This window comes from Zerene cesonia, chromosome 18, assembly GCF_012273895.1.
Source record: "Zerene cesonia ecotype Mississippi chromosome 18, Zerene_cesonia_1.1, whole genome shotgun sequence".
NCBI lineage: Eukaryota > Metazoa > Arthropoda > Insecta > Lepidoptera > Pieridae > Zerene > Zerene cesonia.
The window spans coordinates 5,430,739-5,489,644 of NC_052119.1; the positions used below are offsets into that span (position 1 = coordinate 5,430,739).

The 58,906-nt window shown below is 31.5% G+C and overlaps 3 protein-coding genes across 5 annotated transcripts in view; 2 read left to right on the forward strand and 1 right to left on the reverse strand.

Annotated features, from left to right (window-relative positions):
- Positions 1-4,196, forward strand: part of LOC119833998 (circadian clock-controlled protein daywake-like) — a 12,474-nt gene extending 8,278 nt beyond the window's left edge. The window contains exons 3-5 of the mRNA XM_038358267.1: positions 112-242; positions 947-1,102; positions 3,917-4,196. Of these exons, the coding sequence (XP_038214195.1) occupies positions 112-242; positions 947-1,102; positions 3,917-4,083 (454 nt within the window). The 3' untranslated portion in view covers positions 4,084-4,196. The remainder of the gene's footprint in view (positions 1-111; positions 243-946; positions 1,103-3,916) is intronic.
- A 14,448-nt stretch (positions 4,197-18,644) lies between these two features.
- Positions 18,645-45,844, forward strand: LOC119833723 (prominin-1-A). 3 transcript variants are annotated; one of them, XM_038357877.1, is made up of 18 exons: positions 18,645-19,794; positions 20,155-20,210; positions 30,427-30,647; positions 32,688-32,875; positions 33,272-33,367; positions 33,641-33,843; positions 34,953-35,088; positions 36,078-36,248; positions 36,672-36,771; positions 37,210-37,291; positions 37,837-38,000; positions 38,249-38,470; positions 39,136-39,251; positions 39,562-39,752; positions 41,628-41,786; positions 43,467-43,600; positions 45,180-45,236; positions 45,568-45,844. In XM_038357877.1, exons 1-18 carry the CDS (start codon positions 18,804-18,806, stop codon positions 45,596-45,598), a joined length of 3,318 nt encoding a protein of 1,105 aa, XP_038213805.1. In that variant the 5' UTR covers positions 18,645-18,803; the 3' UTR covers positions 45,599-45,844. The 3 variants fall into 3 exon arrangements, with proteins under 3 accessions (XP_038213805.1, XP_038213806.1, XP_038213807.1); XM_038357878.1 differs by lacking the exon at positions 45,180-45,236; XM_038357879.1 differs by lacking the exon at positions 20,155-20,210 and having other exon boundaries at positions 19,658-19,794.
- On the reverse strand, positions 20,258-25,716 carry LOC119833724 (protein takeout-like). Its single transcript, XM_038357880.1, has 5 exons — positions 25,530-25,716; positions 22,942-23,164; positions 22,346-22,470; positions 21,739-21,891; positions 20,258-20,583 (listed from the first exon to the last, which is right to left on the reverse strand). The coding sequence occupies exons 1-5, from the start codon at positions 25,600-25,602 to the stop codon at positions 20,432-20,434; spliced, it is 726 nt and encodes a 241-aa protein (XP_038213808.1). The 5' UTR covers positions 25,603-25,716; the 3' UTR covers positions 20,258-20,431.
- Positions 45,845-58,906: the final 13,062 nt, after the last annotated feature.

Genomic DNA, 58,906 nt, shown 5'->3' on the forward strand with positions numbered 1-58,906 from the left:
ATATTATGTACCATTAGCAAAACTGAGGCGACTGCAAGTCATTTATAAATTGTGTAGATAGATGAAAAAATAATACATGCTTAATAACAATGATTATATAACAAATTCCAGCTCTGAATTGGAGAAACGACATTTCGTTTTGGAGTTCCATTGCAATTTAACCATAAAGGGACAATACGATGCTGTTGGAAAAATTTTACTTTTCCCCATAAACGGAGAGGGCGACGCTAAAGTTAAGCTCAGTAAGTATTTGATTTTCTTTTTATACTTTTCTATTACATAAAATTTATTTGATCTGTTAGTCTGGTGATCAAACTATGTACCTACTGAATTTATTTATTTTCCTAAGTCATATGTGTATATAATTTTATCATAATATGAATGTATTAGCTTAGGGGTATGAAATTGTTTGTAACAACGCACACCTAACAGTAAATATTTAATTTTGAAACTTTATTGCCCTGCAAACAATCAGTTAATGGAATTGTAAATGTTATGACAAAGATGCTGTATGTGACTAAATATCTCAATAAAATACGTTTATTATAGTATGTTTCATAGTCTTACACATAATTTATCTATATTTCATACGAAAACTCGGATTTTTGTTTATTGTAAGTTCACACAACGGATATATATTATGGGCTCGAGAAAGACTTAGGTTATTTGTTGTAAAACTTTGTTGACTTACCGTGGAAAGAATATTCTTCTTAATATCCAAAGGGCTGTAAATTGCCGTACTTTTCGGAAACGTTCTGTCCGATCTTAAGACATTATATTATGAATCAATGTACAAATTTTGTTATGTACCCTTTGCCGGTTAAGCTAATGTTTAAATGTTTAATTTCATGTAATACGTTGTGTATTATGATCACTAGGTATTTCATAATAGATCAATTAATTTTAATGAAAATAAATTGACAAATAAATATTCATAATATTCCAGCAAATCTTAGGATGAAGGTGGACATCAATACAAAGTATGTAAAGGACGACAAAGGAAATAACCACTTCGCGTTAAAAAATTATAAATACACTTTTGACTACGGTGATAAAGTGTTCTTTGATCTGAAGAATTTGTTCAAAGAAAGCAAAGAATTAAGTAAGTATCTGCCTACTGAATATTTTGTATTCTTAAGTACTACTCACAAAAATATAATGAGTGATACATTTTCTTTATATACATTCTGAAGTAACTCAGCTATACGCTTTAAACCAACTTTGAAAAAAGACCAAACCTGAGGCCCGTATCCTTTTCCTTCCTTACTAGTTCTTTCCTTTATTCCTCTCGCCAATCCTTCCTTAATCCCTTCCCAATTTAAAGTCGGCAATCCATTTGTAGAGGCGTAAGGTCTGTAATCGACTTTACGCCTCTACAAATGTTCATGGGCGGTGGTAGCGGTAACCATCAGGCGTCCCACCAGCTCCATTGCCGACTGTGACATAAAAAAAAACAAAAAAAGATAAAACCCGGGAACTTGGTACTGGCTGAACCAATTTTGTTGCATATTTTTTTTATTTTTATTTGAAAGCTATTGCTTCCGTGTGGTCCTATTTAAGATCAAATTCTGAGAATTTCAAGGCAATACATACAGAAGGAATCATAATTTTATAGTTCGTCACTAGTTATCGTTGGTTTGTTATTTACATATTATCATTTTCATAAATATTTTGTTATGTTAAGACTCAGAGCTATTGTCGGATATCAATTGTGTTTTAATATTCTGTTGGATGAATAATTGCCATTTAAGATACAGATGTCGCTTTTCATAACGTGTCACAACTTGTTCACTTATCGAATCCTGTAAAAAATCGAATCACTTTGAAACGGGGCGCATTCAGATTGTGCCTTGTTTAACACACCCCCTATTGCGATTTTTATCAACTGACTACATCATTTGTGTAAAATTGCAGTATGTTCTTATTTAGATCAATCTTTTTAATTCTTAAACTATATTAATATAGTCATCATTGATACCTTTTTTATACTTACACCCTTTTTATATACAAAAACATAACAAACGGAAGTATTCTAGAAGTAAATGTGTTTTCCTAAATATTTCACTCCAATTTTTAAGCACGTCCTCCCATTCCGTCCGTAGGGATTCTACAGAAAAACTGGTAGCTCATTAGATAAAAAGTAATGCTGCAAATTAATTACTTTCCCGCTTACTTTCTTCCTAAAGTAAATCTCATAATTATAACTGTTTCAATTTGTGATACCTACGTGAATATTAGCATTGCTTCGTAAAAAAGGGTAAATATATTCCACAATTACTTACGGGAAAACATTATCAAGATATCTGTCTTCGTTTTTATATTCCCGCGCTGTGTTCAGTCTCCACAGATAATATTAAATTTCCGATTCGAAGGTCTAAGGAGGACTTTAAAAAATAATAAAAAAAAATACTTTAAAAAACTGTTGATAATTCTTTAAATCGAGAAATTTGATTTTCAATATTTATTACAATAGTCGCTATGACAACGTTCACAAAAATTAAATTAGAAACTTCATGAACTCACTTCTATTAAATTAGCCTGTTGTTAGTCGTATAATATAATGTAGAACTAGATAATTACTTATTTAACCTATTTTGATATCTTTATTTTTTATTTGTTTTTTAAACTTGGTCGCTATACATATTTCATTAAATATTATTTATAATATTGCTATTTAATAAATGGAATTAACGTGAGAGCTTTAGCATAACATTATTTAACCATTATTCACAATGAAAGTCATAATAGATTCATATCTTAAAACGTGTTTAATTAAGTCATAACAGATGGGCCTGTGTGGCTCTTAATAAAATTATGAGGGTGTCGACTAAGGGCACCTCGAAAATTAATTATACATGTCAAACGCCGCATGTACAAAAATATAATTAACGATAATCTTAGGGCATTTACATTTTTATTTAAAATGTTTATTTTAAAAGCGCACCTAACCTCTATTTTGTAAGAAATGCTACTAAAATAACCGAATTATTACACGCTTTTTATTAGCTTCACCTGTATGTTTGTTTGTTTGTATGTTTGTTTGTTTGTATGTTTGTTTGTTTGTAACTGACTTCTTTGGGCGCGATTTTGACCCACTTTAAACGGCCAGATTTCGTTCAAACTTTGTAGATTTATTGAGGACCGATGACAATACACTAATTTGATAAAATTATTCCAGTTTTCAATTTGCAAAATATGATTTTTGTTAAAGCGTGTTTTATAGTTTTTTTAAACTATTATATTTTATTATTTTAGTTTATGAGTTACATTCGAATACAATATTGTTTAATATAATTGAAGTGAATATTTTATGGCAATAATTTAGAGCTATCAATGGCTAAACGACCTGACCTTTTAGTTAGTAGACTTCCTTTCATTATATAATAGCGTCTAATAAAATTTACCTTGAAGCATTATCTACATATAAGTTGAGATAAACGTCATAAAAAAAATTATAGACATAACTTAAAAAATATATATATTATGTGTATATATTCTAACCAAATAGTAGCCCATTTCTTCAGCGACAATAATCTTCTAGGGATCTCAATCGTGTGATAAATATTTTCCCTTGTTTTAATTTTTACAGATTTAAAAACCAATCAATTGTCCCAATTTCATGAACTTCGTTAATGTAGTTTTTTTCTAGAAGACACGTCACAGGCCACACAGCATGTTTATTTTTATGTTTTTGTCTTTTTATGTATGCGTAAATATAAATAAAATGAGATCATTACACATAGGAGGATACATTAATTAATAAAGTAATATTTTGCAATAGATAGCTTACGATTTATTGTTTTAGAGAGTAAAATTGTTTCAACCAGAACTCGATGTTGGGATAACTTTAAGAATTATGCTATTCCTTAACATTAATCTAACGTGTATTCATCATGTAGTGACGTTTATTTTGCAGGTGAAACTGTATTAAATTTCCTCAACGAAAACTGGAAGACGGTAGCAGAGGAATTCGGAAAGCCAATAGTGGATTACGCTGTCGATTTAGCCATAAGAACAATTGAGAAGTTCTTCGTAGAAGTCCCGTATGAGGAACTCATAAATGTACCCATACCACAGGATTAGTATTTGTTAATAGATGTTTATATTGTATATTTAGTTGTATGGAATGACCAAAGCCGGCGGGAATGGAAATTTATATTATTATTGTATCAAATAAATTGTATAAAATAACCAAATACTATTTTTGGAGATCTTTTTCTTCGCCTCCTTGATAGAACAAGTGAAATTATGATATTTGTTTACATTAAATCTTATTTATATTGTTGCCGTTGTATTTTATATATTCAAATGAAAATGCTCATCATTTTCGCAAATCAAATCTCTATTTGTTAAAAATGTTCTAATCTTATTGCGTTGGAGCTTATATATCTATTTAAAATATGTGTAATAATACATATGTTAAATAGATTGCGACTTTATTAAACTCTTCTCTTCTTAGTTTTTATCGCAACCAATTTTTTTTTTAAATTAATCTCTTATAGCGAATGTTAAAAAAATACTCTAGCAAAGCATATATACTCTGTGGAATCTAGAATTTTCTACATTTAACTCCGTCCTTGGTCAACAACACTCGAGCTACGCCGGTCGCGGCCAACAACTCAATTTTATCGGTATTTAAGCTTAACAACCTTATCTAACGTGATAAACATTAAGAAATTCATTAGTTTTGTTAGTAATTGATTGAAACAACATTTAGGCAACATACTGTGTCCTTGGATAAATTGTATGTTACGTATATATTTTTTATTGAGCACAGCTTAGAAATAAACATGAATCTAAATGTATAAGGTGCTAAATTTATAAAAGTGTATACTGTAATATTTAACTTGAAAATCTAAACAACAATCAAACATAGGAAAAAATGTATTATATCAAATTTTCAGCAGCTTAGCCGGATTGTTACAAACTCGCTATACTTTTTCAATAGTTTGCACATTGAACCACAAATAATAAATCTTGTACGTATGACAATTTGTCACAGTTGGCAAGGACAGGCGTCCCGCCTTTTCCAAGTATTGTCAATCCAACAATCACATACGTTTAGGAAATCTTGAATCTTATCGGGAATATAGGAGGAGTCAAAACTGTATATTGAACTATACTTGATCGCAGTTATAGATACATTTTATGTAGAGACAATAATTATTGCAAGTCGATCTATTTGTTTAAAATGTGAAATATTTTTAATATTGGCATGATAATAATTTATGACAGAAGGTCCTTTATGTAGAGACTATATAGATTAACTGACTTGCTATTACATGGATCGCACAACTTTTTACGGTAGAGAGACTGAGCTGCGAGACTTGGGTTTCTTTACAGGATAATTTTGATGGGATACAATATTTCATCGAAATCTACAGGCATTTCATAAATCAGTTTTTATTATTTTTTGTATGATTTTTATGTGTAAAATCCTATCCTACTGATTTTATAAATTCGAAAGTTTGTGAGTATGTGTATGTTTGTTGCTCTTTCACGCAAACACTACTGAATAAATTGCAATGAAATTTAGTACGTAGATAGCTAACTGGAATAACACAAAGGCAAACCGATATTCTTACGGGATGCAGACTTACGCGGGTGAAACGCACAGCTAGTTCGCACATAATTTAAAGAACACTTGTCATAATATAACTTAAGAAATAAAGGTCCCTGTTCTACTCTGCTTCATGACTTGGCTGCTGCTACTAATAATATAACTTTGACACCACAAATAGACGCTCAATAGTGGAAAGTGTAATATACCTAAATATTACAGGCGTTTCACACTCATTTATTTAAAGTCGGAGCCAGCCAAACTAAGGTAGATCAGTATACCTAATATAGGTGAGATAGGTAAATACTTATCCTTATATTGATAGTAATTCTGGCAAAAAACATTTAAACAAATAAATGAGTAAGTTTGTTATGTGTGGGTCGAGCACACTTCGGAACGACTTCGGCCAGCTTGTATCGTAGAAGTATCACACCCCCACAGAAGACCGGCGTGAAAAGAAGCATGATATATAGATAGATAGATAATTCTGAAACAGAAAATGTGCACAAATGGCGGCGTTATCGCTAGGTCTACACCACTAGACTAGCTAGACCTTACAAAATAAAATGCTACTGTGTTCTATACGGTGAGTGGGGGAACCCCCGAGAGATCCGTACCCTTTTGCCCACTCTTCTCGTCAATCCTTGTTCTTATTCATAAATCTTTTCCTTATTCCTTACCCCATAAAAGCAGGCAATGCATTCGCTGGGGGCTTACGTCTACGAACATCATGTGCGGTGGTAATGTAGTGATCGCTTACTACCCGGCGAACCACCTGCTCAGTTACCCGCAATGCCATAAAAAAGACTACTAGTCTTTTTTATGGCATTGCGGGTATTTAGCTATTTGGTAGCTAGGTACTTTTATGTGCTACCTATTAATATATTGTAATTTATAGTGTCTTACTTTGCTGTATATTTTAAATCCCACTGCATTAAAGGAAAATTTAAAAATTATAGAACATACATATGTAATTAAAAAAATTATAAATCATTTTATTTTATTATTTTTTACTCACTTAAGCATTCGAAACATTATAAGACAAAAACTCAACGATTCAAGGTTTTGTCCGATTAATTATTAGTGACGGCCCATGCAAATTATAATAATATGTGTTAAGGAAAATATTCCTGTATATCTACAATATATGTTTATCTCATATACAAAAAATATGTATAAGATATACATTTCGTATGAGATTAATATAAACTTACTATTAAAAACAGACCAAGGATATTAATTTAACTTGAATTTTATGCAAATATCGCCATAATTTACTATGCAATTCAATTTCGTATCACGTAACAGCAACTGTAATAACTATGGAATTATTAATAGAGCTGAATACCATGACTTCTAACCCTGCGTCATTATCTTATCCATAAATAACAGGATTATTATCTATTATTTGTACCCTGAGTAGTACTTCCATGTAAAATGTTTACGATCTTATTTATACCGTAATGAATACATATTTTATGACTTATCTAAGTGGTGTACGCAATTACGCAACATAGTATTAGTTTTCTATAAAAATTAACTATAGATTTTTAATAAGCTTGCTAAGCTTCTATTGTTTATCACTACATAGTATAAAGCAAAGTTGCTTATGTGTCTGTCTCTATGTATGTGTGTATGCTTGCTTAGACCTTTAAGACTCCACAACGAATTTTGATGAGGTTTTTTTTAAACGATAGAGTCTTTCAAGAAAAAGGTATATATAATAGTAACATCTGTTAAACTACTCCGAATTTAACGCGAGCGAAGCCGCGGGCAAAGATAATGTTCAATAAAATTCTGAACTAGCTGCGCCCCGCGGTTTCAGTCGCGTAAGTCCGTATCCCGTAGGAATATCGGGATAAAAAGTTGCCTATATGTTATTCGAGTTGTCCAGCTGTCTACGTACCAAATTTCATTGCAATCAGTTCAGTAGTTTTTTCGTGAAAGAGCAACAAACGCACACACATCCTTACAAACTTTCGCATTTATAATATCAGTAGGAAGTAGGATAGGATATTAATATATTATATTATATAGTTAGTAGGATGAAAATCACTTTTAATAATTCTGGAAGTATCAGGTGGGTTTCAAATATCATTTTTTTAAACAATTGGAGTATGCTCATGCTCCGACTTGCTACATATTTGGATCCGTTATTTATGTCCTTGTCTAAATTATGCTTATCCTAATTATTGTTATAGAAATTTGAATACACGTGTAATAAAAGTATGAAAGGGCTTCTGTACCGTCGCCTAAACCTTAATTATAGGAAGCCCATATGTCCTTGCAGTAACAAATTAGGCGGATGATGATGTGCAATTGATATTTATATGGTTTATTAGAGCCTGGATGAATCATACGTGTCATACCTACTAGGTAGGTAGGTTAGTTACGTACGTTACTACGTATGTTTAATTACTTTGTCTGAAAACATTTTTATTTCATTTTTCGTCTATTAATTCTTTTGATATACGATATTATACAGATTTTCTATTTTCTAATTAATACATATTTGTACTGCGATACACTTTTGTACATTTAGTTTTATTCTTTTATTTACAAGTTTATGAGGTCTTCTGACAATGACAGTAGATCTTAAATACAGACCCATAATTGGACGATATACCTACTTGATCGTGTGAGCCTCCATAAGAAGATTATGACGTACACAACCCACGGTTTTGTAAAATAAACGGATGGCCTTGCATACTAATTGTATTATGGTTTTGTAATTATTATTAGTGGTCTCAAATCTTATTGTCAACTTAGGTATAATAAACTGGAACAAATGCGTGCATTGGGGATCTTTATACATTGATATTGTAAGTACATAAAAATAATATGCAGTGTTAGATGCAACTTCTTGTTTATTATTTTTAGATAGGTTAATATCATATAGTACTTTTTTCTTAGAAAAATCTTGTTTAGACGTCGATTCCTATAAAACATCGCCTTGGTTTGAAACAGGGCGCATTCGTAGGTATTGCGCCTTATTGTTCATACGTTGTTTATTTAAAGTTCGACCTAACTACCCTTTTTTATCTTTGTGACTGGCTGTGATCATGTAGAATCGCAGCACATTCTTTAACGATAAAAATAATATTTGACACCGTTCCCTTTTCGATTTATAACAGTAGATAATATATTCGAAATAGTTTATAAAGCCATTATTGAATAATAATGTTTTTACCGTGGGAGTCAAGCCTGCTTCAGCACTTATTGGGCCAGCTCGCAGCTTCCACCGTGTGATTCTACGTGATCAATGAGAGATATATTATACATACCACGGACGAAGCCGAGGTGGACCGCTTGTAATGTATGAAAAAAGTACCTACATTATTTTCTTTATTCTTGCTTGTCTGTTGTTGTTGCTAGACCCCTTATCGACATATTTTAATCTATTAGCTCTAACAAAATTAAAGTACGTGTATGTAAAAACTTTTTAAATATTTGCACACTATTATAATGGTTCGCATTCCCACACCCTCGTAATAGAGACGCATTTGAAAACATTCATATTTTATAAATTACGAGCGAAGCTGGCACGTGACGCGTATTTTACTAAACTCTAGAGCATTATTTAAACGTGTTTGCGAAGGAAGTATTTTAAAACGTATATCCCTGGCTTCCACACGTCATTATCGCGTACATATTCATCGGAATATTCAGTACCCGTTCGTAAGTATTGAACGAGACTACAAATAGGAAACCCGGTACTTTAAACCACTCGATATGTGGAACATATTTTTCACATTCCTATGGTAGCCTGCAATCAGCAGCGATGTATTATTATATGGAATATACATATTTATTATTTACCGATGCTTGAATGTAATTGGAATTACTATCTATTAATGTTGCGATGTTTTCGCATATTATTATGGTGTTAATTTTATAATTATACCCGATATTCTTTATAAGATGTCTTAGATACTAATAATAATTACTAAGAGGATATATCTATCTTATTCTGTACGTATGTTTGTAATGTGTTCGCACTAAAATTACTGGACCCATTAAACAAAATATTTCACCATTAGAAAGCAACAACTTTACTATGTCACAGGTCGAAACTGGGGCGAGAAACTGAGATATTTACAGAATAAAGTTTCGGATTTTGTATCACAATATGCCATTAGTTAACGTTGTAATGACGTGGGAGTAAAATCATCACAATCGAGTGGAATCTTTAACTATTACACATTTTCATACATAATCAAAAAAGGACATGCGTTTACTGAAATATGTATAAGTTTTGATGTTTTGTAATACAAAGAAAAACAACTCTGTGTTGTCTTGAAAAAATAAAATAAATAGCCTTGATCATAAAGAAACAGCAAGATTTTAACCGTCTACTAAAAAAAGAAAAATCGAAAATGATTCACTAATTTTTGACCGTAGAACATTATTATAAATATTTAGGTTCTTGCTAAATAATTATTGTCTATGATATAATCTGAATCCATAACACACATTTAGGTTATAAATTCTTATAAATAAAATGTAATATAATATTATTTATAAGAAATGCCAGTCTCTAATTTTATCATGTGTGGGTACAACATATTAACTTGTGCGGCTTCTAGAAGTTTCACGGAATTATGGGTCCTCGCTCTCTTAATACTGTAATCAGGCAAACGTGTAACACATTTTGATGTTATATTAAGCGAGTTTATTATAATAGTAAGTGTATTATCTATATACGTTCTAAATGAAAGGATCAAAAAAGATTATAAAAACAATTATTATTCTTTGTTGTAATTTTGAGGGTGACTGTGATAAAAGTCATTGATGTAAAATTAATAGCGAATAGTCGACACATGAAGGAGATTTAAAGATATAATCAAGAATTTTACCAAGTTGCCTATTATAATAATAAATTCCTTGTATTTAACTATGTTATGATTGTCCTTAAAACTATATATCAGTATCTGTTACTAATAATCTAATACGTGATAAGATAAGCAAATTATTTATTAAGTAATGCAATTTAGATCTTCATGTCACGTTTTAAGTCAATTAGTCTCAACAACATTACACTGCACTATAATTACTAATGGATTTACTGTTCTATACATGGTTTCGATCTTAATATAATCATTATTATTGTAACGATTGAAATAGCTTATATTTATCATACTAATCTACAGCATCTAAATGTCTACAAAATAATTTTTATGTTAATTGAACTCTTATTAAGCAACTACAGACGCGTATTAATTAATTATCATTAAGAAACTCCTTCGCTCGTTCGTTCGTTATGATTAAACATTATTGAATTTAGAAGCAAACACTTTAGATCTCGATTCTTGAAACAAAGTTTTTACGATATATATGAGACTTACTGATTATGACTGATCAGAAGGTGTCTATCCTTCTCATGTCTATGGAAATTAACAAATGATAATTTTTGTGTTACCTATATGCAACTCATATTGTAACTAAGATCACAGATCGGGCCGAGTGGTGTATGCCCATTCTATCAAAGTCATAAAGTAATGAGACCCACGTGAAGCAATCTCCGTCGTGATGCCTTTGAACCGCACATTTTTCCAGGATATTATCTAGTCTGGTTCTAGCAAAGCTAAAGCACAAATTCTCAATCGACTAGTAACTATCTATGACTATAATATTATAAAACTGCTTGGCGATAAGTTCAAACGTGATATTTTTTCATAATCGGATATCCAATCGTCTAAGGCTTAATAATTGCGATACAATGAATAGACGAGAGAATTCTAGTATTAACGATATGCAGATAGTAACCAATGCAATAATTCACCAATAGAAACTAACTCTCTCCAAGGTACATATTTTTGTCGTGCATTTAATATGTACGCACATATATTTTTTATAACACTACGATACAATGCGAAGCTTTTATTTTTATTGTAAAGTATATTTCCTTATTACGCTATGAGAACGAGAAACCCTGAAATTATTTTAATATATTAAATTACTCATTGTAGGAATGACATACGCTAGTTTAGTTGTGCTCGCAATCTCTGTTTTATAATTATTACCATGTTAATAATATACTTAATGTTGACTAGCCACAATCACTTATATAAATGTGAAAGTTTGTTTGTTTAGATGTTTGTTCGTCAATATCTCTGAGACTATAGTATACTACTGAACGAATTTTGATGAATTTTGATATGCAGACAGGGTATGAGCTGATTTGGGTGATAGGATTTTTGTCCGGGTTAAATTCTCTCCTGGTATAAATGGAAATTAGGAAATCTTGATATCTTGATATCCGGGACGAGTATCTAGTTATTAATAACTATGTTACTTGAATATAGGTTAGATAACATTATTAATTGAGTACACGATGTAGGAGATTTAGATGGAGACGGTAGGAAGTTAGCTAAACTTATGCTACTTTAGACTTGACTGTACCCTGTTATTGTAGTTATAAAGATATATCGAATAAGATGGTAATACGTTGCAGCTAGTTAGTGAATTTAATATAGTAGAAAATCATTATGGGTCTATCCCATACTTACAAGTACAGGCGTTTGATATAAAAAAAAAAAAAAACAATAGTACAGGCTGCTAAAAGTCAAGAAAACAATAAATACTATAGTTTCATGCTTTATTTTAAGTAACGTGTAAATGATAATGAAAATTTCTACCCGCTAAGTGTGAAACAAAGTCATAGTTCTTATTACCCATATGAGTGAGCAGTAGAAAATTTTAAAATTATCATGATAAATTAAATATACGCACATTTCTTTGCAACTATGCTGTACACAGACACTTATCCCAATATAATATCTAATGCTGGTATTTATATCTTATAATTGTAGGCTTCCACCACTTTTCATAGTATTCAAATATTTTAACGACTATAATGATCTAAACCATTCATATTTAAATGATCACCAAATCTAGTAAAATTAATATATACCATCATTTTAAGCTGACTACATAAAATTTTTCACCTTATTCATTAAAAACACTGAGTTGAATTAGTGAAACGTGGCAAATGCTCTCATTAAAAATAAAAAGTCGTACATATAATGGAGGCCTCTAGGCAAACATTATTTGTTATAATTACTGGAGACACTTACTATATACAAACTTTATTTAAACTATCTTTAACACTCATAATAGACTGGAGATTGCCTTAATTACAGTTATTTATATTTAAAAAATATTTTTAATATGAGCTAAGCTTGGATTCTTAATTCAAGATATTGGAATAACAATTGCTCAAAGACGAAAAATGTCAGTTTATGATCGTTTTTCCAGAAATATTATTTTTATGGGAATCGAGCACACTTCGGCACTGAGCCAGCTTGCGTTGGGGAAGGTACCACACCCGACAGAAGATCAGCGTGAATTAGCGGCATACTACTGTTTTGGCGCATGTGCGAACTGGAGGCGCCTGTCCCTCCTTTCCCTTTCCCAGTCCTTTTCTTATTCCCCCAGCTTTTGTTTTCTTATCCCTTATCGAGTTAAGTTAGCAACCCATTTGCACAGGCATATAGGCTTTGCAAATGTGTTTGGGCAGTGCTGGTCGCTTACCAGGCGACCTACTTACTTCATAAAAATCGATTTTCTTTGATCCTTTAAAACCACACGTAAAATTTGAAAGCAAAATATGCTTTAAATTTTTTATTTTACGCCGATCTGCGCATTTGCTCGTTATAAATTTATTTTAACATAGCTTTTACGTTCGACGGAGATTAAATGAATCGTTTATTTCACAAAAAAGTTAAAACAGTCCACATAAACCTTAAATGTCAGAAAAATACAGTTAATAAGTACATATGGAAAATACAGTGTATCCATATGTAATTTACAAACATGACAGTTTCTTTCTTTTTGAAGAGACTTTGATTTCTCAATCCTCTATTATTTTTCCAGACTACGAATGCGCAGTCTCGTAAGACAATTTACATACATCAAAGATAAATGCGTGCAAATGGCGCGAAATGGCATAACGTTAAATTTAAATAAATCCGTTTTATATTTCACTTACATCGGTGAACGTCTCTCCACCGCCCGGAGTCTTGGAGAACTCTAATTAAGTCTGGTTTCCTCACAATGTTTAACTTTCTAATTACATTTTCATGTAAGCCAAGACAGCTTGGAGGAAAAAGTTCTGCCCAGTTTTATGTTATTACTTTTATTGATTAGACAACACCGACCAAAGAGCAGGGTCCAGTTGAGAATTCAATCACACTATCATTATAGCAGCATACTTGAAAATTTATGTGTTTTGTACGTAAATTGCAGATTATGCATCTGATATACCGTGATCTGCAAAACTAATTAGCCTCTGTAAGTACACGATAAATGAAAAATACTGAACCTGAGCATACAATTCTAATGTTACTTCTTTCATGGACAATAGAACTGGTGGTACATCTTATGGTAACAGACCAACCAAACAAGAACATATGTAGAGGTAGATAGAGGTAGCTACTGTTCTGTCCACTTTAAAGGGATAAGGTACTTAGAAAGAATTGAAAAAGGTATCCTTGTCAAGAAATAGGCACTGTAAGGTGTGCAAATTATGTATCATATTATTTTACTCTTACAATATTAATTCTTTGTTATATATTCCTATGCCTATAAGGTTTTACAACTTCGCCGTAGAAAATTGCCGTCAAAAGTACCTATTCGTGAGCAAAGTTTTATTTGACGTAACTTCGCCGAGATGATTAGTTCGCATCCTACTCGTTGAAACGTGAAACAATTTTACTTTTTAATAACTTAAGCGATATTTATTTCTGTTCCTTAGCCGATATCCGAATACCTATTAGGACATGCATTATTAAATAACCACGCGGTTTTTACAGCTTTAATCCTGTAGTATATCTACATAGATAATAAAAATCAACCACTGCGCCAGTAAAAGATGGTTTAGTTTGGTTAGGTGGAAATTATTGTTATTTTTTATAACTAAGGCTATTATTAAAATGTATTAATATTATATATGACAACATGTAAAATAAACAATCTATGAATTTCAGTATTCAAATCACAATACTTAAATGTTCAATGACAAACCACAGTCGCTAAGCAACCAATAAAATGCAGTGGGTATACATTTTATCCAATAAACGCTGACATTTCAAATGAGTAAGCGTTGCCTCTGAACCTGGTAACAACCTGTAGATTCTCAATTTAAAGGTCCACAAATTTCCATGAAAATCTTTTTTTGTCTTTAAGAATTATTTAATGATATTTGTACGTATTATGGATACAGATTTCAAAAGTAAATAATTATTAAACAGTTTTATAATATGGCAGTCGAGCACGCTTAGAAATGAATTGGGCCAACTCGTACCGGGAAAGTACCACATCCCCACAGAAAACCGGCATGAAATAGTAGAATGCTACTGTGTTTCGTACGGTGAGTGTGAGAGCCACAGCCAGATTCTAATTTGCGAATTTAAAATTGCGAATATTCATGGGCGGTGCAAGGATCGCTTGCCACAAGATTAGTTGCCCGCTATGACATAAAAAGTGTGTATACAAAAATAAACAAGTATATGTACAAAAGAGTTCACCGATACTTATAGAAACTTCATCTGATTTGCGTTTTATCAACACAAGTTAATATAACACCATTCAATAAACAGATATTAATATTAAGATAGCTTGGAATAAATCAATTCCATCAGTTCGGGGATATTAAAGGAAATTGCCTGTAAATCACTGGTCATTCCCGACTCAAGACTTAATTACTTTCAAACGGCAATTTGAATTTACTGATGCATAAATTGCAGGAATTTCCTAATTCTACGGCCTCGATTTAAGATTACTCTGGAAACTGATAACCTAATATTATCATTTCATAGCTACTACGTGAAAGCATAGTAGTTATCTGCTTTTAGTTTAAATCACAAGAGCAGGTGATAGACATTGTTATGACGTAAGGAACAGAATAAATATTGAAATAGATGATTTCTGGCTTTCTAAAATAAATAAAAAAACATTAATTGAATAAGGAATCTTGTACGCTTTAGCAATAGAATTCCTCATATTATTAAAAAGTTTAATAGTGCTTAATTTAAAACGTATATAAAATACTAGCTGCGCCCCGCGGTTTCACCCGCGTAAGTCCGTATCCCGTAGGAATATCGGGATAAAACGTTGCCCATATGTTATTCCAGTTGTCCAGCTATCTACGTACCAAATTTCATTGCAATCGGTTTATTAGTTTTTGCGTGAAAGAGTAACAAACATCCATACATCCATACAAACTTTCGCATTTATAATATTAGTAGGATTTGTTAGTTCAGAGGGCCACTAATGAATATATGGAAAATGAAAACGGAATGCTGTCGCTTAAGAACCACAGAATATAACTGTATTTGGCATAATTATTATGTAAAAATTAACTATGTAGAATATAACTGAAATAATGACATGATTTTAAAAGAGCAACTACAGTTTCTTGTCGGCTCTTCTCTGTAGAAAATTCTTTCCAAACTGGTGGTAAATATTCAAAATACTGTTCAAAAGTACTTCTTTCTAGAAGAAGTTTAACTGAATGAATAAGGAATTGAATTTGAAGTTGAAAAATACATTTTGCATAAACAACCCATTGATTGTGTGTTGGTGTAATTTCAAATATCAGCAGCATATTACCTTCCTAACGTTTCAATGATATATACAATTTTTGCCTAATTAAAAATTCTGTTGTGCACTCTACGTGTGCGATTTCAGTCATAACTACATATTGGAGTTCTATAACACTGAATTAATGCATATTGGAGTCCAGGAAGTACTTTTCAATTAAAAACTAATTTGCAAAAATCTAAAATAACTGTTTATTCAATTTTCACCGTAACTTCAAGCTTATTATGCCGCTCTTTAATATGAAATTGCTCAGATCTCCTGCAATTATGCCTAAAAGGTGTCGCTTGCAATGGCTTTTAAGCGTTGGCTACCTAAGATGAAGCGCGCCCTAGTTGCCGAGTTAATTAATTGAAATACGTCCTAACTGAAATGGATTTAGATTATAATTTTGAATTAATATTTTCGTAGTTTTAAAAGCAAAAAAAATTTATGTCATTGATTTAGTTTGACTGTTTTTCTGTGATGTTATTATATTTTTATGTAGTTTTAATAATTTTTTTTACCTTATTCTTTATATGTGGAGAATATTTATCTTCAAATTCATATAACTGTTATCCTCTATCGAATCTACTGTCATTTATAATAGCCCAAGATACCCGGTCTTTTGGCAGGTTTACGCGGGGACAGAAGCAATACGAATAGGTCATTAAGTGAATTTTGGTTTGTTGTTGTATGTTATTTAGAACCATAATATTATTATAAAACTTTTTTGAATTGATTGTTTCTTATCGCTTAAGAACTACTTAATGCAATTTAATGGACATTGTCTTTTTGAACTATGCAGAAATATCAGAATGGAATGACATAACTATCTTTTAAATACAATTTAATTATTCTGCTATTTATTCTCATAGCGTTTTTATATAAAATTAAGTAGTATAATATCAACTAATCTATAGTGTGACATACTTATAATTTTTTATTAGTTGAATCCATGACTGTTAAAAGAGGTGCTAAAATTAACAAGACTTACTGAACGAATTTAATCGTTAAAGACAAATTAAAAAAAGTAAATTACGATCCTATAATATATTTAATTTTCGTTCACGTAAGTACGTTCAGTAAGCAAGAAAGGAATGTTATTATGCTAACTTTGTTGAAAGGTTACCAGCGAAGAGTTCGAGGCATAATTCACATAATTACAATTGCATGTGTAATGTCAAGTCATGACATTATAGTCATTTTATAGTTTGATAAAGGTATAAAGATAAATTATTTATATCTTTCTTAAATTGTGTATTAATCTAATTTGATAAGTTAATAGTTAAATTGTAAATTTTGAATGCTTATTTCGTTGATAAAAACTTTGTAATCACTGTAGGTAAGCCTAAAAGTATTTTTATGTCATGAGTGATGGTCTGTTTTTTTTTTCATCTTTCGACGTTTTTTTCTAAAAACAAAAAATTATCATAGGATCAATCAAATCATTCTTCAAATAACTCTTCCATAATTAAGTATGATGGGTCGAATTTAAATGGATAAAATAAAAAATATCTCCAAATCTTACCCGAATATAACATGACACGCTGACCCGATTCTAGCCTGCGACCAGTCAATTTACCTTAAAAAATCTCGGAAACCTCAACCCGAAAGAAAGAAGTATGTTGACATAACACACATACGGCTCTTAGCGGTCACGTGCCCTCATTTTTAGCCGCAAACGAAAAGACACTTTTAAACCTTTTGACACCTTTTCACTTAAGGGTCACATTACTTTGTATACGAGGGGTGATTACAACCTTCTCGGGGAAGAAAATGTTTAGGAATGGTTAAGGTTAAGTTTTTACGAATAATTCAAATTGTTTCACAGCGCCTTTGTAAAAATTGGAATAGAAATATTTTAGATTTTCAATACTCTTTATTATGAATAGAATGAATCGGTTGTAGAAGTTGCGTTTAACTAGGTATATTGTAACTCAATTACCCCGTTACGTTATATTGTCGGACGTGTATTTATGTCATATCGGAAATCGTCGATAAAATCCGCTGCGGTTTCTTAACATAGAATAAGTAATGTCCATTGTTTTATTATGCATTATTGGTAAAATTAATAATATTATTCACGATTTCTTATTTTTGAGTTTTTTGACATAAACTATATTAGAAATAGCTCAGTTATGTGTGTTTCAAAACTAAACGTATTGATTTTAATTGAAATTAAAAATAAAATTAACTTAAAATATCTATGTATATCAATTATGAAATATTTCTTTACGCCACTAAAAATCATTATTAATATCATTTGTGTATTTAAATCAAAACAAAAGATAATTAAAAAAACGAGGCCATAATACGGTATTTTGAATGTACAGTTATTATATAACAAGACATTTTTTTATTAATTTTATTGATTAAGTGTACTATAAAATTATCAAAAATTCGGATTTCGGATATCAATGTATTTTCCTTACAATATTTATCTCTTAACAATAATCGTTTGAGAAGCATTTCATACGCATTACTCTGTCTATAATCCAGTAAAGGCAGCGGAGTCGACATGATACGATTGTGCTGCGACGTCGGGCAGACTGCTAAGTGCTCCAAATACCCTGTTCAATGCCCTACTCCACAACTTAGTTCATCATCGATAGTTGTAATGAAACGTCGCGAAGTGATGTAAGAAGTGAAATATGGCATAAAGATGAAATCCACTACAATTTACATAATCTTGCTAAGTCGGGTTATGTCGCAAACCGTGCCGAATCCAGTGACTGAGATAAACGCGTTACAAGACGCGATCGAATCCGATTTTCCTTTGCGAGAAACAGCGCCGAGTTCAAAAACAACTCCCGCAGTGTCGTCCGGATACAATCTTGATGTCGTTCCTCCCACCGACCCGGACAAGACGCTGGAAGCGCGACAAGAAAATTTCCGAGCAATCTCACCAATTTACTCGATTGAAAAAACGAACGTTGAAATAAATGATGGAGACGTAGAAAGAAATCCCCTTTCATTTCGCAAAGGAAATTCCACAGCGCAAACGGAAAATAAAAATGAAAATAAAGATAGAAATAACGCATCGAACGCCTCCCATTTGGTATGGGATAATTGTTATGAGACCACATACAGAGATAATCGCCAAGTCAACCCACCAGTTCATTACGACATGGAAAATGCGCATCGTTTGGAGATCGAAAACGGTGGAATGCTGAGAAAGAGGGATTTTCTACAAAACAATAATTCCTTAGCTGTAAAAACTTGGTTAGAAAAGTACAATAATTTGAAAAACTCCATAACCGGGCGTACTAAAACTACTTTAACGCAAACAGCAGAGACATTTTCTACGCCTCCATCGACCTCAACTGAATTTACCGACGAGCCCTTCATAGACATCGACACGATTGAAATGAACTCGGTACAAATAATTCCAATAACGAAAGATATTTTGAAAGAATACGAATACTCTGAGCCTTATAATGTGACTCTTGATGTGCTTGTAACAGAAAATAACATCAAAGCGAGTTATACTGAAGATTGGTTCGAAGCGGAGGACAGAACGAAAATAAAATTTACTAGTATGCCTCAGACACAAACCTATTTGATACCAAAATTCAAGCTTGAAGAGGGATTTCACCCTTTTAGTTTTATGTCGCAGTTTTTTGCATTGATATATCCTTTCGATTTTCCAGTCGGTAAGTGGTTTTCAGTTACGTACAGACTAAAACGTCCTTCTAATATAATATTTACCTCATCAATATTTCAATATTATTCTACAGTATTGTTTTCATTATTTATATTTATGATACAATTAACTAGGATACCAGTATATTATACGAATCATATTTGAAATGTAAAAACATTCTGACAATTAATTATTACAAAAGGTCATGATTTCAAAAACAGTTAATTAAGTATATCGTTTTTATCCTCTAAAATATATAAATATATTATATTTCTATTTTAATATTTCGAAATAGAGTCATTAATGTGTGAATTTATACTTTACATCCATATAAATTATACAGATATTAAATATGTATATTATTATTCAGGTCTAATCAAGGACATTGTATGGGGCAAATTTACTTTCCCATACTCGTTTTTACAGGTAATTATATCATACAATATTGTTTCACTGATTTTATTTAATTCAATCAATTTTGTACACAACTTTATTTTAATACATATAAAATTCTATTTACAAAAGTATTTATCAACTATATGGAAATTACTTAATATAATTAATCACAGCTATTTAGACACTTTCTAAGTAATCATGTCTGACATTCTCTAAGAAATCAGCCTTAATTATAACATTAAAAGCAAAACTTAGTCTACGATGAGTTCATCTTTTGGAATATGCTCGAAGAACTGTTTGATATTATCGAATGTTAATCGAATTATTGTTTCAACGACGGGCGTCCCGAATTCTTCGACGATTTGCTTCCAATTTTCATTCAAAAACGCCAAAACCGTTTCACCTGATGATGAACAAAATATTACAATGTTATGTTTCACATTTTCTATCGTCGCTATCACAGTGATGCTAGCAGCAATACATACGTAATAATTATAATTACGCGATACCATGTCATTCAATTATGTTCAAATAAAAGTGATTGATGTAATAATGTTTCTAGCTCTTGCTGATTTTTCACAATAGCATTATTTTATCCAGATTATAAAGAAAATTTTGTCAAGCGATTTAAATACGTACGCTCACTACATCATTGTTAATTTAGAACGATAATTGAGCAATTTGATTTAGGTCAGGGTAAACAACTAAGTGGTAGTAAAAATGCCGTCACTTTCGCAAATATATTAAGATACTATTTTTCTCATACGCCCACAGATAATAAATAATAATTAGTATGGGTTTTCGTGTTTGTTTTACTCAATCTTGCAAGCGTGAACTCTTGACTTTCAAACTATGAATACATATTTGAGATGGATGCAATAAAAATGTTGTAATGTAGCTACAGCGTTTGGTTTTCATCGGTAGCTGAGAATTGCGACTGCTATCGCATAAAGATTTTTATATGTTATTATATAAGCACGATTCTACTTATGAACGATATTAAAATTGTCCAGTTCATTAATCATCTATGTTAAACGATGCGGTTTCGTACGTAGTACATATACATACAACCTACTAGCTGCGCCCCGCGGTTTCACCCGCGTAAGTCTGTATCCCTTAGAAATATCGGGACAGAAAGTTGCCTATGTATTATTCCAGTTGGCCAGTTATCTACGTATCAAATTTAATTGCAATCGGTTCAGTAGTTTTTGCGTGAAAGAGTAAAAAACACACACATCCTTATAAACTTTCGCATTTATAATATTAGTAGGAGAGGATATCACTCAGGGATCACCTGCATAGGAAAGAATTTTTCAAATCGCTCCAGTAGTTCGAGCGATTAGCGTGTTTATACAAACAATCACTTAAGCTGTATATTATTATAAATAAGTATAGCTTGTCTAAAATATAGTTTTTTAAATTAAATACTATTACATTTATAAGCTCCTATTTTATACAAGACTTTTAATATTGTTCAAAACAAAATCTATGCTTTAAACCATCTCAAGAAAACTTCACCGCAATATTTTCTTAACCTATAAAATCAGTTAATACTTACTGAGCTCTTTGTTTCCTTTGAATAAGTTGGTGAATACGAAAGTTACTCTATCGCCAAAGCGATATTTTACTTTGTAATCTTTCACCACTCTGTAAACTACACCGTTTCGCGTCACATCTTCAAATATGAGTTTCGAATCGAAATGGATGTTAGCTGAAAGTATATGGAAATTGTTTTGCATCTATAAATATAAAGTAATATATGCTAAGGATTAAAAAAATGAATACGTCACTCTATTGATATCGAATTAATATTGTTGTACTAAGCTTAAAGAATGAATTCGAAAGAAAGTTGAAAAAGGGTTTGTGACAAGCAAAATCTATGTAAATCTTATTGAATGACGATTTTTAATCATAATTATATCTTTTTTATTTATTAAGTATTAATTAAATAAACATTTCATCTGACAATATACAAGCGCGCCAGTAAACAAAAGCAGAATAATTAAAATAGCTTCATTAATTAAAAAAATCTTCCGGTTTTTGACTCACGCTTCTAGAACTTGTCGTAAATAATACCAAAAACCGTTTTACGGAAGCAAATTTAAATCAGCTGTATAAATTTAATAGCTCTGTTCAATCGGACATAATGCATAATATAAACTTACGAGTTTTAATTTTGGCATCGCCATCCCCATTTATTGTTACAATTAGAACTCTTCCTTTAGCTGTATATTTTCCTTTTATCGTTAAATTACAACGCAGTGACAGTTGTGCTTCTAAATCTTGATAGCTGTAAAAATTGTTTTGAATGAGAAGTATAATATTTCTATGAATAGCTGAATCTCGCCGCGCAGTTAATAATAAAAATAATTAATAATCACATTACATATAGTTATCAGGAGATAAAGTACAGTAAAGTTAATTAATGTATTGTCTACAATTGTCCCAATATATTGTAATGTACATTGTGCTTTGAATAAAGCATATATAAATATGCAAATATTTATTATAGCAATTATAGTATTTTCTTGTGTTTGATTTTACGCGAGTATTATACATTTAGAAATTAAAAACTTTTTAACGGATTTTAAACGCGATTTATTCATTATCTTATTAACCTGACGTTTCGAACACTTTACAGCGAGCGTGGTCACGAGGAGAAAATAGCAATTATATTAAAGAAAAATCTTATAAAGTTAAATATCTTTGCATAATACAGAATTGCACACTCAAAGCTTATTGCCTCAAAAATCCCACTCACCTAGCTGATTCCACGACGCATTTTTTAAGCCCAGTCATAACACCATCTCTGAAGTTAATTTTTAAGCCTCCTGGCAACTCCAATTCTATTTTATCCTGATACAAAGGGTCTGAAGAGTTGATTCCTATAGACGCGATACCCTTTACAAACGCAGGGATTGTCTCCTGAATATTCTTCTCCAGACATTCTGACTTTAGACCAGGGCATGGCTTTATATAATCGGCTGTAACAAAAAATTATACATAAATAGGTATTAAGATTCGACTGCAGTGAAATCTTTCGTGCTATCTAACAAGGATCGTCGATGGTCGAGTTTCTATGCGTAGAGAATGTTTTTGCAATAATAATTATTATTAATATAGTGTAATAATAGACTATAGCAATCATTGTATTAACTAAAAAAAATAAAAATTTGCTTTTGTTATGTTAATCAAAACCGGAGAATACTTTTTTTTATAACGTAGTAGTTTATAGTAGAGACAAAATCTAAATTCATTTCCTTGGTAATTAAAGTCGACACTAATAACCAGTTACAAATATTTGAATATTATTATTGTATTATTACATTTAAAAATAAATTTCTTCCGTATTTATATGAAGATCCAATAAATGTAACTGACATTTATATGATGTTATATGATTATTTATAACTTGACACAGCGGCCTTGCGGTTGTAATAAATTCTAAGTGTGCATTATTGCACGCCAAAGGCCCAATAAACCGAGTTATCTTAGGTTTGAATTACCTTCTGACTAAAATAAGAACACTCATTACGATTTTAATACAATTGAATTAAATACTAAAACAAAATAAAGCGCAGACTCGTTTAAATCGGACCAGTAGTTCGTGAGATTAGTGCGTTCAAATAAACAAACAAACCCTTCAGCTTTACAATATTAGTGTAGATAAGGTAGCATTATAGTATTGTTTAGTTGAATCAAACAAAATTGACGTTGTAAAAAAAAAGGTATAATATAGACAATAATTGAAACGCTTATTCGTTGTGAATGTTGTTATAATAAAAAGTATTATTTCACAGACGTTTGTGACGATAAAACACAAAAGCTACCGCATCGATTTTTCGATCTTTTAACTTAAGACAGTTACATCTTCACCGAGTAAATTTATTTTTTATCAAATCAAACGGCTAGCCTCTATTTATTATAAAATGGAAATGAATAAAAGTAATCATTTCTCTACAAATTAAAGTGCTTTGCTTTCATTGTCTCAACTTCTTAATAGAATATCTAATGATATTAGAAATAACGCTTCATTGTATAAATTCCAATGGATGGTGGTTATCCAGAAAGGTTTCGTCAAATAAATTACAAACCTTGGCAAATAATCTTATAGTATTAAATTCTTGAGATTACTCGACACTGGGAGCTTTCAGCTATCTATTCAAAAATTATATCGAAAAACGTGGAAAAGTATCAAAGCATTTGGGTTCAATCGTAAATTATTTCACTCGTCGTAACAAATACGACGAATAAATCGACTAAATGATTCGTCATCGTTGCCTTACAAAATAAATCGTTTTTTAAAATAGTATGTCCAATAGGAAAGTATATTTTTTACTGGAAAGCCACATCCGACTTCTCTCCCTGGTCAAGAGAAATAACTATTCTATTTCCGAAATGGCATGTTTCACAACGGTAAACAGTATATCACTCTCTAACCATCTCCAGACACAGAAATTATACTTTATAATTGCTTTGTGCCATCGCGTACACGTTAAACATTCCTTTACAAAAAGGTTGCCTGGAAGAGATTTGTTCTAGAGCAATAAGGCCGCCTTATAGTGCATATGTGCCTGCATGGTATTTTTTACAATGTCAATTTATTTTCCGGTGATATGTAGTGTAAAGCTAAATAAATCAATAAATTATACCATAAAATTACTCAATTGCTACGTAAAAGAAAAACAAACAAACACATACAACCATACATTTATCGATATGCAATATACCATATTTGATTTGCAATGTAATTGCAAAATCGAAGCCTTCGAAATCTCATTGCGATATAATAAATAATGGCTTAATATTTCGAAACAAATCTGATGGTATGAGATACTGGAAGTTAAATTATGAATATACAATTATTTTAGAATATGTATTTCCACGAATAATACATGTTATTGATTAATTAATTTATTGCATACAGCTGCTTATAAGTTATATACATGGTTACTTTTTGATCGAAATATATTTTGGACTATATTTAGATGTTTTTTTAAAGTCAAAGAAGTAAAGTGGGTGCATTTTCATTGTTTTCTTTTATTTGAAATAGTAAATATCTTATGCTAAATATTAATATAAGTCACTACATAACTATGCTGATACTTAAAGTGCATATACTTACATTAATTTTAAATCTGATTATTTTTTTTTAGAATCTCAAAAAGGTAAAAAATTATAGTTCGTTTAAATTTAATTTAATTAAGTGATTGTTTATTATTTGGTTTATAAATAAAGGCGAACAGAATGTTATTTTGAAAGAGCATAAGTAATAATTATATAAATTATAAATCAAATCAATCTGGTACATAAAAATAAATAAATAAATAATAAATGCATAATACTTACGAGCTACTTTAGCCAAAGTATCGTCACAGAAAATAACAATAAACAATAAAAATATACTCTGTTTGTAAAACATTTTGAAGTCCTATATTAAATTTATTTTTATTTTTCCCTCCAACAATGTAAAACTTAATGCACGATTATAATGAACGAAAACTTTTGCTGTACTGATTCAGACGCTAGATATATCGAAAAGTTTGTCCTCAGATGTGCTTGTGTTGTGTTTTTGTTCAATATTAATTTATGTAAATCAAGGCGAAATATTCAACATATTATTTATATATGTGTATAATATTTTGCATTGATTCAAGGTTAATAAATCGTTTCAATTATGGAAAGCTTTTTTCTGTCAATCGAAAGACATTCGTGTGACGAGTTTTAGTTAAAATGATTCTATATGAATGTATTATTTCTTACAATCTTAACTTTTCAGACGAATAGATTTCTATCATAATAAAGATCTAACCGATCAATTATATATATATATATATATATATATATATATATATATATATATATATATATATATATATATATATATATATATATATACTATCATTATATATAATAACGTGTAAATTGATGAGTTGGTTTGTTTACGCTAGCTAAGGAACTGCTGGACCGATTTAGATGAAATTTGGCATTTGTCATAGTTTGAGACCTGAGAAAGGCAACAATTAAAATTTTAATCGGGAAATCTCCCGGGGGGCGAAATTACGCGGGATCACTTCCGGGCCTGTCTATTTTTTACTTTGACAAAGCGGGCGAAGCAGCAGGCGGACAACTAGTATTAGATATAATTTTAATTCTATATAGGAAACCTAGATCGTTACACTTCAATAACGCCGTGCCAAAAGTTGACATTGACATTTTAAAAGGATCACTTCCTGATATTTGATATAATCCAGATAGTACTAAAAGCTTTTATTATCGAATTTTCCTCATGTGAACTAAAAATATGCATCAGATATTTTATATTAAACAGTTGATATTTATATTTACATAATAAAAATTGTATTTGTATCTTTGGTATAAAAACTAAATAATTTGAGCTAATGCTTCCTAATTCAAATGTCTTATTCTCTTTTGATTTTAAAAATTAATCGAATCGGGAATGTAGTATGAATTATTTCATTTGTAATGAAACTGGAACTAGAAATGAAATGAAATTAATGCACTCAAATTAAGTAATCGGGGATTCTATATACATTTATTTGTAACTAGCTTTTCACCCGCGGCTTCGCCCGCGTATAATTCGCTTATATCGCGCGACATGTAAGGAGTATTTTCTTCGTATTAAAAAGTATGTTTTGTTCTTTCCCACGTTCAGCTCCATCTTCATACCAAGTTTCATCAAAATCGGTTTGACAATAACGAACTTTCATACAAACTTTCATCCCCTCTTTCAACCCTTTCTACCCTTTTTTCGCGATAAAAAGTATCCTATGTCCTTTCCCAAGTTCAGTTCTATCTTCATACCAAATTTTGTGAAAATCGGTACAGTGGTTTAGGCGTGAAAGCGTAACAGACAGACAGACAGACAGAGTTACTTTCGCATTTATAATATTAGTAGGGATAGTAGGGATAGTAGGGATGAATGTTTTTGGGACATTTATTTCTAACTAATCTAGTTACTTACGATAATTTTTTTTTCCTCTCTATGTTAATTTTTCTTTATGTAATCGTCTTAATTTGTAATTGTCATGTATTTAATGTGTTCTTTTAATAAATTTTTATCTATCTATCTATCTATCTATAAATCAGCGATATCACAAATAGTACATGATAGTTGCATTCAGCATACAACCATTACTCATGGATGCGACTCCCAATAGCCGATATAGGCAACGGCCATCGACTTGAGGTCTGCAGTTAATTGGTTAATTTCACAATTTGATTGAGGGATCGATCAACGTGACGTTGATACTGATTGCTACGATTTGAGTCTTATACCTGATGAAAATTTGCACTAAATTTCGTATGAAATTGGACGCTGAGTCTATTCCAATATGCTTACTAGCCAATTACGTTAGAGAGGAGTGAGCTTGTTACTTTGTTTTAGAAGGAAGTAACGTAGCTGTAAGGTAATTGTGGACAACACAGAAGATTTTGTATAAATGAATCGATATAAATCTTTATTAAACTGTTAAATTTCTACAGTTATATTTGTAGAAAATAAAATAAAATAAAAATAAAAAATAGACGTAGCCGTGTTTTTAAAAGAATGTGGGTTACATTTTCTTTAAAGCTCCTTTTTCACTTTGTTTTTTTTTTTAATGAATAGCTTGTATTTTTTAATTTATCTTGAAAAACATGTTTGGTGTAGGAAAAGTTATAATGAGATAATGAGACCAAATTAATAAATGTTCTAACAATAAACATCCGACATCTATGTCATTCCCCCAATCGACGAAAACGCAGAGAAGTGGAAAAATAATAAAAACCCAAGCAGACAATTCGGTTTCATTTTTAAACAGGTACAACTCTCAACTTATTGTGGGAGTCAAGCATGCTTCGGCACGAATTGGGCCAGCTCGCACCGGGGAAGTGACATACCCTCACAGAAAACCGGCGTGAAATAATAGTTTGCTATTGTGTTCCGTACGGTGAGTGGGGGAGCCGGAGGCCTATTTTCTTCTCCTCGCCCTTTCCAGTCCATTCCTTCTTTCCAGTTATCAATCCTTTCCTTATCCTTTATTCCTTAAAAGCGGGCAGCGCATTCTCAGCGGTCTGAGCATCTACGAATGTTCATGGGCGGTGGTGATCGTTTATCATCAGGCGAACCACTAGCTCAGTTGCCCGCTATGACATAAAAAAGAACTCGACGATGACACTGTGATAAAATAATATACGGTCACAAAGTTGTATCTGGAGTTTCTTAATCACAGAATGCATAGTGGGCAATAAAGAATAAACAATTTAAATTGTTGTATTATAACCATGATCCCACGATCTAGGCATTGAATATTATTATTAATTACATGCTGAATGTTCTCTTTTGTCTTAGACAATATTATACATAATAACATTAGCCCGTTTATTTAATTGTCTTATTCGAAACCTTAAAAGTCAAGGCATAATTGAAAAATGAATAAGATTACTACTATAACAACATTGTTATATCCAAAACTGTATTAAGCCTCGAATCGACCTTGACCGAGTTGTTTTACTGTTTCCATATGTTTTGCGAATAAATATTTATAATGGAATTTTATTTGCATATAATAAATTAAATTACGACAATCTGATAACGTGAAATGTGATCCAGGTGCACAGTTCTGACCAACATTTATTTTAAACTTAAAAAGCTTTGATATGTTCGAAGTAGATTTATTTTTTAAATGCAGCTGTTGGGGAATATGCTTTTTTATCGACTTCCAAAATTCAGAAAATTCCAAATTTCCATTTTATGTCTGTGTTATAGTGTATGTTTAAAGATTTATAGATTATATAGCGTTTCGTTTTGAATGAAAAATCCCAAAGAGGGAAATTAACATTAACAATTTTTTGACCATTAAAAACCGGATCGTTTGATGGAAGGGGATAGACACTCTCCATTAACTTACATATAAATATTAATCTATAATGATTAAAATAATGTAACATATGATTTATATATTCAGAACAGCTAAAATGTATGAGCAGAATGATCTCGCTTTCGTTAGAATACAAACTAATGTGATTGGTCATTTACAATTATAAACAAAGCTGGCGACTGCTTTCGATGTGTTTTCATTATAGTAATGACCGAATAAACATAATTCGGCACTTGTTTTTCACATTTATTTGTGTCGTACACTCCTTAGCATAATTAATGGGATGCTTAAGTACTGCTGAAGTTTTTATATCTTCTTCGTCTATAGCTGACCCATTATACTCCGCCTCGTTTCTAAAGAATTTTTTATTTTATTTTTGTAATATTTTCATTGATACGTCACTTTTATTGGTGTACCTTATGTACCCTTACTCGATAACTAGTCTTTGTAAGGCAACAATAATAAATATAGTTAAAAAAATTACTAATTAGACATACTTTAATGGTAGAATTTAACTAATTTACACATCGTGCTCACAGAGTCCACACAAGGAAAATATTTAATCGTCGCAATCTTTATCAGGATACTAAAATTAACTCATAAAATTATTGTATTACCGATGCTTGATATTAAGTGTACAAATTTGAATTGAATCTATACGTTCAAATAGAGTCAAAATCGAGTCTAAAATAGTTATTTACAAACAGGCAAAACAATGCAATGGATAATTCAATAGAAAAAATATTTAGGTACGAAAAATAAGCCATTAAAACACACAAAACAATTATATAATTATCTTTCAGACGCGGGTGAAAGGCTACCTAAATTTTAATTCAGATTCAATTAATCGTATTCTTAATCCATTTTTGTATTAGCTGAAGCTTGCGGACGTCATTTGAGCATCATTTTAATGGTCATAATAATTAATAACAAGCTTACAGCGATTATTATAATGGAATCAAAACTAGGATATTGTTAAGACCTTGAATGGTGCTAAAAACTTCCACCGTTTTTTTATCGTGTTTTAAACTGTTCATAAGATATTTTGTCATAAACAAACACATTATATACTACAAAAAGTAATATAATTTATTCGTTTTTTAACACCAAGACATATGCCATATATATTTAACTTCAACGATTTTTGATTTCCTTGTAGATCATATTTTTTATGCATTTTATTTATCAATCATTGTGAAATTGATTTAATATAGTTATTATATTGTAATATCCATAAGTATTGGTATTAACGAATACTAGCTCATATTTGATATGTTATAAACATACCTTTTTATTTCAATATCTATTCTAAATATGCTTTTATTTCAGTTATTTCTTATATTAAATCTATCACTTATTTACAGTCAATCAAAATGGAGTCAACATTCCTAGCCTTCGTCATCATCTTCGCGTGTTTCGCGCTAGTTATACCCACGTACCTCCTCATCCTGGGTTTACTGTCACTGCTATCGAGCACCAGTCGTGAGGATGAACTGGAATCCGGTGCCTTGTTCCCTGACGCTGAACCAGACTGCAACGACAAGAGCCTTGTGATCGTGACGTTCCTGGTTGTTCTATTGTGTGGGTGAGTAATGGTAATCCCTTGACATGGGATTGGTGGTTTAAATAGCTTTAATGGCTGTATCAGATAGAATGCGTACATAGCAAGCATCAGAGCGCAAACATAAGGCCGCGCATATGATGACATAAAAAAACGCCGAATTGTGTTGTGTAAATATCAAAAGTAAAAGTAAATTTTTAGAGATATGTAGCGATACAGGCTAGCTAAGAGATTTTTTAAGAGAATAATAAAAAGATGACTGGCAATCCATCCTATCCTATCCTACTTCCTGCTATCCTATCCTATCCTAAAAATCCCATCCCATCCCATCCTATCCCATCCCAATTAATATTATAAATGCGAAAGTTTATAAGGATGTGTGTGTTTTTTCTCTTTCACGTAAAAACTGCTGTCCCGATTGTAATTAAATTTGCTATGTATATATATGTATAAAGATAGCTGGATAACTGGAATAACATATAGGCATCCCGATATTCTTACGGGATACAGACTTACGCGTGTGAAATCGCGGGGCGCAGCTAGTAGATTCATGTTAACAAATTATACGTCTGATTCATTTAACATAAATAAAGCTTTTGCTTGTAACGTTAGGTTGTAATGATTCAAATTTAAGGAAAAATCAACTCAAACTATAAATGAAAACCATAGTGAATTAATGTAATGAAATATTCAGAATATCAAAGATATTTTTCTACTTAATAAATTATCTTTTTTTACAACCTGGTAAATCTTTATTATAAAGTACTCTGTCAAGGTGTTGTTCTTATATTCTGGGAAATATTATATTTCCGGATAAAAATACCTACAACAATTAAAATTTTGTAGAAACCTGTTATATTATCGTCTTCCTAGAATAACATTTATTTTAACTGCACGCTGTTAAAACATTGCCTGTTTTTTCCATTAAAATGATTGTATGGTCTTTGTACATTAACGTTCAAAAAATAATTTTAACCAGTTATTTTTTCTACAGTATGTATAATTTATGATATATTTTATTAAATTAACTATGCCACAATAACATAAGCGGAACAGAAACATAAGATCATGATATTTTTTATTATAATAGGCTACTTTATTTCTAAACATATTTAAAATGCTTCTTTATTTCCTTACTTTTGTTTTTTTTTTATTTATAATAAATTAATCTATAGTATTAGTGATAAGTTGTTCACATAAGAAAATTCGTTTTTTTTTCACAATAGGGCTACCAAAAATCGTTGACACATACGCTTTACTTTGCACAATACAAAGCGAATTCAACACACCTAAAGCGGCACTTTACCTCCGATCCGATTGAGAGCTTTTAACGCAATTGGACCGCAGGTGAAATTCATTGAAACGCAAACCATTAAAGGGAACCCTCTTAGTGACAACCCTAGCAATCAGCGGGCAGTAGGTCAAACCCTGTTAATTTGATTTGCACATTTAGCTCCGACGTAAAATTCTTTTGTATTTCAAACTGAAAATTAAAAGAAGTTAAAAATGTTGTATCATTTATGATCAATTCATCATCATCATATATGTTCCCACTGCTGGGACTCAGGCCTCCTATGAGGGTTCAGGCCATAATCCACCACGCTGGCCAAGTGCGGGTTGGCAGATGTCACATGCCGTCGAACTTTTAATTCTTGGACATGCCGGTTTCCTGTTGACGATGTTTTCCTTCACCGTTGAAGCAGTGGTTATGTTATCTACATGCGCAGATAAATTGAAAAATCAATTTATTTCCTGTTCGCTCGCCCGGTCTCGAACCCCGACGTATCGATTTTGAAGTCCGAGGTCCTCACCACTGAGCCACCACTGCTTTTTTTATTATGATTATGATCAATTAACAGCTCCTTATATGTTCATTTTGATGTGACGAAAGAGTTATAAACAACTTTCATTTTATAATTTTTTAAGCGAACGTTAAGTGTACTCATTAAAATTTTTATTTCATATTAATTACACATATAATAGTTTCAAATCAATTATAACATATGACATCCCGTCATACTGATAACCATATAATTGAGTTCTATTCGCATGCAATGTTTCCAGATCTCTCATATCGGGAATGGTTTTAAGCAGCGAACAATCTAGAATTGCAGCTTCTGACAGTCGAAATGTCGTTAGCTGTGCATGTGCGGACATTGCTGCGTGGCTATCAGCTGCAGCAAGGGAACTGCACCAAGGTTTGGTACCACCGATTGACATGGTCTTGTATGCGTATAGAAATGATCTGAAACGTAAGTATGTTCGCAATTTGTATCAGTCAATAATGTTGATTATTAAATTAAGATCTTTGCAACAATCTTCTAGTATCTCTTAAGCCTTGTACAGTAGAATTATTTATAATCATTATCAGTACAATGTAATTATAACGAAAAAAAGGACGGGGAATTTCGAGGTAATGAAACCAGAGAGGCCTTCAAGCAGTACTATTTTCAGTGTTCGAAAAAGACAAGAAATATTATCTTAGTTGTATAGATCGTTCAGTATCGTGACATTCCCTCACTAGCATTAGTATTGCTTTAAGACGACATAATAACACTCCTAATTCTTTGATTACTAAAAGCTCAAAAAGTAGAAATATTCTTACTATGTAAACTTGAATAAATAATTAATCTAAATTATTTTTTCAGATGTGGATACTCTATTGGGAGATCCCATACAACAAGCTATTTCTTCAGAGAGCGGCATCGATTTCGTCCTGGATTCTTTAATGGATATTGTGATAGGTACAAACTTGTAAATATTGTTTGTATTTAACGAAGTATATATTACCTCGTCGTCCTTTTAACATAATATGTATTATAGGTTGTTCCTGATTATATTATGATGGCGCTCAAACCTTGGTCGCCTAAGTGTGAAGAGAGTAAAGAAAATTGCATTTCCTGATTTGTCTTTGTAAAAACTTTTTAACGTCTAATTATTTTGTCGTTTATAATATGATAGATGGGTAAATATTTAGTTAGATATAACAGATAATTCACATTATTGGAACGTTCCAGAAAGTAAAGAAATATCTGCAAAAATAACGTCTCTAAGGAACTATACTATGAAGGCGAGGACGCTGGCCTCAGTGGCCGCAGACAGGATACAGGAGCTGAAGCGACAAATAGACAATTTGAAGAAACTCTGCTCCAGCAAAGACGCGCCTCTTTGCGATACAATCAACACAAATACATTGAAACTCCAGATGCAGTTTGATTCGGTAAAAATAATCCCTATATCTGTCTTCGATAAAATTACATTGTTATCTTGTTGAAGAAACAATAAAGTTAGAATAACGTAACTTGTAAGGATATTTCTATAGAAGCGTTCACAATTTGACTGTGTTTTTTGAGTATGTTGCAGTAGAGCTTTCAACTGGGTGAACCCATCTTAATGCTTATTTCATATAAGAAGTTTTTTGGCATAAATAACAAATATCACGTTTAGAAAACTTTTTAACGGATTTTAAACACGATTTATTCTTTATATTATTAACCCGACGTTTCGAACACTACACAGCGAACGCGTAAAATCAAACACAACAAAATACTATGATTTAATTTTTAAACCTGTTATTCGCGATGAAAGATATTTGCCAAATTGAATTTAACAGACAGAGAATCGTGCTAAGCTCAGATTAAACAAACGCACCATTATGTGGGCTTTCATTGGTTTATGCAGTAATTGTATTAAGTTTAGAGCAATTGTGGTAAATCTTTCGGCTTATGTGGAACATGTTTGGATTAACACAAGATGTACCTTTATCCTGTTCGATAAAAAACACAGATTTTATACTGAATAAATATAGTTAAAATAGAATAACGGTAGGTTTTTCGTTTAAGTTCTATTAATAATCCATTTATGTGACACAATTTTACTTTGAGACTGAACTGTTTTAAGGCGATTGAACAGACTTTATTCAATTTTAATACAAGATAGTTTAAATTCATAACATTATCGAGCTGTGATAGTATTTTACTATAATATTCACCAAATGCCATATCACTGTATCAAAATGATTTCGTAGCTGAGATAACGTTTTAAGATTTATTATAATTCCTGCATATCTATACTTGTACTTAATTTTGTTTCTTTGTATATGCGCTTATGGGCGACACACCTAGTCCGTTAACACCGTTATACAGTTGTAAAATTTTCAGTTATACATTTGTTATTTCGTTCTTACATTTGCCCTTCCTTTTCCATAGCTTTCCATAGCTGGCAGTCAGAAAATCATGTAGAATTCCGTCCCAGAAATACAGTTACTCAATTTGCGATGTTACTCTAGACCTCTGTCCTACAAGTAACGCGAAGTTAACTCTTCCACAGATACTCCAGGAGCCTCAATTATTAGAGCTGAGAACACTCGGTGTGGAAAACTTGACACAAGCGATAGCAGAGGCGAGACAAGAGTTTGAAACTTTACCTTCGGCGATACTCACACAGACAGAAAGCGTTAGAGACGGTAATTGTTTGTGTATAAAGTATAATAATAGGACATCCTTTTAGTAAAGTAATGAAGTCCTATCGCGCCCACATTTGCAGTAACATAAGGCTTCTTTTTTTGGGGTACTCTTGGGAGACCTTTCTGTTGGTGACTTGATACAGTATTTCTCTTAAATCGGAAAGTGCCGAGATAAGCAACAAGGCGACAGCCAACCAGATAGTTAATTTAAGATATGCTTATTGCTTAACCACGTGTCAAGAACTGTTAACTATGTCCAAATATAGGGTTTGCGTAATTGAGGTAGCCCTTGTCACGTTCTGTTATGAATATCTTTACATTGCTAAATATTACGTTTCTGAATGAGTTTTCTTCGATATAGTTATGTCTATCAAAACTGTTTTAATATAATGTAAAGTATAGTAATTATTGTCTTAAAACAAAAAAAAGTGTAGTTAAAACCCTATACCGTCTAGTACCATGAAAGTACTTATAAGTACTTAGAAAGCTTATCAGTGTAATAATACGGCAAGTTCCCAGTGACTACACTAGTCTATGAGTCTATTAGCTTTAATACTTGCATGAAAAAGTTTTATGTTTATGGCAGTAATATCAACTTATAATACATTGGGTATTGGAATATTTAATGACTTTAGCTTATAACACGATATTTATCTCAATCTTAAAGTACGACAGGTACCTAAATTTGTCTCCTATAACGCACCTTCATATTTGTTCTTACTGCTATAATCCTCATCATAATCATCAGCCCATGAGGGTTTTTGAGCACTGTTACAATAATCCTACTACGAGAATATAAATTCATATTTAAAAATGAGTATTTATATATTTAAATGACAGTTCCTTTTTTCTATCACATCGACCAAAGAGGTAAAAATGAAATAAAACGCTGGCTGGAAAAAAGCAGCGTAACACACATTTAATTAAAAAAAAGAGAGAAATTAATGCATCATAACGTGTAGTTCTATTTCTAAGGTTAATTATTTCAGATGTTATTCGAGATATTGAAATACGACGGCTTATGGTTCATAACTCAGCGAAAATACTAAAAAATATAGTTCGACATTTGACAAGCGGATTACATAGTTTGTCAAGAAAATTGGAGCGCGGCTTGGAGAGATTAGAAAGATATGATTACTGGAGATGGATTTTAATGTTAGGTAAGACAATTATACAATTTAATATTGTATCTTAGTATATAATATCAATTATTGTGAATAGTATATTAAGGAAGGTAAAAACCTCTTTAAATTAAGTCAAGTACGCTAAATTATAAGTTCTATCATCTTATTTCAAATTCCACAAAACACAATGCTAAAAATTAAAACTTTAACATCACGTATTTAACGATTAAATATCTACTAATTACAAAATAATATGCAAATAAAGCAGCGCAATTACATAAAAAAATAATAAAATAAATTTGTACAGTTCCGCACGCACTTACACTACTAACAAGGACTAACGGAATTTAAATATGACCTATGTTACAAAATTATATACATTTTAAAGTACCCATAATAATGAAGAAATATTACATATTCAACCATACGACAGTATGAATAGACCTTGAATTATTTCAGCATGCACAGTAGCTTTCGGGTTTGTAATGGTCCTCATATTCCTTGCTTTGCTCTGTGGTTGTGGGAACGCAAAAATCCATGCAAAGAGAACATTGCAAATGTAAGTGGCAAATATAGAATTATTTATTTTTTGTTTTATTTCAAAAATAAATGAAAAACTTCGTTACTTATTTTATTACATTATTTTGGTGTTGTATGTACAGATTTTACAGTTTAAATTACGAGAAAATTTTTATTTGACACATAGTCATTACATAGAAAGCAATATTTGTTTCAAGTTTTATTAGGCCTCTTGATTTCCAAGAATTTCGAACCACAAAATTCGAAGACATTTATATGGAGTGTACTACTGTGTCTTAGCAAACACAATATTTCAAAAAGGAAATAACAAACCTTAATCTTAAAAAGCATATTTACGAAATTAGGCGTCCATTGACCTCTTCCTACTAAATCCAAGAAAAAGACTGTTCCGAAGACGGAAAAAAGGAAAAAGACACATTTCGAAAGTCTAACGATATAATTCAAATGACATTTACAGATCTTCATTGTGGTTGTGCTTCATTTCCCTTATTTTATGGTGCGTGATATCCGCCACATTTCTTATCGCGGGACATGCTGAGGTAAAGTTATGCTTTTTTATTTCCGAAGAAATGTTTATTCAATATTCTTACGCTTTCTAATTTCGGCAAATATATTTCTTTACTTTAGTCTAAAGGTACTAACAGTATATGTTTTTATCTTACATTATGTTGCTTTTTATTTTTCAAAAGGAGCATGAAATTTGCATATTATTAGAAAAAAATCTGTCAGATTTATTCTTTGCTCAATATAATTTAGAAAATACTGATTTTAACGGATTTATGGGGTGACTAATTAATAATACCCTACCCTTCCACATATTATTATAATATTAATATATATGAGAAATCACGTTATAAATCCTTTCTGTCGACAATTTTATAAATCTTTCTCATAACATTTAATCATTATTGCGTTTAATAAATAAATACACAATAACTATAAACGTAAATTAAGTTAATTATTACCACTATTGAAGAATACTAATAAATTACTATTGAAGAATAATATCGTTAACCCGAATAAACGAAAACGCTGCGACATCAGTAGTTTCCGGTCAGAAGGCATGTTCCATCAAAATTTTCAGGTATTCATATGTCATGCGTTGTGGGACTCCCCACAGTACAGCACTTTGTCCTCTCTGTTGGACCGACCCTCACCTCTTTTACAACATAATGAGGGTATTTTCGATGTGTTACTGCGTGAACTAGAAAATGTCACGATTGAGGTCTCCGTCAGGGATGTTTTGAGGTCAGTTATTGTCTTTTGTGTTGTGATTTTATCAGTTATGAACGCTTTAATGTTTGCCTTTTGATCTTTTTGCCTTGAGTTTTTAAACTACAAAACATGTATTATCTTAAATTGTTCACATAATACAGCATATTGACAGCCTTTTACATATAGTTGAAAAAAAATTATTAAAAGTTATTATAGCAGAAAATATACCTTTGTTGTGTAGAATACATGTGTCGTTTCGTTTGAAATAATATAATTTACAGGGATTGCGAGAAAAATCATCCCGCGTATGTAGTATTTCAACTGGACAAAATGTTAGACGTTAACAAAGAAACGTCATACTTCGAATGGGAGGAGCTTCAAGCCGACTTGGACAGATTAGCCTCTTCCATTGATGTAGGCTTTTTGAAGACGATATCTACTAACTTCAATCGGTTATTGCACGATATACTTGTTATATCCGATGTTAATATGACCAAATACAGGTATGTTTTATGGTGTGTGAATTTTGTAACAATGTTCTTGGGAACGTTCGTTGAATCGGTTTTTAGATAGAAACGATATGTGACTTGTGTACACTGAACAAAACGTCGTTTATAGGCACCTATATGTATACTGTGAAGATATCCCGCAATTACATAAATTAAAAATGAGATCAATTGAACCCTCTATCTCAAAGCCAATCAATAAATAATATTAATACTGATGAAGTTTTAGATACTCGTCGTCTCTCTCTCAAGAGAAATTAATTGGCCTGACTGGATATTTTAGCAACATTCATGTTCATCGTATTTTTGTATTGTTAATTCCAATGGGATATTGCTATATTCTGTCTGCTTTTTTTATATTTACACTAGCTGCGCCCCGCGGTTTCACTCGCGTACGTCTATAGCCCGAAGGAATATTGGGATAAAAAGCCTATATGTTATTCCAGTTATCCAGCTGTCTACGTAGCAAATTTCATAGCAATCGGTTCAAGAGTTTTTGCTTGAAAGAGCAACAAACACACACACACAGCCTTACAAACTTTCGAATTTATGATATTAGAGGGATGAATACTGTATATTACATCGAAATTGCCTTCGTTATAAAGCGATTTTCCGCAGTTCATTTTAGTAATATAATAATTAAAACTTCGTACTTGTTTAAGGTTAGAGTACGATGGACCCGTCGTAGGGAAAGATTTGCCTTCACTGTTGGACCAGTTGGAAAACGTTGCGGCTCAAGTCACCGACTTGTCCACTGCGGGAAGGTTGGAAACATTAGGTAAACCATTTCATAGGAGATTCAAAGGAATCTTTTGGCTTTTACAGAGAGTTTTATTTTAGATGTACGGTCATCCGAGGTACAGGAAAACGTTGAAGTTGAAGAAGTATTCCTTCATTCTTTATGACTGTAAATTACAAAATTATTAAATAGAATTATTAAATAGAGCACATTTTCATCTTTGGTTTTTCCGAAAACGACTTCCTAATTCTTCAGTTTCTTATCGTCGACTATAAAACACATCTAACATTGGTTCTCAATCGACAAGTCCTACAAGCGTTGTAGTTACAACACAGCGTTTCTCTTTCAGCTTCAAGAACCCAAAAATTACATACCGCGAATATAAAACCACTGGAACAGCTGCGAGCCAACTTGGTATTTAGACTCACTGAGTTGGAATTACAATTGATACCTTTTCGAAGAAAATTAAATATATCACTAAGCCACATCCATACAGCCCAGTTTTATATCAACAACCAGGGCGATGTTATTGCTCAGAAGGTATGAGAATGCTTATATTAATAGTTGATAATATGCTTATGAAGATACGTTATGCATATAGGCTAAGCACGTGATATGTGAGGCAAATGTTACTTAAAATATCTAATAAATAAAATATCGCTCATAACTATTATTTAACTAGCAAACCCGGCGAACTCCGTTTCGCCACCAGATGGCTGTATGTGAAAAATGATTTTCCCGCTTTTCTGTTGAAATTTTTCCCGAATTTTCTTTGCTATAAACCTCACGGAGCCCGAGACCTTTTAAACGAATGCAAAACCGTGGAAATCGGTTCGTGCGTTCTCGAGTTATAGCGTCAGGAAGGAAAACCCGACTTATTTTTATATAGTAGAGATGACGTATTTGTCAAATATCATACAAGGATATATATTTTACATTAATATGTGTACTTCAATATTTAGAATATACAGGTGGGTACTCTGGTACCTTGTGTGTGGACTAATTTAAATTTTGCAAATTTTTGAAACTTACTTGATTAAGATTTTTCTTAAAAACAGTTGTCTTATGTACGATATGATATGTAAATAATATACTAATGACTAATTTTGTTCCTATATTATACAAAAAGTTGCTCCTACAGTACGTAGTGAGAAATGACCTAACTTTTAAAAGAGCGATGCAAACGGAAAGCCAGGGTAATAAAACAAACTTTACTAAGATCCGGTTGTCGCGGCGCACAGAGCGGATATTTAAAAATAGTTAAATTATCCTGAAGTAAAAAAGATAGGAAATTTAAAAAGTTATTTAAAAATAACACAAGCTAAAATTGTATACACGAACTTTGCTCAAATATATCACGTAGGAGTTAAAAAATTTGAATAATCGGTTTAACTCTAATACAAATTAGCAATTTGAAGATTCTAAGTTTTATTCATATGTACTAGAATAGCGTCTTAGAATTGTTTCGATGAGTGCGTGAGCTGGAGGCCCGTTCTCTTTCCCAAGCCTTCCTAGTCCATTCCTTCTTTCCCGTCGTCAATTCTTTTCCTATCTTACACCTTTAACTCACTATCTCTGCTAATGTACATGGGCATGGTGATCGCTTACTATCAACGCGAACCACCAGCTCATTTGCCCGCTTAAAAAATTGCAATATACATTTGAATGAATAATTAATTTGGAACAAAACATATTCTAAGATATCAAAGTCATTTACAACAAGGACATTAAGAATAAAGTCTACAATGTAATAATAGGCCTCCTTCCAGAAAATGACGACACATTTTACCCTTATTTTGGTCAGGAATTTTACAACTTAGCATTTCTAAAAGAACAAAATTCCATATCACAAATGCAGAAACTGCAATCTCTTTCCACCGTCATACAATAAACACGGATAGCACTGCCAAAGTAATTAAGCTCATACGTGCCGACTATTATTCGCAGTTGAAATGACATTTTTGTGGTCCGCTCTCGAATAGAGCTAAATTTTATCAAATTTTAACCGAGATTTATTTAACCACATATCGTTATTGATATGATCGTGATAATGGATAGCTTTTATTAATACTCCGCAGATTACATATTTTACCATACATCCTTTCGGTAATTGTATAATACTCATGATACAATCAAAACTTATAACTAAACCACTTTTGTTAGGTTTTTGCCGTCAAAGGTTGTTTTGATCTGTTATGAGTTTTGACTGTAAAATTTAAATGTTAATTTCTTTCATAACTACCACAGACTAAAAGGTTCGGTTCGGTATTGCTATTAGCATATGGTTAAAAAGGAACCATTCTGTTGAGCTGGAACAATCCGTGCCGATACCTACTGGATACCCTTAATCTAGTGCAAATGCATACAAGAGCTTCCATCGACCGTCCAAAATACTTAGACCTCCGCTTATCACAGAAAGCGGCGACATTCGTATCGCGCCTGGTCTCTCACACGGCTGGCTGGCGGACCCACGTGCTCACGTCGGCCGGCAAGCACGCGGGAAGGTGTCGCCCGCTCTTCACCGTCTATTCCGCTGTACGATCCCTCTTGTGTACTAAATATGTTGCTTCTTTGGTGAGTATAATAGAAATAATGTTTTAAGTGTATTCGTTACTAGTGGTCTGCCCCGACTTTGCTTGTGGTACATGTATAGCCTATAACAACCAGCCAACGATGAAAGAATTTTTAAAATCGGTCTAGTGGTTGCTTAGATTAGCGCGGTAAAGAATCAAACAGTTCAGCTTTATATTATGTCCTAAAACAGCGATTTACCTAGCTACCTAAATACATTTTATATTTTAATATGTATTTTACTTTTTTTTAAGAACATTTAAACCAGTCATTGCTTTCACGATCAAACTGTAACGAATCAACTGTATACAGAGGAATATGTTTAATTTGCATTTTTACACACAGTTCTTATTTCTGTATGGTTTGGTGTGCAATAAATAATTTTGATTTGATTGAAATACGTTAATCATAACAGAATTAGGTACAGTACAAATCTAATAGTTTAATATCAATTCCTTTAATAATAAATTACTCCATCACTGCATGACACAGTTAAACTAAATTGGAAAGTTACAAAACTTATTGATAAACAGTTTCTTATATTATTTTGAACGTGGCATTTTATTAATATTGATGTCGATATCCTAATAATATAGATCCTTTGATTAATGTGTCAAGAGTAATTGATGATTTTCACTTAGCTTTACTAAATCTGTAACTTTCGTTGCGTAGTGATTGTAATAAATTGTGGTACAATCAGTCGGTAATCAATAACTAAATTGTATGAACGTACTTTTTCGAGAACTTTCTGCTATTACAAAATATCGGAACGTTGCATTTGAATTATAATAAGTATATATTTTATTAAAATTAAATATAAAAGTTAAAATCTATATATTTTAAATGACTGGCTAGAGCATAATATATAATAATAAGTATGCCAAAGAAATGGAGAATATCCTCTTCTAGTTATTGAATATTAAAGTATTTCCAAATTATATAAAATACATACCGAAATTTAGTATTATTCAAAACAAAGAAGCACTTAAATTGGTAATAATAGAACGTATTATAGTTATAGTAAGAGTTATGCCACTGCGATTATATAATACTAATTTGAAAACTGAAAATACAATTAAATTCATAGGCCTTTCAGGATTACTCTGATGGAGTACCTAATATAGACCTAGAAATAACAGACACGAAAGTATTAGTAGTAGTAATAGCAAGTTTATTTAAAGTATTATAAATAAGTAAGGGGTGTTAAACACGCTTAATTAATTATATTATTTAACCCCAAAGGTTCGAACACTTTACAGAAAGTGCTAAGGGTCAGGTGCTGGTGACCACGCGAATAAATTACGTTTTAAATCCTTTATCAAATCTTTCATTTGCAAATTGGTATAATTACCAATTGAGCGTATTTCATTACAACAATGTCAGCTCGCATAGCATTGCGAGGTTTAAATTATAATTTTTTAAACTGTTCTTTTTTATAAGACAATAAATCACATATAATTAAAATCATTTAATCGGCATAAAAAGTATCCTATCACCCAATTCTCATACCCTGTTTACAGCTTGATTGACGGACAAACATCCAAAAGAACAAACTTTCAAATTCATAAAATCAGTTTGATATGACATAGTCGTAGAAATAAAGTATTTGACTCATTTGATTTTTTTATAGGACATAGTAAAAGAATTTCTATACACAGTAAATATTTGAATATATATTTTCAGCACGGTTGGTGGTTCTGTGGTGTTCTGTTGGGAATCTTCTGGTTCACCACGCTCACACCACTCTGTGTGAAGCTCTGGAGATCATTTGGCAAAAAGATCAGAGCAATGGAAACTTTAAACCTTACCAATTTGAGGTAAGATTTCTTATAACTTGTAAGTATAGCTATAACATCAAAATGCAGGTTCATCATCATGATTGTCATCATCATGAACCTATATTTATGGTGTTAAAAAATACAGGTTGCGTAACATTAATACTGAGAAGCTGCAAACTTGTAAATTGTAAATTTTTAATACAATTACAATTTTATTTATTAAATATTGTATTTTAAATAAGACTGTGCATATTCATTATGCAAATGAAGGAAAGATAAAGAAGTGATAATTTAAGATTAAACTTTAAAGACTACTAGTAAACTGCTGCTTTCCGAACTGGTAGTTAATTATAGTTTTTATGTATTATTCAAAAGCTCTTCCAAAAGTCTAGTTAAATAAATAACTGTGTGATTTTTATTTTAAACTTTTTTGGACGCTTCTCTACAAGCAAGTGTACAAGGAAAATAATTGCCAAAGAAATTAATTAATATAATAATTACGTTAAGGTTTTTTCTTTTACATAATAAAATGCTTACTTAATGTAATTAATAATAAAATGTTGATATTTTTTTGGATATTACATTCACGTAATTGAAAAGAAATACGGATTTTTGCGCCTACGCTTATTCTTAGCAATAATGTAGTTGGTGGAATAACTTATATCTCTCGATGTATGTGATATTAAAAATTAATAATACATAGAATTCCTGAGTTAAATGGTATTGGCAATATATAAATAATTCATATAATTACACACGATAAAAGTCGAGATGGCATTGCTAACACAGCATTGGTGACGATATAATATGAAAAGTTATTTCTAGTTATGCTATTAAAGCACAATATTTTTCAGTAATTGAACATTTTTTTTACATTATTTGATATATTTACAAACGATAAATTTATCATCGTATTATCGTGATTATCAATAATTACATTCATGTGTAAAACACAATACGACAAGCGCAGTCCCTGTGAGTGGACTTGATAAATTATATAATTCAATTTACTATTAAATAGTGCTACTACTTACTACTTTGAATACATATCCAAAATTTGCCGAGCCGATTATCATATACTAGCTGTACCTCGCCGTTTCACCCTTGTAAGTCCTATATGTTATTCTAGTGGTCCAGCTGTCTAGGTACCAAATTTCATTGCAATCGGTTAAGTAGTTTTTGCGAGAAAGAGCAACAAACACACACACATCATTACAAACATTCGCATTTATAAGACACTAGCTGCGCCCCGCGGTTTCACCCGCGTAAGTCCGTACCCCGTAGGAATATCGGGATAAAAAATAGATGTTGGCCGATTCTCAGACCTACCCAATATGCTTACCAAATTTCAGAGGAATCGGTCAAGCCGTTTCGGAGGAGTATGGCAACGAAAACTGTGACACGAGAATTTTATATATATAGATATTAGTAGGATAATTCAAATTCCATTTCAATTGTAAAGTAATCACACCAAAGAATACTTTTATTTACAAAATATACAGTGTCAAACATTGGTACGGATTGGATACGTACGTTTGCCAAAAGAAATAACTCATAGAAGTAAATCATAGGAAAAACAGAAAGTGAAGGTTCATAAAAAGATTGATTTATTTAACAGCCAACAAGGAACACCGGCGACAGCTGTTTGCGACGATGGGAATTGGAGTGCACCCGGGTTGGTATTGTGTGTAATATGCGCTGTTTAAATTCCCACTATATTCATTGTTATTTAAATCATAATACATTATTCATAATAGATACATAATTTAGACTTTTTTTTTTGTCTTAAGGCACGATTTTAAACATTTATGACGTTACGTTAAACATCTGTGTATATGAAAACATTTAAGTTTAATTATACTTGGGTCTTTTTTATTTCCCCAGATGCCTAACATATTAGGTCTTAAGATGTTTTAAAATAAGAATGATATAATTTAACACATACAATATAGTAAGTATTTCATATATAATTTATATAAACTACATTATAACATTTGTCTTTTCAGGCCGCCACCTCCAAGAAACGACAGTTGGTGATAAAAAAATACATCCCATAATTGAATTCATATAAATTTGCTTCTGATTTAATTTATCATTCCCATTATAAATACAAGCACAAAATTTATAACTATAACCATTTCTTGCTTTTAAGGAATACTGCATTTTTATGATTTCGCGCATTTATATAGTGATTTTAATTTTCTTTAAGCGTTTTGTTTATATATGGTGTATTTCGAAATGTAACTTTTAGGTTCTTAAACAAATAAATGTTTTATGGATTGTGTTATTTTTTTATACAACCTGACTACAACTATACTTCATATTTCTATGGTGAGCCGCCTCAGCATAAACCAATGCAAAAAAATATTATTACGACAGAAGTAGCAAGATCCCGGGACAAACTTTTCACTGCATGAAAATTTATTACCGGGGGAACCGTCTCTTCATTTTCCTTGTTATAAATTTGTATCACATAGGAAAGAGAAACTATTTTGTGTTTTATCGTAAAAGAATTGTGCACACTGTCCATAAGCATCCAAATAAAAAAATACTACGTATTACTAGCTGCAGCCTGTGGTTTACGCATGATATCCACATTATTCACATAAGTCCAGATTCGATTTTGCGTGAAACAGTATCAAACATCTTAGATATACGCTTGGGCGCTTTCAATTTTAGTAGGATTAAAAGTTAATCTGGGCCTAGATGGATATGAATCTCCGCCTCTTATTTCTTGTTCGATTTTTAGTGCTGCCATGTCAGTGTAGAATGTCATTGTCACCATGTATGTAGTGTTAGGCCATGGAATAGGATTAAAATAATAATTATATTAGCTTTAGAGACTTACTTATGTATATTACCACACATTCACACTAGGTAACAACTTTGTATAAGAATAATACTCAAACTTCAGTGAACAAAAAAAACTGTTTGTGACTAATGTTAAGAAATTTAGCAAACATATTATCATATAATCATATTTCCCCAATGCGGAATTATCTCATATGTATTATAGAACATTTTTCTCACATGTTTTCTCATTCTAATCATAGTTTATAATATATGAAAAAGCTTACCCACAATAGTCTTAAGAATGGTCCAACGTTTATCCTTGTGTATACTTAGTTGCATATTAATAACACGTGTGACCTAAAATACTGTTTTCGCAATCCTTATAACTTCAAATTAATATTAATAACTGGTTTACACAGAACCTATTGCTATATCTCTGTGCAAAAGAGATCCGGTGTTATTATAAAGTCGTCAGTTATGAAACTTAAATAATTTATATCCATGGTGGATATGTTATTATTTTATATTCGGTAACTATTTCACTTAGCGCTATAATATGTAGGCATCTGTTACTAAATTCTAGTGTTGCTTTAAATATCTGCGAAATACCATAAGCAAAAAAGATCTTCAATAAAGATAAAAACTCCTAACGTATAATTTACTAAACCGACATTCAATAAAATCGATACTTAATATTTTCAACATACACCTTGTCTTAACGAAACCTTTACCATAATTGAATCAAACGAGGAAGCGTTTATAGTCGTATTTAATGAACGCGAGCATTAAATTTGACAGCCGTTTCAAAGCAATAAATACTAGTTTCGGTCCAAACAGTAAACACATAAACATTATATTTTATAGCACCCTACCTGCCGTTACACGGAAAAAAGTGAACCATTAAATGACACACTATTTTCGGCAGACGAAAATTGGCCTGAGGCCAGATTAGAGGGTGGTTGGTGAAAATGGAATGTGCTGAAAATATAGCATTTTAACAGTTATACGATTATTAGGGATTTTTCTGTCTTTTTTTAAAAGTTCAATACCATCTAAGTAATACAAATTATTCCATGTAAATGAAAATGTAGTTCGTGAGAGTTTAGTTATTTCACAATCCGATCTTGTCAGAATAGCTAAAATATTTAAAAGCAATTACTTGGTGCAAAATTATACGAAATGTTATGGTCTCTAACTTCTTAAGTATTGTAAAATTCATCAAGCAATAATGTATGCTACCACCCGGGCAAAAATTACACGTTTGTTTGTATATTTATATTATCACTAGCTGTTTTTCCCGGTTTCACCCGTGGTACATATAGTCTATGCCATTCAGTGTAATTGCGACTTTCTAATGGAGAAAGAATTCTTGAAATCGGTCCAGCCATTCACGCGTGATGACCCGACCAAGGGTATAGGAATTAATTTTTATATATATAGTCATATTCCTTCCTGGTATGTGTCTATATAACTGTAATATTATAACTGAAACTTACACCTCCTTGTGGCCCACTTCGAATAAAAGAATGTATTGTGACATTTTTGTATAAGAAGTCTTTACATCTCGAGTGCCGCCGTAAAAATAACTTTGGGTCATAAAAATATTCGCGTTCAAGTACATTTCAACCTTCTAACCTATTCGTGTCCTTATTTGTTAAGGTTCTATTAAATTCAAGGTCATTATAGAGGCTATGGGAGACGGAACAAATATAATTTATAGCCTAAATTAATACGCAGTACGTAAATTAATTAAACTTCCTTTTGTACAAAGTATTTTTTTTTTTTTGGTTTGGTTTCTTAAATTGGTTTCACTCTTTGATAAAATACAGGTTGTGGTCATTTCTACTTATTGATAATAATTTTTTAAATTGATATATAATTTTTTAAATAGCTGTTTCACTAACTTTACTTAAATATATTCCTTATAGTTATAAATCTTTTCAAAATGAATGCGCGTCGACAACACAACGACAACTGACCGCTTATTTGCATTTTGAAATAATGATGATAAAAAATCCTATTCGATCTAGATGGTCCTTTTCCTATCTCCATTCAGACTTTACAAAATCAAACTACCGACATACACAAGTTATAATTTAATACGAATAAATATAGGCCTGGAGCGTACATATTTTCAAATGCAGCATCAAATATGCTAACGGTAAAAGTTTTGCTCTAAAACTTCGATAAGATTATTACATATATAATACAGAGTTGTGTTCTCGATATATTAAGCAATACAGTGAGTAATGGATCGTCAAAAGTCAACTGGTTAACATTTCGTCGACCTTAACTAGTAGTATTGGTGTTGCGCCACCGTGCGAAATCAAACCGACAATGTCCATTGTATGTTGGCTCGTTATTATAATTAATCAAGTATGTATTTCCAGTCTGTAACTATGATAGAATGATTAACCCAAACAACTAATTGAATCTTAACATATTTAACGACAGCGGAGTTACCCGATGTCGATATTTGGAGTGATTGTTTTTAAGCAATAACTAGAGCTTTTTGCATGTATGTCGTATTCTTGTACATCAACAAATTAAAATCAGTTATAATACCTGCAATCTGTATCCCTTAATCTGAAGTAGTATATAGGTAATACTAGTAACATTAACTGTAATTATTTTATATTTTTAGTGCTGGTAAACATTTTGCTATTTGTCACTAAAATAACCTAAAGCACTAAACCTACTCTAGGTTAATATATACACATAACATAGCTATAGGTGTCGCTGTGTTATGTTTAAATGGTTTAGATTTACAGCACATTTTAGATTTAATTTACTTCGTCTCTAGAGCTCATTTGGATTTAACAGATATATTAGTTGCATTGGACCACTTCATAACAGAATTCAACTCATATCATAATAACTATAAAAGTCCACAAGGGAATCTGGTCCATTCCTGTATTCTAGTGCTGGCTTCATTCGTTTAGCTCCATTTGTTCAGACTACAAAGTTTGGAACAAACGCCCTTTCCACTATCGCCTGGAGTTTCAAAGCATCAGCAATCGCAAACAGACGCTTCTTTCAAACAAAATAGTTAACTTACTTCGAGACGTTCTGTATTTAATCACTGAATTTAACAGCAATCGTATTAAATACTGGAGATATACGTATTTCTCTATCATAATCTAATGTAGCTTTAAATTTGATTTTTTTTTTTTTTGGATTATAGCGAGGAAACGAGGTGGTGGATCGCCTGATGCTAAGCGATCACTACCTCTTATGCACATTTACAGAATTAGGGTCCCTGATTCATGAAATATTAAAATGAATTTTTAAGCAGATTAATTGTTGTAATTATTCTTATATTTAGTTTCTTTCATCTGAGAAGCTGGTCTTTTAACCTCAATTCTATATTTCCTAATCTGGGGTAAAAAACATCACATGAATTTATTTTTAATACGTCATAGACAAACAATATAAAATACGTAATTGCAATACAAACACAGAAGTAGGGAACAAACAATACAATAATCGTAAGTGGGCGCATTTATTTTTATATCATCACACATTTAAGATATTTCAAAACAAACTCACAATTATTTTCTTCGCATTAACTTTAAGTTTACACTCACCTTGGCACGGAATGTTACAATAGTTAATTAAATGTGCTATCCAAGAGCTCTAGATTACTTGCCAAATATATGTATTTTGTACTAACTTTTATAAAATGTTAGTATGTCAAGGTGAAATTCACATACATGCACGTAAAAAAACAATGCGACTTATCAAATATATGAATTGTAAGATCAGTCTTATATAGTACCTTCGGAATGTACTATGATTATATTTACTATAAAAAATATCATATCATTATCACGAAATTATACCACATGCTTTTTTCGTTAGGTAAGCAGCTGACAGAAAATTATACCCTACTTAGATCTAAGTAGTAATACAACTACAAATGCTCAGCAGACAAACACAATAAAGAATCGTTTATTAAAACTGGTGTAAGATACGGTTTTCTCATATATTAATCATAAAGAGAGCAAGATATATAATAGACTTACTTACCTGACTTAGATACCGCTATTCATAAAGTTGTATAACAACAGGTGAATGACCGTTAGGCATCCAATTATTAGATTCAAGATGAGCTTCACCTTGAACTAGTGACCGCATCCTGCGTTGAATGACGGCATCGCATACAAAATGCATATATTCATCTGCTTGGAACGTTGACTAACTTTGGATGTGCTACTTTTTAAATTTAATAATTTTATTGAATAGAATTATGAGAAAACAAATTTAGTTAAGCAAAGGCTACTTAACACTCATTTGACCGCCTCCTTGGTACAGTGGTTAACGCGTGAGCGTAGAACCTCGGTCCTCGGTTCAATTCCCGGTGGGGACGCACAAACAAAACAACAAACAAAAATGTCTCGGTCTGGCAGGATACAGAAGGCTGATCACCTGCTTATCCGTAAAAGATAATCGATCAGTGAAACAGATGTACATCATCTGCCCCATACCCCACTAGGTGTCACGGGAATTCACTTAACTTTACACTCATATGGACTTATCATATCGTGTTTAACAATGAGCCAAATTGTGGCTTAAGTCCATGAACTTGGACACAAACAATACCTGTTTTAACTATATCTTTTCACATAAAAGTAGTCTGTATCAAATGTGTATACATGTGCCCTAATTTAATCAAGTTTCTATAAGCTTTTTTATAATCTATCCTTAAATTTGCATTGTCTCAACCTCACAAACTATCGCATTAATTATGGTATGGATATGTAGTTAATTGTAGTTATTTTAAAACGTACCACATCCATTTTGAGCCAGTTTTTTATCGTTAACAATCTATTGAGATGAAAACAGCGCCTAGATGAGTTTACCTTGAACTTGTTTCATGACCGTTATCGTAACGTCTGCATTTTTTCTGGTTAGTAAATAAATATAACGTAACTCACATTACTGTTTCTCTATTTAAATAACATTGCAGTTATGATATTTAACATGCTTTGATTGTGAACACATTTTTTATTTATATTATTCTGTTCTAAAAATAACAAATTAGCATTAAAGATATTATAATTATTTAAATATTCATTTGCTTCAATAAAATCGAAATACTAACTTGTATTGTATTTAATATAGCTTGAGCTGATCTATTTTGTTTTAAACATTTTGTGTATTCTTAGGATAGTAAAACTGATGTATTTTATATTTAAGATACAAACGTGACATGATAGTGTAAGATAGAGATCGAATTGATGTCGTTTTTCAAATTCCTTAATAACAAATACAATAAGAAGTACAATAAATAAATAAACAACAGCAAAAGAAAGATTATGCAACAATGTTGTAATTCACTATTTTCAAATATTGCTCAAGTGCCTGACGCGTTCGTTGACCTTTCACCACAAAAGTCTAGGCTGGCCGGTCTAGATTTAAAAGCAGATAAATATATACATTACGCACGACCATACCCACTTGCGTAACTAAGTACCGTTTTACAAAAGTATTGCATTGATAAGACAACGATCGAACAGATTTCGTATCTAATGATTGTATTTTCTTGATGTATTGGATATTGCAAATTGTATGTTATTTAATAAAGCTATACTTCTCCTTTGCCGTCTCTTAGTACAGTGGTTGATGTCTCAGGAATGAGGAGTTCTTCCTTTGATTCTTGGTGGAGACCGATATAAGAAACTCTGGCTGGACACAGACGGCTCAATATGAAATACAACTGCCCTATGCCCCTAAAATTCTGATTTTCATAATTATAACGTTAATAGAAGGGAATTTTGAAGAGATATCCATAAGTACCTTGGCCTATTTGCATTAGGTCAAGTTTCCTTGGATGAGAGACTCTAATATAAACAGTGCACATCTATCATAATACCTATAATATACGCTGTTATATTTTTTGTTATGCAATAACTATACTAACAATGATGAAAACTAAAAACGAGCATATTTTTATTACATACAGATGCCTAGTGTCTTAAATTACGTACATATGATTTAATAAAAATACCTTTTACCGCGGTGTTTGTCAACGTTTGCATTATCCCCTCACGCCCAATTTACCTCAAACTCACCCGAAATAGCATCTATGTTATATATCAAAATATAAACAAACTTCCTGCCTTTAAAAATGGAAAGGACCCTTTGTGTGACTAACATACACGCTTCCGTCAGACTTACACATTAATAAAAGAAGGGTTATAAGCTTTCAAAAATATCTTTATTTCTCTAGTCCTTACTTATACTAGGAATACGAACACACGTTTGTTTGTTTGTTCTTCTGTTACGGTGTAGTGGTATGATATGACTTTTATGTCTGGAGATAGTTAGCTAGTGATTGGCAAAGGCTACGTTTTACCGCGGGGATACCCCATGGGTATTTCGTTTAATTATGCACGCCACACGTAAAAGCTACTCGTAAAACGTAAAAACTACTAAACCGATTGCAATGAAATTTGGTACGTAGATAGCTGGACAATTGGAATTTCACATGGGCAACTTCTTATCCCGATATGCCTACGGGATACGGACATACGCGCGTGAAACCGCGGGTCGCAGCTAGTAAATATATAAATGTACACAAAGAAAATTACTTGTTTTTGTTCGTCAACATTGGGAATTTAACTGGATCCCTCAATTCTAGGCTCACGTCTCATCCAGAAATCTCAACCTAGGTGGAATCAATTGACACAAATCCTTTAAAAAATATTTTTGTAATTAAGTACGCATTACACATTAAATACTAAACTACGCTGGTAATTTGTCATATTATTACTTTAATATTGAGGTCACATGTACGGTACCTTACTAACATATTTTCTCATATCATATGGATGATCAATATCTGACTGTAAATGTCATGTTACTGTCAAACGACAATTTAAGTCTTACGCAAACCACAGCTGTCAATACAGATTAAACATAATATGAGTTGTATAAATAATCACATCAAACAAGCCATGACTTTAATAACTTGGACTATATTGTTTTCTGTGGTTCTATCTCGGTTTAATTAAAATCTAAGTTCCTGATACATTCGGTTTAAATTTTATTTCGGCCTATATTCCGAATGTTGAGGCGAACTGAATTTATGTTTTATTCATAGCGTCAAGTTTATTGTATAAGATTAAATTACTTATTTATGTATTAAACCAATTGATTTATGAAATACAACACATATAGCGTTAAAATAGCGAGGATGGAGGATCTGAAATCAAACACAAAATACGCGAAGTGAAAGAAACTAGCTGACCCGGCACCTACCAAATATTCCATATAATACAATTTTTTGTAAAACATCGGAAAAGTCGTTTTCGAGGAGTATAATATCAACTAACCCTGTGACACGCGAAGTTACAATTGTATATTTTATGATAATAATTAAGCTTTCTTACCTTAATAACAAATGTTAAGTGAACATTTATTTTTTTATAATATTCGCTTTGAAAAATAAAATATCGTACCTAACAATAAAATATACATTCATATAAGAACAGAACAATTTTAATCAAGACAAGGATGGTAACCACGCGCTTTTCTTGATATTGTATCATGTGTGTCACGTCCCGTTGTGTAATAAACGATTTACTGGTTTCATCAATACCTTATTAATATCAATACATATATAATATACCTAAACTATCTATATTATGATAAAACTGATGCTTATCAATGTTTTTACTTATTAACAGACCACATAACCTTTTGTTTGATGTCAGTTGAAATTCCCGATATTAAATAAATATTTTCGTTAATAATTCCGTTAAGAATAACGAATTAAATAAATAGATAATTAACATTTAGGTAAAATATATTTAATAATCACGATGTAATAGTTCGAAATCCTCTATATAATTTATACATGAATAAAAGACTTCTAAAACTTTTATATAGTATAAAATTAGGAATACTGTAAGAATATATAAAAAAGTTAATAATAAAATATACCAATTATTCAAATCTCGCTAGTTACCTAACAATAAAATCTACTAAACACCACAAACACTCATGTCCATGAATCTCAATGAGATTAACTTTTACTTGAACTTCTATCTATCTAATAAATTCACCCCCGCTTAGATGTATGTGATCTAAATTAATTTAATATTATTGATTTTAATTTAAACTAGTCACTGAGTATGTTTATTGGGTGATTACGAGAAATTATTGATACGGTAAGTCAATTAACAACATATTGCAACGATTAAATCAAAGCGATACACAATGTGTTAACGAATTATTGTACGACTAATTTTATGATTAACTAGCGGTCCGCCCCGGCTTCGCCCGTGGTACTTCCTCAATAAATCGGCTATCTAACACTGAAAAAAATTTTTGAATCTGACCAGTAGTTCCTGAGATTAGTGCGTTGAAACAAACAAACTCTTCAGCTTTATAATAATAGTATAGATAATTTTGTATAATTTTTTATTTATATGATATTTTTAATATCTTCAAACATTACGAGAGATAAAGATGCTCATATTGGTCTATATTTTGTAAAGTACGTAGGTGAATAATAAATATTTAAACCACTTTTTTTATACATCTTCTATTTATATACACTTATAATTTCAAGTAAGCCCTCTGCTAATCCTTAACCTACCACTTTGAATAATTATTATTGTTCTGTGCTATTAGTCTTTTTATCCTTTTTCTTCTTCAATCAACCGAGAAAGACAACCTTAGCCATTTTGTTACGTCATAAAAAATATGTCGCTTATTAATTAAAGTGTTATTAAAGCCCTATTAATTAGGAACGGGACTTGATCGACATTCTATTGCATTGCTACGTTGATTGATTGTTACATTGATTTCTGTGCATATGTGCGCCATATAACTATCAATGACTGATTATTATTTCACAATTTTTCAACCTTTGCTTACATCTATCATTAATTTTCTTTACTTATAAAATATCAGTACGATTTTCTTCATTTATTTCCAGTTTTGTATATACCGAAATAGATTAAAAAAAAATAGATTTCACTTCAAATTTAAGTTGAAAATCACACTATTGAATTGAATTTTCAAAAATGATGTTATCTGTAAGGAAAAAATTCAGATTATAACGTAAATATGGGATTTTTCCTAAGCATGAAATAATTCTCTTTTAAACAGAATACATGATGCAAACGATACTGACAGAAATTCTATATTTCAAGTAAAAATTAAAGCATATTTTTAACCTCGGATTAAGCTTAAACGGCTCACTGTTTAGTAACTAAATACTGCATCATTAAACAAAGGTTGTTAGCGAGGGCGAGATTATGCCGTTATGAGAAGTTACGCATATTTCTGTTTTAATAAATATTTTATGTAGTTTCTAACAAAATATTGCATTATCTGGTGCTATTATATCATACTTAACCCGAAACAAATACTTGTAGAAAAGGTGGGAGGACTTAGCAATTTTTTTCGATTTCTGGTGTTGGAAGAATTCAATACGCACTATTATAATATGTGACCATTTGTGTTATTGTATAATTACACTTAAATACATAAACTTATAGTATACTTTGCTTTAACATGTGGAAGGATGAAAAGTTTACGTAGCTAAAGATAGTTAATGGAATCAAGATATCCTTAAACATTAACGTATAAATTACAGAAGATTATTCAATCGGTTTGGTGGCTTTAAATGTAAACAAAAATCTAGTAATTATATTATCTTACGAATATTTGTAATTGAATAAGTAATCAGGTTAACCATTTTTATTCAAATATACATTAAATCCTATATTTAAACCTTAGAACCCCAATAGTCTCTGAATGAATTAGTATATTATAGCTAATTGGTTCAGAGACTACATGTTAAAGTGATCCTAAGTCACATTCCAAAGAAGTGACATTTCTTTATCAGTAGTCAAGGATTAATACCAACTCAGAAGAGGAAGAAATATTACCTATATTTAAGATCTCGAACTCTCCACGATACTTCAAAAGAAAATCCTTTTTCGAGAAACTTTGATTAAGAAATTCGCTGCCCTAATTTTGTTTTAATCACCGAATTCTTTTGAAAGTATGTATTTTTAGCAGAATTCATAAAAAAGTCAAAAGTAGGAAGAATTTTAAGGTTAATCACAATATTGTAAAATTGAAATATCAGATTTGTATATATTGTGGCGGGTTTTACTCGATGGATAGTTTCGTCCACAATTACAATTGTCTTTAATCTGACTTTTCCAATTAAAATGATAAGTTGGCTATCAGAATATCACGTTACTAATCCGCTTATCCATCAAAATAATACAGTAATCTATTGAGAAACAATCATATAAATTTTACAAAGACGCCCGAACTCCAATTGTTTGACGTAAGTCCAACGACGGAATTATCTCACCTTAATAAACAAAGGCAATAAACTTTATAATCTTTTGTTAATCTATTACATCGTGAGACAATTAAGAACGGTTATCTAGAAAGATATCGTTGCCGGGGGCAAAGTGCTCTAAGAATAATTATTGTTTTACTGGCGACCCGTGCCGGTTTCGTACGGGTAAAATTATGCGGGCAATCTCCACTAATATTTTAATAAATTATTCTTAAAAGAAATTGAGCTGACTTTAAAACCAGTTACATCGAAAAATAAATAAATATAATTACTATAAGCGCTACCCACTAACCTATTTCTAATCGGTGCCAACCAAGCAGGGAGTAAGCAAGAAGGCAGTAGAAAGGTATGTAGTAAGTTACTAGGTACTTGTGATAATATATAGGAAGGAGGTCATCATTACACAATCAGGCAAAATTACGAGGATCTTAATAAATAATTTAATAAAAACATTTGAATTGATACAAACTCGGCAAATGGATTTGATTAATTCAGTTATATAAATATTAATAACGAATGAGAAAAACAAATATTTTGCGATGAATAATACTCATGTACAAATAAAATACAATTACACTTTATATCAATTCTATGTAAAAATTCTTTTACTTTTAATTTCGGTTGTATTAAAATAAACATGGGTTAAGTGTGAGTCGAACTTACAACGCGAGTTCCGTATAAATAAACTAATGAGCAAATCCCACGCTTCCCGTCACCCGTCCAATTTCTAACCGTACCAAGCGTCGCATAACCTCTTTTTTCTTATTTATAATATTCTCTGTAAATTTTCAGCTGCCTAACTATCACGATTCATGAGGTACAGCCTGTTGACACACGGATACACAGACCATGGACAGACGAACAGAAGGACAGCAATGTGTCCCGTTTTAATCTTCGGGTACGTTACCCTAAAATCGACTTCTCTGCCCCGTAAAGCAGTGGTTATTGCTATGAGGCTATTTAAATGCAAGAGGTGGTTCATTTTTACAAAGAAACATCTGAAACGTTCATAATTTTTATGTAGTAAACTTAATAGGCACGCGCCATTTAAAAAACCAACACAATCAGTAAACTCGAAAATTAAAAAAAATCTTATTTTAATTGAATATACGTATTGGATGTATGTTGATATAAATTATTTGAATATAATGTAATGATTTATGCTATTAGCCAAAGGCTTCGCTCTCGTAGTCAAACGAAATTTTTATTGAAATAAACTATTTCCCCGTAACAATACATGGGATAATTTTATACCATCCGCGATAAAAAGCAGCCTATATATCAAGTGTCTAGCCTTCCGAACTTCAGACACATAAATCATACCATAAAATCACTCCGTTGCCATGTTTTCACACCAAATAAACACACTTTCACATTTATAATACTAGACGCTCGTCCCGGCTCCACCCGGATATCAAGATTCCTGCTTTATGCCAAGGGAGTATTTAATCGGGGTAAAAGTATCCCCTCACCCAAGTCAGCTCACACCCTGTCTGTATAGCAAATTTCATCAAATCTTTTCAGCAGTTTCAGCGTAATTGACGAACAAACATACAAACAAACAAACTTTCACATTTATAATATTAGTGTAAACCTGTGATAGTAAGGATAGCAAGGATAATCGATTAAGTAATAATTAAAAACTTATAATATGCAATATTTTAAAAGTAAGCTAAAAATTTAAATATAATTAAAGTAAACAAGTTTAGATCGACAGAAAGGTGTTGTATAAAATTATTAATTCCAATAGAAATACATTGACAAAAACTGATATGACTTGCATAATTATAATCTTACAAAACCACCTCATATAACCCAGTATCCACTTGCAATTTCAAATACGCTTAATTTTTCGCTTATAAGGACATTAATTCAAAGCATGTCCAAAGAGCTCATAATTCTTTAATTACGAAATTGCTTGAGATGATATACAGCGACATATCATATGTAACATCGAGACGAGAAGTGTTTTCCCCACCGTACCACAGACTGTACACTGAATATAGTTCAAGGTGAAAGATTGAGACGCTATTACGGTAACGGCATCATTAAAGATCAACAAAACAGGTACAGTCGAGTGGAGAAGTGATCGTGTATACGACTTCATAATTACGAATAAACGCATGCGTACTATATAGTGTTATTATATACTTACTTACAATTGGCATGTAAAGCTATTTTAATGATGTCACTATTTCGAAAATAACTTTTTTTTTTTT

Bases quoted from the DNA above. Each gene is read 5' to 3' on its own strand.
- LOC119833724 (XM_038357880.1), bottom strand. From the start codon at position 25,602: ATGTTTTACAAACAGAGTATATTTTTATTGTTTATTGTTATTTTCTGT. The intron at 23,165-25,529 runs GTAAGTATTATG...TTTTTGTTACAG, and splicing joins TACTTTGGCTAAAGTAGCTC to CCGATTATATAAAGCCATGC. The intron at 22,471-22,941 runs GTGAGTGGGATT...CAATTTTTACAG, and splicing joins TGCGTCGTGGAATCAGCTAG to CTATCAAGATTTAGAAGCAC.
- LOC119833723 (XM_038357877.1), top strand. From the start codon at position 18,804: ATGAAATCCACTACAATTTACATAATCTTGCTAAGTCGGGTTATGTCG. The intron at 32,876-33,271 runs GTAAGTATGTTC...TTATTTTTTCAG, and splicing joins GTATAGAAATGATCTGAAAC to ATGTGGATACTCTATTGGGA. The intron at 33,368-33,640 runs GTACAAACTTGT...GGAACGTTCCAG, and splicing joins TTTAATGGATATTGTGATAG to AAAGTAAAGAAATATCTGCA.